This window comes from Cyphomyrmex costatus, unplaced genomic scaffold (genome assembly GCF_001594065.2).
Source record: "Cyphomyrmex costatus isolate MS0001 unplaced genomic scaffold, Ccosl1.0 scaffold10, whole genome shotgun sequence".
Lineage (NCBI taxonomy): Eukaryota > Metazoa > Arthropoda > Insecta > Hymenoptera > Formicidae > Cyphomyrmex > Cyphomyrmex costatus.
Window position 1 is genome coordinate 2,410,551 of NW_017274954.1, and position 62,717 is coordinate 2,473,267.

At 33.9% G+C, this 62,717-nt stretch overlaps 7 protein-coding genes across 8 annotated transcripts; 5 read left to right on the top strand and 2 right to left on the bottom strand.

Moving 5' to 3' along the window:
* The first annotated feature begins 25,439 nt into the window (after nucleotides 1-25,439).
* On the top strand, nucleotides 25,440-26,758 carry SrpRbeta (signal recognition particle receptor beta). The gene is made up of 4 exons (XM_018551934.1): nucleotides 25,440-25,624; nucleotides 25,870-26,036; nucleotides 26,131-26,270; nucleotides 26,366-26,758. Exons 1-4 carry the CDS (start codon nucleotides 25,528-25,530, stop codon nucleotides 26,700-26,702), a joined length of 741 nt encoding a protein of 246 aa, XP_018407436.1. The 5' UTR covers nucleotides 25,440-25,527; the 3' UTR covers nucleotides 26,703-26,758.
* A 998-nt stretch (nucleotides 26,759-27,756) lies between these two features.
* LOC108783163 (DDB1- and CUL4-associated factor 8-like) lies at nucleotides 27,757-32,115 on the top strand. The gene is made up of 5 exons (XM_018551661.1): nucleotides 27,757-28,726; nucleotides 29,187-29,452; nucleotides 29,584-29,721; nucleotides 29,831-30,075; nucleotides 31,953-32,115. The coding sequence occupies exons 2-5, from the start codon at nucleotides 29,216-29,218 to the stop codon at nucleotides 32,113-32,115; spliced, it is 783 nt and encodes a 260-aa protein (XP_018407163.1). The 5' UTR covers nucleotides 27,757-28,726; nucleotides 29,187-29,215.
* LOC108783154 (putative uncharacterized protein FLJ37770) lies at nucleotides 28,020-29,195 on the top strand. Its single transcript, XM_018551649.1, has 3 exons — nucleotides 28,020-28,078; nucleotides 28,460-28,726; nucleotides 29,187-29,195. Exons 1-3 carry the CDS (start codon nucleotides 28,070-28,072, stop codon nucleotides 29,193-29,195), a joined length of 285 nt encoding a protein of 94 aa, XP_018407151.1. The 5' UTR covers nucleotides 28,020-28,069.
* A 618-nt stretch (nucleotides 32,116-32,733) lies between the features above and the next one.
* On the top strand, nucleotides 32,734-35,998 carry LOC108783343 (putative uncharacterized protein FLJ37770). Its single transcript, XM_018551892.1, has 5 exons — nucleotides 32,734-32,813; nucleotides 33,136-33,255; nucleotides 35,002-35,063; nucleotides 35,400-35,632; nucleotides 35,784-35,998. Exons 3-5 carry the CDS (start codon nucleotides 35,045-35,047, stop codon nucleotides 35,910-35,912), a joined length of 381 nt encoding a protein of 126 aa, XP_018407394.1. The 5' UTR covers nucleotides 32,734-32,813; nucleotides 33,136-33,255; nucleotides 35,002-35,044; the 3' UTR covers nucleotides 35,913-35,998.
* A 1,483-nt stretch (nucleotides 35,999-37,481) lies between these two features.
* On the top strand, nucleotides 37,482-44,445 carry row (relative of woc). Its single transcript, XM_018552106.1, has 20 exons — nucleotides 37,482-37,725; nucleotides 38,256-38,410; nucleotides 38,486-38,574; nucleotides 38,645-38,708; nucleotides 39,800-39,935; nucleotides 40,240-40,310; nucleotides 40,425-40,493; nucleotides 40,581-40,644; nucleotides 40,742-40,876; nucleotides 40,957-41,127; nucleotides 41,220-41,710; nucleotides 41,787-42,237; nucleotides 42,349-42,719; nucleotides 42,790-43,018; nucleotides 43,089-43,258; nucleotides 43,340-43,532; nucleotides 43,672-43,885; nucleotides 43,946-44,136; nucleotides 44,217-44,317; nucleotides 44,382-44,445. The coding sequence occupies exons 1-20, from the start codon at nucleotides 37,662-37,664 to the stop codon at nucleotides 44,412-44,414; spliced, it is 3,462 nt and encodes a 1,153-aa protein (XP_018407608.1). The 5' UTR covers nucleotides 37,482-37,661; the 3' UTR covers nucleotides 44,415-44,445.
* A 2,543-nt stretch (nucleotides 44,446-46,988) lies between these two features.
* Nucleotides 46,989-48,127, bottom strand: Oda (Ornithine decarboxylase antizyme; the record flags this gene model as incomplete). The annotated part of the gene is made up of 3 exons (XM_018551672.1): nucleotides 46,989-47,529; nucleotides 47,629-47,881; nucleotides 47,996-48,127. Coding segments are annotated over 3 exons (501 nt in total), but the record flags the coding sequence as incomplete, so codon positions are not given.
* A 9,122-nt stretch (nucleotides 48,128-57,249) lies between these two features.
* Nucleotides 57,250-60,199, bottom strand: Mlc-c (Myosin light chain cytoplasmic). Of its 2 annotated transcripts, XM_018552094.1 has the most exons (4): nucleotides 59,763-60,199; nucleotides 59,619-59,646; nucleotides 58,157-58,462; nucleotides 57,253-58,090 (listed from the first exon to the last, which is right to left on the bottom strand). In XM_018552094.1, the coding sequence occupies exons 1-4, from the start codon at nucleotides 59,763-59,765 to the stop codon at nucleotides 57,984-57,986; spliced, it is 444 nt and encodes a 147-aa protein (XP_018407596.1). In that variant the 5' UTR covers nucleotides 59,766-60,199; the 3' UTR covers nucleotides 57,253-57,983. The 2 variants fall into 2 exon arrangements, with proteins under 2 accessions (XP_018407587.1, XP_018407596.1); XM_018552085.1 differs by lacking the exons at nucleotides 59,619-59,646; nucleotides 59,763-60,199 and adding an exon at nucleotides 59,058-59,140 and having other exon boundaries at nucleotides 57,250-58,090.
* Nucleotides 60,200-62,717: the final 2,518 nt, after the last annotated feature.

Below are 62,717 nucleotides of genomic sequence, written 5' to 3' on the forward strand. Positions count from 1 at the left end.
GCTCGAATATCTTTTTTTTTTTAAACTTTCTTGTGTCAGAAAGAGAAAAAAAATTATTTTCACATAAAGACTCTTATCCTATTAATAAAAGAGTCTGGACACGAGCCGTAATTTTGTATATATACAAAATAGTAGTTTTAATGAAAGAAACTGCGAGAGAAGAACATACATTTACCATTTCTGACTCTTTCTCATTCGGTTCTATTTTTTCTATCTATTTCTCTCTTTCTCTCTCTTTCAGGAATTGTAAAACATGATGGTCCAATCAAAATTGATCTTCTCATTTTGTCCATTCTTATTAGTGTTTCGAAATTTATCTAATTAAATTTTTTCTTTCTCTTAATTTCTAAAGAATAATTTGAGTTTCAAATATTTATACTTATATGTATATAAGTTTTACGCACCCACATAAGACTTTAAAAGAAAGGAATATTTTCCGCTCGTGAATTGAGAGAGTTTAAACCGGAGTCAAAAATAATGACCAATTTGATAATATCCGCATGAAGAAACCAATGTAGAAGATATGCGACCTTTTTGGTACACCGATTATAGTCCGCAGTAATATCCCGATAATTTGGGCAAGTAATTTCCTGACGCAGGTGATAATCTCCCATGAAAATAATCCTCGAACGTGACGCTTGTAAGCTGCCTCTTTCGATCATACTTATCTTTCTTTTATGGACTTGATCTTGACCATTTAAAAAAATCGAAAAAAATATATTTGAATAATATTTATTCTATTAAACATTAAGCATAATAATAAATATTAAAATATAAATATTCATAAAGATGTAACTAATTAAAGTCATCAAATTATATTAAATTATATCTAATAAACAAAAATTTATTGAACACGATTCCATTACGTATTTATTTATGTTCCATATTCAGATCTGTAAAGTCGAATTTCTACAAAAATTCTTTTTTCTCGTTTAAGATATCGCCTCTCTCAGACTTCTTTCTGTTCATTTAATACATATACGAATTTTGATATTAAAGATCTTAAAAAAAAAAAAAGAAGAGTTGTGCACAACGGAAAGAGAGAGGGAGAGAGAGAGGGCTTATCCCTTTGGGGGAACCCCCGCTAGGGTGACCCTGGGTGCCCAACGCAGTAAATCCCTCGGTGGTTCGAGAAACGCGAGACCCGTAAATTACGTACTTTGCTCATGCAGAAAGGATCGCGTTCAGGTGCAGAGGTCAGCAGAAATAATGACGGCATGCCCGGGGAGATGATCTATCCCGTAATATCTCACGGCGTGCCTCGCGGCCGTCACGAGACGCTCAGACTCGCGCTGTTTCTCGAGCGATTTTAAATGGGCTCCCTGTCTTTTGACAGACAACCGCGAGTAATCTCATATCCCGTGTATAATCAAAACGAGATTTCTTAATGCTGATACCAGGTAGATGCGAGAAGCACGTATCAGAGCTTAGAAGCGCGATGTCATAGTAGTGAATTAATCTCTTATAGCACAAATGTTTTTTTTTTTCTATAGAAAGAATCCTTTTTTTTTATCAAATTAAAAAATTATTCTCACTATAGATAAAATAATAATACAAAATTCTAAAAAAAATAAATTTATATCAATATGATATTATTCCACGGAAACAATGATAATATTATATAACACACTCGATTGGAAATTAAATTACAGTTCAATCAATGTTTGTAACACATCAAATAAAAGCTTTTTATATTTGGTAGATAGATATATTAAATGCCGACGATGAGAGTCATAACGACGAGGTAAAAAAAACCTGTGCTCGTAAGCATGTCTGTCACGATCGTATCGGAATTGCATCTTCTCTCCCTATGATTCGTCATTCCACCGACAATCGGCGGTCTCTCTTTTTCTCTTTCTCTCAAATCTAAGCCGCCAGCTTCGGCCGTGATCGTCGACACTGTTGTAATCGCGTCGTAAACGGGTGACAAAAAGAGCAATATGCTCGCGCATCCGCTCGCGACTTCCCACGTCTCGTGCCCCCAACGTTCCATAAATATTTACGTGATTTCATTCATTCGCGCCACGTACCACAAGTCCGTCTGTGTGAACGTACTCGGTTCTCGTGGTACGTCGTCGTATCCAACAGACCCACGCGACGGGAAGTATCGTCGAATACGAATTCGCGTAAGAAAAAACCGTGAGTTTGATTTATTTCCGACATTCCTCCTACGAATTATGACGATGATTCGGCAAACGTAAATTATTAAGATTTTGTGAAATAAAAAAGCTTACGAGATTTAATACTCTTTCTAAAGTCCTCATCAAAAGGTTACGATTTTGCGCGTAGCGTGTGAAAAATTTAACAATAATATCATATAAGAAGAATGAAAATGGAATACCGTCGGAGAGAAAAGGAGACGGTAAATCTCTAATGAACAAAGAAAAAATTGTTCAATATTATCTAAATTAACTTAGCTCATCTTTATTTCTTTTAATGAAAAATGTGTGTAATTAAATCAAACATATATGTATATTTGACTTAAATATATACAACAAAAACAATAAAGACAACTAAATTAATTTAGTTAAATTTTTTTTTCTTAGTGCAAATTTTTTTCTTAGTGCAAAGGAAATGTAACAATAAAAATAGTCCTTTTAACAGTCACGTACCACGTAGTGGTATTGTTTTCTATTGTCTCGTGGACAGTAACTCTGTGCGTAGAGAACAAGACGAGGTTGAACAGTTTGAGGTCAAGTTATTTTTCAACGGAACTATACTTCGGTCTGCTTACCGCGCAAGCTGCGGATATTCGCGCGCGAACTTTTTCTCCGATCATCTTGTCTCGTGCCTCATCTGATAACGTGACATCACGATTACATGGGAACGAACGCCACCGCTGGCGATCGTAAAGACCACCGGCGGACATCGAAGTTGCAAACTGTGTTCAGGGACGCATTCTACTCTACGCAAGCAAGATACACTTTGCATACAGAATATCGATTTTACGTCAATAATCTTCATATTTTTTAAAAGAAAATATATTTTTAACAAAAGATCTTGCGGTTACAATTTTTTCACATTTTTATATTAAATTTTATTAGGTGCTATAAAATGATTAAAAATACAAATATTAATTTTAATAAAAATCAGTTAAAATAATTTAGACAATTATTATAAAACAACATAAACAATAATTTGTATATAATTTAAACATACATTATTAAAAGTAAATACATACAGACAAATGTCGATTTTATGTCAATAATCAATAATCTTCAGTTATTTAAAAAAAGAATGCATTTTAACAAAAGATTTTGTGATTATACATTTCCGTCACACTTCTTTATATTACACTTCTTATCAGAAAAATTATTAGAAATAAAAATATTAATTAAAAAATTAATTAAGTAATTTAGACGATTATTAACTTTGGTATTACTTGATAATGTATATATTAGTTTGTATATAAATTAAGTAGATACTATTAAAAAATAAATAGATACAACATGTGATTATAAAAGTGAGCTTGGAATTATGATCGTCCCTGACGCTGGCAGTCGCAAGAAACGCTATCGATTTCGAGGTGGATTAATCGAGAAATTTGCAGTGGTCGCTGACGTTGCATACCACGATATGGATCAAGAAGAGAGAAAGAGAGAGAGAAAGACTCGGAGATCATTTTACACGCCCGTTAATGTTCTCGTAACGGAGCGTTTTTTGGGTGCAAACCGTGCATCGCTGATATACCATAAAAGCGCAAAGTTAAAAGATAAATTGCACATCCAGCACGTAATTACTTTCTCTTGTTTGTTGCAAAAGTATATGTTTCCTATTCCGTTACCACTTCATTTTAATAAGAAAAGCAAGATAAACGATGATCCATCTACCGACTTTATGCTGAAAATCATAATGTATTCGCAATTGTTAATCTTTTCTGTCTAGCAACCCTAGCAACTAGCAGTAGTCACCATTCGAAAAAGATACGAATATGCAAATCCCCTCTAAAAAAAAAAAAGAAAAACCAGAATCTCCACCATTGACTGATCGGTGTATGCAAATTTCGTAATGACGGATCAGCCAGAGCATCGTGACACGTGACGTCATGCTGCGCCGTGTAGGTATCAAAATGATTTTGATAAATTCAAGCGTTAGATGTTCTCCCCTTCGCGCAGCGAGAAAGTAACGGCCCATCTATCAGTATTATGCCATCCGTGGGAAGAAGAGATTGGGGTGGCTCCTTTATTTGAGTCTTCAATCGATTCGAATCAACACTGAGGTGCATCTTGAATTAACATACACTCGTATCATGGATTTTGATAATAAAAGAATATGAATATCTCAAAAATATCAATTCATTTAAATTCTAATTCTAATATAACTAATTTTATATTACAAACTGAATTCTAATTTAATATATATACATTAAAATATTTAAGTAAAATTAAATTCTTATTTCACATACATGACGCTAGTAATTTTAGGATAACAATACACTTCTAATACAATCAGTGAGAAGAGTTAAAAAAAGAATACGTAATACTATATGTTTTTATCTTTCGCGATAAATGCTCCCGGTGATGAAAGAAACGGTGGATCGTGGAACGTCGGAATATTCTTCACTAGGTGACATTGATTTACATTTGAATAGGATGCCTAGACCGAAGATCTCACTACGTCGGATGTGAAGAAGAGAAAGAGAAAGGAAGACGAAGAATAGGTGGGCTCGAAATACCGAGAGATAGAGAGGAGAGAGTAACCTCGCCGATCGCTCGGAGTCATCGCAAACTAATAGACGTCTGATTGCGGTTGCCCGCGAGAGTTTTGACTCGTCAGTACAAATATTTATCTTCATCCCCGTGTGCATTCACGCACAGCGTGCGATGCATTAAGGCGCCGATCGCACTATCGGCGCATATAGATGCATTAATCTTGATCGGCGCGCTCCGCAGCACACGCAACATATTCATGGTGGGATGAGAGCGTATATGCGGGGGGTTGAATCAATATTTAACTTATTGCGACCGACCGTGGCGCTGATTAATGGACCGGTACATTCTGGAACGAAAAAGATGGATATTTTAAAACTGAATTTTCCACGCGACAGCATTAAAGAGAAATATTGAGATCCTAAAGTATGGCTGATGTATGGTATATACGGGGAAAATCTTAGTTTTAGTCTAGAAAAGGTTCTATTAAGTATTTGAAAAATATATATCAGAAAGTATTATATATACCCTATAGATAAAATTTGGTTTTTATCTTTAATATTCAAGCGTACTGATTTTGTGAAGCAGACCCATTTCTATTATTTTACATAAGGTATTCAAAGTTACGATATGCACCCACGCACCGTAGTCTCTGATAGGTAGTCGGATCCATGTCCGGATCAACATTGCGTATCCGTAGGATGCACGTCGATGCACATGTATGCACCAGCAGTTCGCCCTCGCATCTTGCGCGCTATAAGAACTCGACCAAGAGACTGCACGTGCGATGTAAATGAACGGCGATAAAATTTCCATTGCGCATATAATGAGAACGTATTTTCTTAAATATATGTATGTAAGATGTACGTTGCGGAAAAATAATCAAATAAAATACATATACATAAATATACCACGAACTGTCAATAAATCATTTCCAAAAATTTCAATTTCAAATTGATAAAAATACTTCTGTTAAGCCAAGATCCTCACTTTCATTCGATTTTCTGCTAAACCATTGGAGTATCAAAATTAGGACTATAGGAAATAGTTAGCACAGAAAAAGCATTTAATTCTGGCATAGATACCATTTTGATTTTTTGTAGAAAGCTACTAGCTCTCTTAATAGAATTAATATAAATAACTTTTCTCACACACATACAGTTTCTATAAAGAGAATTTCGAACCGGATTTTTTCGAGATTCGCAAAATGTTCGAATACCAATCCGCAACAGTCGACATTCCCAGGGCAACGTCGAGATGAGACGGCGGCAATGTGGACGACGAAGTGTAGAGGAAAAAAAAGGGAGCACGCATTGTCAACCGACGCGGTCGAATCGTAGTTCGAGCCTGTCAGCCATAACAAATTGTAACTCCGGTAGCCGGACGCGGTGTCGCGGCCATGGTCCGCGTGATTAATTGTAACGTCGCTGCCGCATGCCCGGACGATTTTTTCTACGAATTATTTGCATGTCAAGGCGGATTGATGGAAACGCGCCGAAGCGAAGGGCCGCACGACGGACACGGCGGACGCATCTGAATGCAACACGTGGACACACGCGCGGACGCGCAAGCGTGTACGTGCAAACGCGCCCTCGGCGAGCACAACGTCGCCGCGCCACGTCGTGATGTTGAATTTTCAAGGTGGGAATTTAACTTTCAAATGCGCCGCGAATTGAAACCATGTACGCTGCACCGACGCCGTTCTTTCGAGAACGCATAATTTCCGCATGCAATGCGAATTTCCACGATACCATCGCGCGATATGCGCCGCATCATCCCGAAGAAGTCTCTTGCCAATAAGAGATCGTATTTCTTAATATAACGAGGAATATAGTTCAGTAACGAGATGCTTGCCACAAGTGGCTTTATGGTAATTTTGTACGGAAAAATGATTTTAATAAAATGTCTAAAAATTTAGCTACAGATACGGATTTAAAAAGAATTTGGTTCGGTCATCAAAATAATTATATAGAACGCTCAAACTGGTTGCTAGGATGTCAACCTTTTTGCTGAAGTGTTTAAAAGTTTAGCTAGATATAGATCTGAAAATAATTATGTTGGACCATCAAAATAATTATTATGTAGGACACTCAAGCATGACGCTAATGCTACAAAAAATTTTGACATTCTAGCAATTAGTTTAGACGTCCTATATAATTATATTAATGGTCCAACAAAATTATTTTCAAATCTATATTTAACTAATTTTTAGAATTTTAGCAAAATCATTTTATTCGTATTGAATTATTAATTTTCCATCATAAATCGCATAAGTTTTGTTTGCTTTAAAAAAAATCGAAAATTGTATATTTAACATCAGCTAAGTTATCAGCTAGTCATAGAAAAATATAATACTTGATAAACGTATTCATTACATTTTTTAATTTTTTTAGCTGTTTAGTAATATTAAATCTAATTTTCTACATGCAAAGTTACCTATATTTTATTGCATCAATAATTAATGTATATGATTGCATATTTTACTCACATTTGATAAACTAGAAATAAAAAGAAATTTCTTTATGATTAAATATAGATCCTAAAATGCGGGAGAGGCAAAAATAACAAAAATAAAGGCCCTAACCTTTCGATTCAAAAACTCGGACGATTTCGCGAATAAAAAAAGATATATACGGCTGCCCTTCGATTTCTTGCGCTATTCGGCGCACGCTGAAAGATTCGGGGTCTATAAAGAACAGACGGAAGACAATGCCATGACTCGCGAAGAGACAAAGCCTCCAACTGGCGATCGGCCACGAAGATGATATCACATGTTTTACGATCTTGCGGGGGATACTTTATGCTCCACTCTGGTTGCAAAGGGTTCGACATACGTACATTTATTTCGCTAGTTTAGTGATATAAAAATATGCAGGTGTCATCCCGTTGAAATATCTTTCTCGTGCTTTCTCTTGCGTCAACATTCTTATTTTGCGTCAATCATTAAAAAACGACCCAAATATGAATACCTATAATTAACAGTATTTATATCAAATTTTTACCACATCTTTATCAAATTACTTATTTAATTATACATGTATAAACGAAATGATTCTACAGCTTTCACACTTGCATCAATCCTATGGTTCTTGTTCGCGGAACTTATCTAGCTGCATTTCTTCGTACATTACCGTTTCATATGTCCGCTTACATATTCAATCAAGCGTACTAATCAGGATTCTAATCTCAATCGGCATCGTGCACAGAGCGTCAACAAAAAGAAAGACGCGCGTGACTGACTCCTCTTTAAATACGTCGAGTCAATCAGCGAATCAATTTAGAATCAATCATGTAGAACGTGCACGACTATTCTGGATGAATGACTTTAAAAAAATTGTCTATCTTATTTCTACATGAGACTCTGTAGTCTAATAAAAGTAAAATAATTTCTCATTCGTTATAACAATTTAATCTTCCGTTCTTTAGGTATATGGCATAATAATCATTTATATGTTGTGATTATTAAGTCAAATGTATATTACTCTCCTATTACACAAAGAATATTCATCCGACGTTGAATGGAAATAAATTTAAAAAAAAAAAAACTCGCGTCAATTGAAGTCTAGTAGAAGTCGTCGTGTGAATGGAAGTTACCCCCCTATCATTGTCTTACCAAACAACGAGTAAAACAATGATAGGCAGGATAGATTCCGTCACGAATCTTCTTCCCACCAATTCATGTATATACATCTCACAATGGACAGTGACAACCTCGAAAGGACGTTCGACATCTTGCGAGTCTGTTCAGAACGTATGATGGTCACGTAACTCATTTCCTACACGATAACGTCATCGTGGAATTTCATTATTGAGAAAACGATTGAGGGATCGTTAAGCAGAAAACTCTCCGAGTCATCAATAGTAAGAATCAGCTGATGACCTGTCTCGAATATAAACATAATTTAAGTTTTTAGATGTGACCAAAAAATTACGTTTTAGTAATTTTCCTTATTTGGCGATGATCGATTTGTTTGTTATATGATAATTAAAAATTGTTTTTCGCGTTATCTAAAGTATGTTTCTGATTCGTTAAAAAGTGCAATAAACAGTATTAAATATAAAACGAACAGAATGAAGAATTCTTTTTACACATGTCAAAGCGATAGCTCTCGAGAAGTTTCAGAGTTTGCTATCTCGTTTGGGTAAACCTGTCAGACGCAAAGCATCACGAAGGCAAATGCTTAGCTCATGATTAGTCCAAATTTACAGCTGAGCAACAACTGTAACATCGTTGAATCTCGCGTTTCGAAACAACCCGCCACGCCCATGCTCTTGAATGCCATCAAGTAGACGCGTGTCTTTTAACTCTAATTACCACCTCGACATCTGCTTTTACGGCGCTAGCTCGTCCATTAATTTCCATCTCTAGGCACATGCGTTTGTCTTTCCGTCTGCGTCAAACGATAAATCATAGCCAGCAAAAATATTTTTCCAAGGCCTCCAGTTTTAACATTTCCTCTTTCATTCCCGTTACGCTATTTCTTACATAGTTGCTGTTTTCATATTTCAAATTCTTTGAACACTTCAGCGTAATACAAAAAATTATTTTGCCTCGTAATAATTACACAATCTTTTATTTCTTACATGTATGCTGAAATAATAAAAAAGGATTAAGTTCGTTGTGAATCGACGAAGAATCGAGGTGGCAAACATTCCGGCTCGTCAGTGCTGCGTCAATTTTTGTTCTACAGGCAGCAAACATTTTTGTTCGATCGAAGAAGTGGCCCCTTGAATGAATCCACTTAACGAGCGATCGAGACCGTCCTTCCGCCCTCGAACACGGCGAAAGGAAGACTCTCCAAGCCTGGACAACAATGGGTCCTCATCGTTCTCTCTTGTGATTCGAAGTACGTTTGACGGACATGAAGATGGCCAGCCTTTCTTCGACCTCGAGCGTCTACATGGCGAAGCCTTTTTTATCAAGTATCAATAAGATATCACCTGCTTGAGATATTAACCCCGAAGGACTGACGCTATTCGATCAACATCAGTAAGTATATGATATCTATCCTATTCATCCTTCTATTATGAACAGCAGAATTAGCACGATATGAAATCAAATCAGAAATCAGACTTGCCACAAATTCCTCATCCTGAAATTTCTAAACTTTTTTTCTTACTTTCAGAAAAATTTTAATGATTTTCCTTGACTTCAATATTATAAAATTTTTCGTCCTGATTTGAAAACCGTTCAATATTTTATTGCAAGATCAATTAACATGTATAGCAATGTAAATTACTATTAATGTTGTTGATATTGCTTGCATTTTTAATTGTTAGTAGTATCCCAAAACTGCAACGCGCGTGCGATGTATACATATTATTAAATTTCTTTAAAGCCAAGAATTTTATAATTTTTCAAAAAGTTTTATAAAATTCTTTGACCTTTTTCTGATTTTCCTGATTTCCAGATTTGTAACAACTCTAAATCATACGTTTCGCTAAATATCTCAAAAATATTAATTTTACTTTACAAAATTTGAATGGGTTATTAAATAAAAATATGTATATAAAGATTGTGCAAGATATGCAATTATAATGGTGTCAGGTGAAAAATTTTATTAAAAAGAATGAAAATTCGTACGAATAACGAGACAAATATTAGCAACATCAATCTTGTCTTCTATTACGATGAAATAGAAGCCGAAATACGCCCGTACTTCATTCCAAGCGTTCACTCGATCTGCTGTGAATTTATTAAACAGCTTTTAACGCGATGCACCTAGTAACGTGAAATAAACGAGCATGGCCGGCTACTTGATATCCGTTGGTACGCCCACGTGAGTTGCTCGCCTCTGTTCGCTCTTTTCTCGAACGAACGCTTCGTCGACTTCCAACGACACGACGACAAGGCGCAATGAAGTGAGATATCCAAGATAGACTGAGCGAGATTGGAGTGGACCTCCAGTCATTCTTTATCCCATAAAAGGCACGATAGCACCGTCCCGGAAAATACGGAAGCTGCGCTGGCTAAATAATCCACCCACACGCTCGGAGAGCCTCGATTTAAATCTATCCTCTATTTCTTCGTAACAATCTAACGTGATACGAAAAATTGGACACCACGCTCACTCTTAAATTCCTCATCGTTATAGAACTCGATTAACGAAATCACTAAAAAATACACACCGAGAAAAAATATCTTGATGCAAACGAATTTTACTTTTAAATAAAAAATAGAACAATAAAATAAACATAAAAACTCTTATTCTAGAATTAATTTTGCCTAGATTTATGCAGTTTGGAAGTGATAAATCAATAAGAGATCAATCTGCACATTTAGCAAATGGGACATAATGAAGAAGCTCGTTGACGTTTTGATATTTTCGATAGTCGCCGCGTCAAGATTGCCTTCCCAAATCCTTTTAGAGTCTGGACACAAAGGACACTCTCTTGTCCGTCTACTCCGGCATATTGACGCAACGTTATCGATCGATGCTCGCGTTTGCTGTCTCGGCCAGGATTCTCCTGCTTTTAGAACGCGAGATTCTGGACCGAGATCCTGGATGGTCAGGTCGTTTTTGAGGCAATGACAATAGTCCCGGGAATCCTACGCGAGCTTATCGTGCTTTTTATCGCGATGTAGACATCTATAATTTATTTCTTGCTTATAGGCTAACTTCGCAACGAGATTACTTAAGCCATTAGAGGAATAATTACATTTCTGAGAAGGATGTACGAATCGCCACGTCATCGTATACGTTACTTCCATAAAACTAGGACAGTTCGCTTTTTTTGCCGTTGCCACGTCGTAAGCTTTAATCATCGCGTCCCATCGAGTCTCTGCGTTACTGATTGAAACAATTTCTTTCCGTTTCAGAGTTTTTATCCTCACGCGGATCGAGCTTATACAGTGAGGAGGAAACGCGTAAAAAGGAGAGCCTTGAGAGAGTTGTGTCGCCGAAAGGGCATAAATCCCTCGTTTACAATGCCGGTCTGCTCGGCACACGTGTCCGCGCGAGTGAACTTTGCCGCGCGGATGAATGAAACTCTTTGACGAACGCGTTCTGCTCGGTCGGAAGGCAGGCGGAGGCTTGTCTGGCCTCCCGTTCTGGGTTATCGTCGTCACGGTGCCGGTTGTCGTCGTTGGTGTTCCCGGCTTCTCTCGCAGAGTTGCGGTGCCGTCATAAAACAGTAGGTCCGATTATTAATGCGCTTCGCGCCGCCGCCAGCGCCATGGCACATGATCCTACCACCTCTGTTTCCGGCATTGATCAAGCATTCGTATTACAGCTTACTCGGAACGAAAACTAGGCGTCATTAACTCGGCAATCGGAGAAAGGATACGTTATATTTATGAGATGTTTAATTGATCGTTTCTTTAGAACTGTCGAGAACTTATTGCAAGATTTTATTAAGGGCGGTATTCATAGTCTGTTCTCATTTTATAAGACCGTCTTAAATATGTCTTGAGATGCTAATGTAGCTGTCTGATTGGTTCATGACATCTCAAAACTGAACTTAAGACGGTCTTGAATATAAGAACCGACTATAAATACCGGCCTAAGAATCTTGTATCATTTCCACAAAATCAGAAAACTTTGATTTCCATCGTTACTACGAGAAAACAATCACAGTATCACATCTTACATCGAATATTCTCACGTCTCGTTTTGTCTCTGTTTAAAACACTCTCGCGTTACCGCATCATTTTAATTAAGAAAACATACCAAGTTAAAAAAAGTCAAAATGATTTTATCTTGACGTCATAAAGGTCAAAAAGATAATTTTCGATTACAAAAGTTGACTGCTTGTTAATATTAAGAATCAAAATAAAGTTCTTTTGATTTTTTATTGACTTTTACGTGTTCCTTAAGATCCTGATATCGAAGAACGCAGCGTAGACACCAACGTTAATGAGCAGACAACGCGCTGTCAAACGGCGCAGCATCTTTTATTCATTTCACGACAAGAAGCGAACAACGACAACCGCTTTTGCGCCACCGTAGCGTACGTGGCTACCCACGTGCGTCTCACCATATTGCATTTCCGGTTTGAGAAATGTTATAACGCCGCGGTTGGAATCCCCGCGCCCGCTATCGCAATTTCCTGTCTGTGATCTGCTACTTCTCCCTCTGTCCGGATTATCCTTCTCTTCATAGAAAGAATAATTTTGTTAGAGTACTTAAAATTTTAGCTGGATAAAGGTCTGAAAATAATTTTGTTGCGTTATTATAGTAATTATGAAGAACGTTCAAGCACGATAAACAATGTTGCAAAAAATTTTGTTATTCTAACGACCAGCTTGAACGTCTTACATAATTATTTTCATAATCCAACAAAATTATTTTCAAAATTATTTGTATCTAGCTAAATTTTTAGACACTTCAGCAAAACTTCTTTCCATATTTCTCTATATCTGTCTCTCATATCACATCCCACGATTTATCCGTCTTCCTATAAGTAACAATTCGAGATTACTATTCAGCTTTCTTCTTCATCTTCGACAAATCATCATCGCGGAATATAAATCCGAAAAATTCACCGGCGTGAATTCTTGCGAAGCGAACTGATTGCTGTTGAAGACGCTGTATCTGCATACAGACATCTGAGATTGTAACACGTGACGTTTTCGATTGAACAACATATGTATATGTTCGTTAAAGTGTAAGGTGCATCTTAAACCTGTTTTAACGCATATTTGCTTAATTGCATTTTCGAGAGGCGAGCAGCAACGCGATATATATGAAAAACAGCGATGACTAGTCATGAATTGGCTCGTTATTACGTTTTTGTCCAATACTCTCTCGCTCTCTTTTCCTGACCCAATTCGTTTTAAATACCCTGATAGATTCGATTACCCAAATTATGCACGGATACTCCGACCGAGCGATTCCGAGAGCGATCCACGACGAGATCCATTAGTAATCTCGATCTGGATCATCGATTTCTTTGCCTACCGGAACGTAGTTAGCAAAAAAGATGGTTGTGTCGCTGCATCGTCACCGAAACCAATATCGACGAGATAAACGCAGAAAATTATTAGAGATGATGAGACTATAGGTGCATTTCAACGTAACAATTTGACTACGTTTCAATCGAGAGAAAATGCGACTCAATTTTTCCTAAGGAACTAATATACCATAACTCATTAAAGGAAATAGAAAAGATGAATAGCTGCACGACCCATCACAAACTGGTTTTCGAAATTATCAGCGTACATACATATTTCTTACTTATCTGAAGTTTAGATACAAGCAAAGTACTCGGTTTCTAAATATCAGATGAATGAATAATGATAATTGATACCGAATGTATCCACATGCAATGCGTGTGATATCCATGCATAATAATTTGCATTGTATATCATGTGTATTCAATATTAAATTTTCTAGAAATGTAACAATATATAATTTATTATCATAATAGTATATAAATAAAGTAACTCTCGCGCGATTTTAGAAAGTATTATTTTTAGCTTAGAAGACTATTTTTAATTAAAAGATAATTAGTTTTGACATTAAATTATAATTTCTTACAACATGTATTATAAATACTGTAGTACAAAAGTATTCAGTTTGTTGCTTTACATTTACCATTATTTTGATATCCTACAAGAGTATATTGCAGATGTGTATTGCCGCTTTATAAATTTATACAATCGCTATATGTTAGTTGACGAGAAACGGCCGCCCGGAGCGCGTTCACCCCTAATATCTCAAGCGGGTTTCACGACAGTAATTATTTCGCGCACTTCCGCGGAAGGTTTTCGTTTGGCTGGTATACGGGGCCGTATATTTTGACAGTTACGACGATCCTTAACGATCGGATTAATTTTTACGGCATCGTAGTGAAATGAAAGTACGCACAAGCGCGCCATCGTATTGAACCCTTCGAAGTCATGAAACTTCCAGACGCTTTAAAAGCATCGACCACCTGGCTTTTATTTTATTTTATTACTTGGGAAGAGAGTATAGGTTCAACTCGTGTCGTTGAATCTCTGATAGAAAACTACGAATTAGCTCGCGAAAATGCAATCTGTGTGGGTGGAACTCGACATAGTTAATTCCTTGCACTTCGTTTATTATGTGATTCTTTTAACGCTTTGTTTAATAATCTATTTGAACGTTTTATTAACGTTAAATAATATTATCTAGTCTGTTTGGATAAATTACTTCTTATTTATTGCATGCAAAGAACGATATTTTGCCAAAAGATTTAAAATTTTCCTAGATATAGATTAAATAATATAATTTAAATAAGATCTCTAATCATTTAACTTCATATACGAGAAATTATTTTCAAACGTATTGTCTCATAAAGTCACGTCAAAAACAAAAAATAATTTTCTCTATTTTCTACTGTCGACTTTCAAATGCAACATCATGGGAATATGATCTTAGTGTAACAGGAAAAATCGCCAACCGTGAGAAAGTTCACGTAAGACCGTCTGATCAAAAAAATTTTCTCAACACAGTTGATGTCTCAAAGGTAAGATCTATATAGAGGGAGTTGACTCCCTCTCCTGTTTAACCCTCGGACGCAACGAACCCTTAAGGGACCACGATCTCGATCTTCTATTCTTTCTACAAAAATCCAGATTTCGTGAAATTCTATATTATGTACGGTTCGTCAATGACGCTTTGTTAAGCACGAAGTGACACGCGGCAACCCAAACGGTGTTTCATCGAAAAGGATTTTCTTTTCTTTATCGAATCTTGAAACGGAAGTCGATTCACCTTTGGGTTAATCGGTTATTTAAAAATATTGATGCGCGATGGGAATTCGATCGATCCAAATATTGATCATCTACAAGTGATCTGGAAAAAACAATAACCCTTTAAACTGATTTCCCACGCAATGCACAAATAAAGCACAACGTTAAATTTGTTAAATTTTAAGACATCCGAAACTTTAATACTACAAGAGATATGTGGTCATATTTACGTATTCGTAAATAAAAGGAGATAAGCATTTTGAAATAATCAGTATTCCAAAAAGCTAAACGATTTGCGAATTATCTCCACGTTTTCGTAAAATGCTAACATGAGCATTGAAATTTACTCATCAAGTATCAGGTTGCTTTTCACTCTAATGTAGTGAACTGCAATGTTTTACGAAATGTTATAGTATTTAACAATGTATAAAGGAACAAAGATAATCCACATACAAATCATATATGCGAGGTTGGTATGAAACTAGCCCCCCCAAAATTGTCTTTTTTATCAACTTTTTTTACCAGATGTCTGTAAACAAAAATTCGAAATGTGCATACATACATATGTGCAATCGAATGAGCTAGAGAAAATTAACTTTTTCAAAATTTGAAAGATCAACTTCACACGGGGGTACACAAATTGAATAACTTCTTTGAAAAACATATCTATAAACAGTTATGTTATTTTTTATTTAATTTTATCTCTACTTCTAGAAATTGAGATTCTTTATTTACAATACCAAAAAATCGTGATACAGTTGTGTTATAACATATCCACATAAAGTATCTCATTCATGACATAATGTTAAACTTACAGATGGACAGATGTGGCGCAAGAAGTGCTCTTTCACTGAAAGGGCACCAAATAGAGATCAATTCTTTTAGAGACTTAGGCTTCAGAAACCCGTTTTTCGCCGTTTTTTTCCACCTCCGCAATTCCCGCGACGCGTAAGCCCTCAATTTTCGCACAATAGAGAGTCTCGAGACTCCTTATAAAAATTTGACGTACAATGGTGCTTTTGTCCGCGCGTTTACCCCATCCGTCCGATTGAATCGGACGATTTTTTTTCCTGCACCGATTCCACGTAAAACGTCCAAAAATCGGGCAACGTTCGTGAAAAGGTTAAGGCCTATTATTCGAGCATCGCGGTGCATCCATTCATCAAATTTTTTTATGTGAGTATCATTCAGCGTTTCTGATATTTTACAGTAAAGATAAGAAAAATTCGTATATTTTTGGTAAGAAAAAAAGATACTAATGCTTCAATATAAATTAATGTTTCTTACATGCAAGGCCTAAAATATATTATTAAATTAATCATATAACTATATAGTATAATGCCATTGTTCCTTAATTTTTAGTGTATGTAAAAGTGGTGATAACAAACACAATATAAAAAAATTATGAAAAGACAATAAAGCACATAAATACATGATACTAAATGTGATTCAAACACATTACATAAAGAACTGACGATATAGACACCAATGATTCGAAAAGTCGCTCAGAGAAGGACCGTCAATAGAATTTATAATCGAATAAAGCACACACACATCTTGTGACTGTTACGTCCAAGAGGATAGTAAAGTACAATTTGTAACCTTCTTTTTCGTTTTATTATTTAGGACGATAATGGCGCGGTAAAAAGATGATGGGGTCGTATTAAACACAAAGAGAGAAGTCTCACATGATCGTCACATATATCGAATATTTGAACTACATAAAAGATATTATCATATAATTATATTATCTGTAAATTGCAAAAATTCGTTTTGTAATCATTTATTGCGTGCTATTTCTTGCTTCTGACGGTCATATAATCAATTTAGCATCTTCAAAACGTCAAACCTTAAAAAATGTTGCTCTAATGTTTAAAAATCATTTTCTGTAAATCTTAAAGAAATGTTCTTTTAAAGTTTGATAAACATTTTCTTAATATCTTTTTAAAAATACTTTTATAAAATATTAAAAACATTTTTCAAACGTTTTAAAAATCATTTGGAAAACATTTTTTAATACGTTAAAAATAATTGGTTCAGTCATGATTTTTTTTCATTAAAAAAACAATAATCTAATAGTTAAAAATAGTACTTTTTAAATGTTGTAAAAATGTTTTAATGAAAAAAAAGAGACTATCTTACTATTTTTAACGTCACAAGAACGTTTTCACAAAACATTTCTAAAGTCATTGGAAAAACAATTTCAAAAACGTTTCGAAAATCGTTTCTAAATTTTTCAAGTGTGTCGAAAACCATTTTCTAAACATATTTTTGCTACGTGAGACGTAATCTAAAGCCCATATAAGACTATCGATTTTTCAAGCCAACTGCCAATGGACCAATTACATTAAATCAGTATTATTGTGATTGGTACATTATTGGTCAGCAATCAAAGTTGGCTGGCTGTTCAATTGACCTGAAGAGTCGGTGGTCTGATATAAGCTTTAGACTGTCTTGATTGGCTTTCACGAAAAGCTAGTAAAAAAATCGCACCTAACTTATTACGAAAATTCAGTAGATCATCCAACAGCGTAGTATGAAAAATACGATTTGCTAAAGTATTTAAAAATGTAACTCGAGCACAATGAGTAATACTACAAGAAATTTTGACATTGTAATAAGCTTGAACGTTCTACATAATTATTTTGAATGTCCAACAAAATTATTTTCAGACCTGTATTTAGCAAAATTTTTAGATATCTAATTGTAAGTAATCCGTTCTTTCCATACAGATTACATTATTTCCAGTATAGTAATCAGCAAGATCGCCAACACAATAGAATGCAAGTAATCCTACAGAAAAAAAACTTCGTGTGTCTCAGGCTTTAGACAGAGATCCAGAAACAATTTACACTATAGCTTCTAAATGCCTTTATCCGTCACTGCGCTCGCAGGACGTAAATCGCGACATTATTCCTCACGATGAAGGCTTCACGCGTGTCATAAACTACCCCCCATGCGACGAATTTGTAACGTTTTATTAGCGGAACGGGCAGCAGCAGCAGCAGCTATGTGCTTTTGCGAGAAGCTACTATATGCGCGTTTTAATAGGCCCGACTTTGTTCTCACAAGGGCCCCCATCAGAAGCCGTTATTCATCCGACCGAGATTTACGTTCCCGACGCCCATACGAGAGAAAAGATACATATACGCGCGCGCGCGAGGATGCTACCTTTATGATCGGTTCTGTTACAAAGTTGACTCTTTATACCGTGCTTTTAGCGACTCACAAAGACGGGATAGAGAAGAGGGCCGCCTTTAAAGGATCGCTTCTCTGACCAGCAGTTTGATGCTCGTCGAGTGCACATTGCAGAAATCTTACGATCTTCCCCACGACGAATAATCAGTCTCGGTACAAGGGTTTTGCTCTTCAAGAACGTTTCACATTGAATAAAGCGATCCAAAACGAATGTGGAATTAAAGTTTTAAAATAGACGATGCCTTTATCGAATTAAGAGGATACACTCACGATTTTGTACAGAAAAAATGGTACACATTGTGTCCAGTATTTGATAAAAATCTTTCATAAACAGAAACAACGATTTTATCAAAATATTTAAAAATTTAGCTGATACAGAAAATAATTCTACTATACCATAAAATAATTACAAAGGAATCTCAAACGTGATAAGTAATATTGGAAAAAATTTTAATATTCTACCAATTTAAACGTAATAATTGTTTTGATGGTCCAACAGAATTATTTTCAAATTTGTATTTAGCTAAATTTTTAGATACATCGACAAAATGGACCTTTCGTATACAAATTTGAAAAAAAATGTATATTTACATACAATCTTAAAGACAATTGTTCAAGCAGCAGTTTCACAAATAGGCTCACTCTTGCCAGTAATTTTTCCTTAAATCAAATGTTGTATTTCATACATTTTTTTCCATAATGTACTCAAAGTGTGAGTCGACAAAATATCCCTGCCGCTTTGTAATCGTGATCGCTTATCTAATTAATGATGCATTTTTATCTGTAATCTCAATACCTGCATCGCTAATAGAACAAATGAGCGACAAGAATTACTGTATTGCGAAAGAATTATCAACTTCCTGTGTCTAAATAGACAATATCTGTTTGTTTTTACTTCAGCTTCAATTCACTGAGAAAGCAAGGAAAATTATAATTAAAACAGTTTTATCGTTTATATTGCTTTCTTCGTAAGAAAAAAGATGCTGTCACGTGGAAATTTTAAGATCACTGTCGCGAGGATAAGTATAGCACGCGATGCAATTACTTCCCGTCCGAAAAGGAGACGTGAGATCGAAGTGCAGCCGCAACACGCGCGCGTGAAACTTGCAATTCGCACCCCGTAATTATTCGATCCGGGGAATCCATTAGCAGCGTTAACCTCACAGGTGCAAGAGCGCGAACGGCCATCGATGTAATCACCGCGCGCACATGGAACGTGGCCGAATCCGACAAAAATTAATCCGATCAGATTAGCCGGACCATAATAATTACGAGCGAAGCGTTAACGCGGCAAGTGCTCCCATCCGATCCGAACCGAATGGGCGGTTTGTTTCATCCCTTTCTCTCTTTCTCTCGGATCTCGCGAGTCCGCTGAATCGATGGATTAAATCGGGTTCATCGCGCGAGAAATTATGAGAACCAAATACCGCTTCGCTTATACTCTACGTCGGGAGATCTTTCGCTATCTGTACACGATCTGAATCTTTCCAATTTCAAAGTGAATTTTACAAGGTGAGAGGAAAAAGAACGTGCGAGATATAAATTATATATAATTATAGACGTGTACACGCGTGTTTCAGAAGTATTATATTTTACCCGTCATAACACACTACCGTGATATCGATTACACACGTGGCATGTCTCTACCTGTAAAAATTGATAAATTTTCTCTAATTTAGTAATTTAAAAATGCGTCGCAGGCTCAAACGACCCTTCTCTTTCACGTCCGTCCTGTAAGATTTATATTTCTCCGCAAAATGACTATCAAAGTTGGCTGACCATAATATCAACCTACATATTCCATATCGGACATCAATCTCGACAGTGCGGTGAGAAACTTGGTATCGATTAGCTGGATCAAAACAACCGAGAATAAAAAAAAATTTTCGATCGATTTTCGATCTTTTCTTTTTATGTTGTAGACCAGTATTCATAAAATCCGTTTTTATCTTAAGGATGTCTTAAGTAATGTCTTGTAAGATGCTAATGCAGCTCTCTGATTAGTTCATGACATCTTAAGACTGTACTTAAGATAGTCTACATACATATAATGAACTTTCTACAATAGCTTTCTACAAATGTGAGTTTTAAAAAATTGATTAATCACAGTCGAATGTGAGAAGAATAATCGACTACGATTAAAACAATTTCTTAAAGCTTAAAACTAAAAACTTGGATAATGGCCGAGGTAATGGCTTATTATGAAAAGCCCATAAGAATGGACTAAATACCGGCTTGTGATTAGCTTATAACATCTCAAGATTATACTTAAAACCGTCTTAAATATAAGAACTGACTCTGAATACCGATCTTAAGTCCTACGAAGAGAATAAATAAAAGAGTAGAGAAATTTATGTTCGGCGACTTATTTGGCGACATTGTTTACGGGCCAGGAAGCAGTTTGTCCCGCGCTCGCCGCTCTCTTTTTGCGATATAATTGCAGATTTCTGCGCGCCGTACGCGGTCGGGGCGGTCCTTTTTTGCGGATCTTCTCTGTCGTGTTGTATAAGAAACTCGCGCGACCGTATTCTACCATTTCTACCTCGATGGACCCCAACTCGGTCCCAACGGCGCCCTTTTTTTGCCTGTACTTTATCACACCGCTGTCCTTTTTTGCATGGTTCTCTCCTACCGGGAGATCGAGTTCCCGCTTTTACGGTAGTCCGTCCGTCGATCTGTGTCTCCATTTTTACATCCCCTCCTGCGGAATTACGATCGGAGAAAGTGTAAGCACTCTTCGATACTTAATCGGTCGTTTCTCCTCCTTCTGCCCTCCCGCTCATTCCCCTTTCATTCGAGTGGCAGAAAGGGCAACCGTCGCGATTCGATTACCTGTAAATAACGTTCGGACCGAACACCGCAATCGGTACAATTATTTTTGGGAAGGCGCGAACCGTACTTTCGATTATATATATCGACGGAATCGGGACCAAACGACGCTTCGCGATATAAAGCAGGACGGTAACGAGGGCAGCTCTTCTTGAACATCTCTGAAACCTATCATCTTCTCGTGCCGCGTTACAAGAGAAAAAGAGAGAGGCTCGATCGTGCCACTCGATAATTGATACATACTTAACAAGAGAGGATCGGCGTGAGAAGCGTAATTAAGAACGTGCCGGCGAATTTATAGCGGCTCTTTGGGACGTGTTATTATATAAAAATATCTTAGTCGCGCGACGATACGTACGTATTTCGCCGCGCGCGACAACTTATCAGCGTTTTATAATTAAAATCGGATTAAAATTATTTTATAAGTAAAAGTCCTTCCACGAAAGAGGTAAAAGAAAAAAAAAGAAAAAAATTTATCATAAAATTACTCATTAAATACAAAGTAACAGTAACATTGCTTTAATATTATAATTTTCTACTCAATAATATAACTGTTACGCATAACACGTTATATTAGGTCCTGCGCACAATAAAGGAAAAATATTTGGAATAAGAATATTAAATATTAGAGAAATATATAAAAAAAATTAGAAATGAAAATTAAACGTAATAACACAATATAAATAAGACATAATATAATGTTTTATATCATATTTATATCCATTGTTTACTCTATTCCCTCTTTATATTTCTCTAGTATTTAATAGATAACACTTATTCCTGTTCCTTCTTCTTTCTTTATTGTGCACAGGACCTTATATTGTTGAATAAAAAAAATCATAATATTAATATAATATTACTATAATTTTGTATTTAGTGGACAATTAAATAATTTACATCACTTCTCAGGAGTCTATAAATGACATGAAAAATAGGCATGTAGACACGTGTACAAAAGATAAAAAAAGGCTTGAGGATCCACGCTGTACTCGAGTACAAAATAAGAAATTTTGTCGCAAAATTAATTATTTTACATCACTTTGCTCCTGCAAACGGCATGGAGAGCAAGTTTTCCATCCTAGAAGCAAAGAGAAAAACTGTTCACAGTGTGTACAAAAGGAAAGAGGAGTTTCTTCTTGAGGACCCACGCTGTACTCGAGTACAGGAGACAAGATATCTTCTCTGTAGCCTTTTATGGTTTAAAACGCCGGGAGATAAATTGAGAAAGGTTCGACTCACCGTTGATTGAGGAGTACGGCCAGTAGGATCGCACGAGCTGCGGAGCCTCCAGGGATATCGATGTGGAGAGCCAAATGTCTCGACGATCTGCGGGACGAAGAACTGACGGACAGGACGCTATCCCGGAGGGACGATTCGTAGCGGCGAGTCGATTGGATCGTGTCCGGGTGTGCATCTCACGACCGATGCAATAAATTCACGAATGCGGTGGACGAATTGACGGAGAAGTGCGCTCGTATCTCGCGCCGAACCCTCTTCCTTGTTCTTCGCCACGTACGGGAAATGCGAGCACTCGGGGCTCATTCCCGCGTCCCTTCCTGTAACCGGGATGGATGTACGCGCGAGGGATAAGCCTCGAGGATTCTCCATGCCTGAGAAACAACGCGAACAATCTGTAAAAGAAGAAAGAGATCAGACATTACTACATTCCACGTGAAACGCTAAACTATTCGTTGTAGATTTTCGCCACAATCCAGTCGACGCCAATTATAAGTAATGTAACATCTGCATGCAAAAAACGGTTTTACTGAAGTATTTAAAATTTTAATTAGATATATATAGACCAAAAAATAAATTTTATCAAACTATCAAAACAATAATAAAAAACTGAAGTTGATAGCTAGAATATCAACATTTTTTGGAGTAATGCTCATCATACTTGAGTTTTTTTACACAATATTTTGATGGACTGACAAAATTATTTTCAGATCGTTATTTAGTTAAATTTTTAAGTATTTCAGCAAAATCTTTCTTTCCGTGTACATCATAATTTCATACTCAATAATGTACTACTGTTATATAGCACAATCCACAATGTATTGTATTACATTTACATTATTGAGTATGAAATTAAAATATTGATGTTACTTTTAAACTGCATTTCATTCGGCGCTCATAACGCTTGTATCATTTGTTCTTGTTTATCATTTAATAAACAAAGAAATGATTCTAAGAGCTCTTAGATTCTAAGAGCGTCAAATAAAACGCAGCCTTAGACTTGATTCTACCAACGTAAAATTTTACTCTCAATTCAACTTTTTATTATTTTTCTAATTTTGAAAATTTTTGTATCTTTTGTACATCTAAAAATAAATAATAAAGATAAAATGATACAAAATCACTGATAGATCGCTCATCAAACGCAGCTCAAGAAAAGGCGAATTTTTTCATCAATTAATCAATTGCATTATGCGCAAATGCAGCTTTTACGAAATAAAGTTGCATATATTTGTTGCACTCGCCTAAATTCATTTTGTTGTCACTCTAGAGTGCGTTCGGGGAGACGCTATATATTAACACTATTTGACATTCTATCTTTGTTTTACATCCAATAAACAATGATTATAAAATAAAATACAAATATAATAAGGCAGCCATCTTATTATGTCGGAATACCGGAGTAATACGATTTCTATTTTTCATTAATACTTACTAATCTTACTTTCTCGTCGCGATATGATAATGTCGAGACACTGAGAAGAAATCAATCGATAAAGATTATGTCGAATTTATAAAATATTTATAAAATTGCAAGAATTTGCTCACCGACGGAATCGCGTTGCCATTGCTGCCATAACTGCCGTTTCGTGGGCGAGCTAATCGCGAGATAACGGCTAATCACGATCCCGCAGTTAGCGGACACGACGATCGAGATGATTGCCCGTTGTTTCGTGCGGTCTTTCCGATACTTCGTTGCACTTGCATCCATGGCGTAGTTGAGACAAATGAACAATTGCGAAACGCGAGAGACTCGCCTGTTAATACTGCGCGACGCGGACAATGCTCGTTAGGCGCGAACTCCACTTACTTCAACGGAAAATTTGAATACGCGATGAAGTTAGTAGCGACACATCGCAAGTAGCGGCGCTGAGTGATTGCGCATCGACAGACCAAAAATCATGAGCGATTATTCAGTTCCAATGTTCAGTTCGATCTTATTTATGAGACTATAATACCGCTAATACAGTCATCTAAATGACTATAATGACATCTTAAGACTATACTTAAGGCAGTCTTAAATATAAAAATCAACTATAAAAATTATGTATGCCTATGTTTCCTAAATAATAAAATAAAAATTTAATCTATTTTAATTACCTACGAAACATTATGTATATTTTATTCTAGGTATAAATAAAAAGTGACGTTTAATATATTAAAATAAATATCGCTATATTGCTAATAACTTTTTATTTTTATTATTACTAAAACATTACAAACACGTACGTGTTCCACTTATATACCAATTTTGTAATTTTAACTTTTTCTCAATTTTTCTGATAGTAAAAAATATATCAAGCAGAACACAAAAATCACAGTAATATTAAAATGATATTAAAATAAATTGTTATCGATTGAAAAATAATTTTAGTAATTATTTCGGAAACTATTTTCATATTATATTTTTATGTTATAATGATTTATTTTATCGTGTGTATTTTTGACAATCGGAATTTTTGCTTTCTTTTTCTTCAATATCCGAATGCTATTTATCTTAACTGTTTTAAGTGCAATCATTTTTTTGACACGCAAAAGTTTATTATTTATTTATCATCTATAATTTATATGTATGCTGTAAATAATTAATCAAGTTTTTATAGTTGCGGGTGGCTGCATCGATTACACCATCTAGACAGCGACATCTTTAAAAATCACGTGAACTTCAACTAATTCTTGCTCTGAATTATCATTAAAATGCTATTTATAAGCTATATCAGTGGTTGGTAAATCATCATGTTTTGCGAATATAATTGTAGAGAGATTTTCACGTGATTAATCATCGATAAATGTATTTTACAGTTTCGCAATAATATGCACAGATGTCACAGTTATTGATTACAAATTTTCTGTTGGTACATACATGCTGATGCGTGCTCGTGTATAACCTTTAACAGATCTGTCGGCATATGTCGACAAGAAACTGTAAGATTCGAGAGAATCACTAATCACAAAATAATGAAGAAAAACGTAGAACAATTATCGGAAGGAAATGACAGTTCACAGTCGCTGAATCTAACCATACTGGTTGCTGCACTTATTGTTATAACATTAGGTAACTTGCATGTTTATTTATACATGTTCTAACATTGAGAGAGAGAGAGAATGTACTACTTTTATTTCATAAATTATCTTATATATTTTATTATTTTATATATTTTTCTGTATATTTGAATTATTTGCTTATATATAAATTCATCATTTCTTATGTATATATCATTATATAAACATCATTCTCTTATATATATATATATATATATATATAAAATAGTGCTACTTTAATAAAATTAATTTTTGTAGTTTTATATGTATTCTGGCGCAAAAGAAAGTCTACAGGCAATACTATTCTTTTAACGGGCCTTAGTGATAGTGGAAAAACATTGATCTATGCAAGATTATTATATTCCAAATTTGTCAAGACATATACATCTATCAAGGAAAATATAGGAGCCATTACAATTGACTATGTAAGATTTAAGTAATATTTTGTGATATAATAGATTTATAATTATATGGTAATTTGTTTATACTGTAATTGTTCTTATAAAAGTATTTGTTTAGCATTCTTTAAAAATAGTGGATATTCCTGGAGATGAACGATTGCGTGGCAAGTATTTTGACAAATACAAATCATCTGTCAAAGGTCTGGTTTATATAATTGATGCAGTGACTATTCAAAAGGAGATCAGAGATGTGGCTGAGTAAGTATAGAACTTAATAAAATTGATTTCATGTTTTTAACAAAATGTTTTATATAAATTTTACTGATGCCTATATGATTAATATTTCATTGCAGGTATCTGTACAATTTATTATCAGAGCCTAATATACAGAAGAACGTTCCTGTCCTTATAATGTGCAACAAGCAAGATCAAACTACAGCTCATGGATGTTATGTAATAAAATCATTATTAGAAAAAGAAATGAATCTGCTGCGAATGACGAAGACTAGCCAATTGGAAGCTACTGATGCATCGTCGACAAATGCCTTCCTTGGGAAACAGGGAAAACACTTCGAATTCTCACATTTAGATTCACAGATTGATTTTGTGGAATCATATGCGTCTAGTGATGATTCTCAAATGTCAGCTGACATTGAAGAGCTTAAGAAGTGGTTAAATAAAATCGCATAATACATATCCGATCTAAATATAAGTTATTGTTCGTAAGTTTAACTTTATAATTATATCAGAACATTTTTTTATTAAATTTTCAAAATTATTTCATCACATGAAAAAAAAACAATGTTTTATTTAAATACAGCTTCATACGTGTATAATCTTTTGTTTAATTTATATTTATCCACAAATTAGCGTATGATTCTTGATGTTTATGTCTGTATGAGAGAGAGAGACATAACATGTGTATAAATTGTCAAATAATCAATTATGATTGGTTTTGCATCTATAAGTAATAACCAATTATGTTCATTTACTCGGCGAGCAGGCTAGCCGCTTTGTCAACTTGAACGTGCCCAATGGTCTGGTTTACATCGTGCACTTGATACGCGTATCAGGTACTATATTCGTATCAAATTCGTACTATAAACATTTAGTACGCTCGATGTAAACGCTGTCGGATTATTTTGGTACGAGCCATGAAGGAAGATATAAGGAGACTCCACTCGGTCTCGCCAGTCTACAAGACATGAACCCATTTTAGGTTTCGAGTTCCGTTTCCGATTCTCGACACTCGCAGCGCTCGTGAATTTAGTAGTGCTGCGCATAATGAGTGCGAGTAAGAGAAATGATCATTTCTCTTACTCGCACTCATCAGAATCGGAAGCTGAACTCGAAACCTAAAATGGGTCCACTTTTATTTTACGGAGTGGAGTCTCCTTATATCTTACTTCCTGGTTTAGGCAAAGAGAAACCTGAGAGAGGACATGACGGCCTAAAGGTGCCGTCCCATTAAGCACGGATCGGAATGACGGATCGGGTATCTCACTAGAATTGAGCATTCCGTTCCAGTTCCGTTCCGTGACAGTTTTCTCTACAGTTTTCTCTATTTTTAAATATAAAAATATTTTTTAAATATGGTATGCTGATTGGATAGCACGGCGCTAGTAGTGCTGCACCAGTTTTCCCAGTGGAAAACGCTACAAGTTGGCGATTCTCTCTAGGTTCTCTAACTTCGACCATGTGTATTTCCGGTTTAAGAGGTCGCAACAGTAGCCGTAAACGAAATGAATTATTTACATTTCGGTACTGTCTACGGCTTACGGTAAGTGTCTTGCGTTACTTTGACAGCGATTTTCAGCATTATCAGTAAATGAATCAGTGAATTTGATACGCAGTTTCTGAATATCCGATATTAAAATATCGCAATGTCTTAAATACTTCTTCTTTTTAGGATATAATTGGCCCAGGTCCTCGTAGACGAGATATAGATGGTTAGTCGAACTAGACAGTCAAAGCCGACAACACTTTTCAAAAATATAGTAATGTGAAGCACTCGATCCGAAACGCGTCCATCGCGGTCGAGTTTATTCTTTCGTGGGATGTTGCAAGTACTGAAAAAACTATTTGCACGTAAATTATGCATTATCTATTTTACACGTAACCTCAAACGATGTTTTTTCTGATTTCAAACAGTCTGTTTTCTCATTGGTCTATTATACCATTGCAACCGTTTCATTGTAGACAGACATCGTTGTAGAAATTGCGTTACTGCCTGCGTCCTAGTACTTTACTGCTTACAGCCAATCTCATTGTAGACGGACACGCTTGTGTTTTCTAAACGACTAAAATTGATTTTGGCGATTTTTACAATGCAGGATTTTGCTGATGAGCAAATAAATTTCATTAAATTTTGTTTCCTGGTTGGAGTTTCGGCTAGGGAAACGTTCAGATTGTTGCAGAAGAACTTTGGTCCCTCGACTATGTTGCAGGAAAATGTGTATAAGTGGTACGAAGACTTCAAAGAAGACAGAGACCGTGTTGAAAACTTGGAACGCTCCGGACGACCATCAATGTCAATTGATGAGCAACACATCAAGAAAATCAAGGAATTGGTGCTCGAAAATCGTCGATTGACAATTAGAGAGCTTGTCGATATGGTTGGCATTTCAATTGGATCAGTTCAAAAAATTTTGAAGGATCATTTGGTTTGGTTTTTGCATCACGATAATGCGCCGTCTCACGCGGCATTGTTCTTCGTGAGTTTTTCGCCAAAAATTCCACTCATATCGTTCCGCAATCGCTTTATTCACCTGACTTAGCTCTGTGTGACTTTTGGCTATTTCCCAAACTCAAAAGACCGCTCCGGGGACACCGCTTTGAATCTATTAAAGAGATTCAACGTGAATCCCTGCGCGCTATACCGGGAAACAACTTTTTGGCATGCTTCCAGGAATCGAAAAAACGTTGGCATAAGTGCATTATATCAGAGGGGGATTACTTTGAAGGGGATGAAATTAATTTGGATGAATAAATAAAGATTTTTCATTTTATAACAAAATTCACCTTACTTTTTAATATATATCTAAATTAATATATATATATATATATATAAATTTAGAATTTTTAATTTTATCAAAAAATTAATGCAAAATTGATATATATGTAAATTTACATATAAATTTTGCATTATTTTTTTAAATTCTAAATTTTTTACAGCTGACTTGAATGAATATTTTGTTGCTAACATGAATGAATTGAATAAAGAAGAGGAAGCAGAAGCAGTAGAAAAAGAAAAAGAAGAAAACACGTTATCTGATAACTTAAAATGCTTAGAAATAAAGGAACCGCCTCCTAATTGGTTCATTGAGCAAGAAGTAATAAATCGGCAAATAGGTAGTAATCCGTTATTCCAAAGAAGATTTTATAGTTCTTTACCTGCAGTAAATAGATTCGAGTTTAAGTATAGTCTTAATGAACTTGAGGTAAACTATTTATCTTATTACATGTTGACTTATTATACAATGTTTTATATATTATTTTTAGATCATTACTACAGATTTTTTTTAATCATTATGTATAGCGACATGTATTAAAATTTGATTATTATTTATAGGATTCTGTGAAGGCCTTAAATTTCAATCAAAAAGGAAATTTATTAGCAAGTGCCTCTCAAAAGACAATTTCTATTTGGGATTGGGCTGCAAGGAAAAAGCGTTGTTGCTTTTCAAGTGACCATAACTTCCTAACACAGGTATGTATTTATATTATAAAGTGTTGCTATTTAAATGTTTTGTAATAGTTATTCTGATTTAATTGTATTTTTATATTAATCTTTTTAATTTAATCGTATATGTGTTTAGGCTAAATGGCTGCCTTTAGATGTGGAAAATTTTATGGTCACTTCTGGTGACGATGGTTGTATACGTTTATTAGATCTTGAACATAACTTATCGAGACAGTTGATAAACTATGATTCATTATTTTGTCCGATCCGTAAGGAGAAGAAAGACTGGGCATTGGCTGTGCATCCTGAAATACCCTATATGGTGTTTTCTGCTAGAAACGATTCAATTTTATCCATAGATATCCGGGAGGATACACCAAAGTAAGTCATTGTTACTAAAAAGTTTATATGTAATAATGTTTCTATATATTCTTTGCGTGCGTGCGTGCGTTCGTGCGTGCGTGCGTGCTACATATAATATTAATTTTGTTGTAAAATCGTTGTATTGGCTGCGTTCAGCAAACTCAACAGTTTTGCAACCGTTTTATAATTTGTCTCGCTGATTGGATTATACTTTTAGATCTAAAGAAATAGTCTGATCTAAACGAAGAATCATAAAATAGTTATATTAGGTGTACAAAAAAGTTCTGAGCTTTTTTTTGTAAAATCTATGTAATAATCGTATGTAATCGTACGGAAATGGCTTGCTGCGTAACGCCAAGCTGTTCTGCAAGCTCGTTTTCAGTTTGCGCAGAGTTTATATCCAGCAGTGCTTGCAATTCGCCCGTTTCAATCTTTTCAGAGCGTCCAGCACGCGATTCATCTTTAAGACTGAAATCTCCTTGGCGAAACTTTTGATATACCATCTTTTACATGTAGCATGACTTACAGCGTTCTCTCCATATGCAGCACAAATCATTGCAGTGGCTTCAGCAGCATTTTTCTTCAGATGAAACGCGAAGTGAATGGAAAATCGAATATGTTTTTTTGTTATTGCCATCGTGAACACTATTGCTTTTTGAGGTTATGTGCATCAAACGCCAAACCGTATGGCATTTTAGAAGGCCAAATGTTAACGCTTTAAAACCGCAAAAGGGCAGGAAGATATATAAAATTTAAATTGGTTTTTCGGTTGTATGAAATCTAAAGCTCAGAACTTTTTTGTACACCTAATAAAACTGTTGAGTCTTCTGAACGCGACCATTGTCTGGCGTTTAGTGTAGCGCGGGATCGTCCTGTGTACTTATATGCGAATTAATCTCATTGTGATTAGAAGATGACTGGATCGTTATGACAGCTATAGCCCTGTTCAACTATAATATTGATTTATTTCGGTTCAACTTACTGTTTATCTTTACCTAATTCTTATAATTGTTTCTGTTTTTCTAATTCCAAAAATTAGAAAAACAGGAACAATATGTTAAACCGAAATTTACTTATATTGTTTGCACCGGAGCTAATGCCTATTTTTATAAATGTAGATTAATTTTAATCCTGGTTCAACTTATACTTTGGACTAGAAAAAATGATTAGAATCTTATTGAATTGTACATTTAAAACTCAAGAAACAGAAAATAGGATATGTTGACATAAAAGATCCAAGTTCGACCATTATAACAAAAAAAAGTTAAACCAAAATTAAATTTAATCTACGTTAATTAGTAGAAATGAGCATAAGTCGATTAAATTCTACATAGACGCAATGTTAAATTTTGACAATATTCAATACTAAAAACCGTTAATTTAAAAACGTAACTAATACAAACACGAAGCCTATAACGATCTAGCTTGGATCTTACATATACCGCGGTACTATCACGAATTAAAACAAATGAATAATTAACTAATATACGTAGTCACCCAAACTGTGCGCCGAACAATCGTTGGTCTTGAAACGCATTTCTAATAATCTGAAAAATACTAAATCTGGAAATAATTCTTCTTATTATGAAAAATATTACCTCGGCCGGGAATCGAACACGGATACCTTGCTTTACGCGCAAGTGTTCTAGCCAATTAGATTACCGAGGCCTTAGTAATATTCCTCGCAATAACTTGTTTTAAATCGTGATAATATACCGCGGTAGTTTATATATAAACAATTAACGATCCGATTTAGACTGTTATAGGCTTCGTGTTTGTATTAGTTATAGATACTAATAAATTTTGAGTTACACGATAAAAGTGTTTATTTTTGTTCTGTAATACACACGTATATATCCTTTATAATATATACATTTTTACATTCATATCCATAGATTGCTTGAGATATGGAGCCCTCAAGATAGTAGACTAGGAAGTATACATTGTAATCCTTCTAATAGTAATGAATTTTGTGTCAGCGGTGAATTTCCCTACATAAGGATTTATGATCAGCGAAATCTTTCGAAGCCACTTTATAAATTGTGGACCAGAGTATAACAGGGTACGTATTAGTTTGTTTCAACCCTATTGCTGAAAAGTTTATCAATATTTAAAGAAATACTACAGTGTTTATGTTTTTTACATGAGTTTTAATTACATATGTAATTTAAATGTATTAGAGTTATCATAACTTAACAATCACCATGTATAATCACGACGGGACAGAGATTCTCACATTGTGTGGTTGCGACAACATATTATTATTTGATAAATCAATGTGGTCATGTGAAGGAAATTCGTATCATACAATACATCAACTCTCTCTCGACGAGGAACGTGTTAAATGTAATTACATTATTATTATTTTCCCGGCATTTTACTTTTTTTTATTCTTAGAACTCTTTATTTTTTATGTATATTTCAAAAGAGAAGAAGCATACAGTAACATTATTCAATGGTTTATTTGTTAATTAATTTTTATTCTGAGATTATTGTTAAAAAATTTTTTTATGTACATTTTTTATATTTTTTTTCGCCCATGTAACTGAAAAAGCGACGCTTTAAATAATTCTGATTTATTAATAGTTGATATTAAGTTCTCTCAGTTATGTGTTGTGATTGCAGCTATACAAGGAATCATTTTTTTCGGACCTAAAAGTGAATTTATTATAACTGAATGCTGTTATGGTAATATATTCATTTATGACAAGAAAAAAAAAACTGGGATACAGTGTTTGAGAAGAAATCACGAAATAGTTAAGTGTTTTTATTTTGTGCATTTGATAAACAAATTTTTCTTTTTCGTACACTGAGAAAAAAATGCTGTTGATTCAATTAAAATCTATATCACGGGCTGCAGTCACTAACATAAGTAATTAATTCATGTATATTTTTATTGATACAAAGGTTTTGATTATTATTTTAATAATCAAAGTCTTTGTATCAAAAAAATATACATGAATTAATTACTTATATGTTAGTGACAACCCGTGATATAGATTTTAATTGAGTCAACAGCATTTTTTTCTCAATGTAGTATGTGTTGCACAAAATAACTTTTATTTATTTAATGTGTAGGCGGTGAGTCGTAATTGCTTAGTGGGTCATCCTCATATTCCTATACTTACAACGGCAAGTGAGTCCAATGTCCTGATATGGATGCCTTCGAACAAGAAAAATTCAACATCATTTAGGAATGTATGTATAGACAAGAATTATCTGTGTGTTTTTTTTTTGCATTCCTTTTTCTTGCTTTATCATATAATTTAATAAATAAATAATATAATTTTTAAAAAAACATCACTAAAATAAGCAATATAGTTGAATACAATAGATTAGTGATATCAATAAACCATATAATTATGATTTATGCATTTCCTGTTCTTCACAAGTACATCAAGTTCAGTAGAATATAAAGCAAGCATATAACAATCTTTTTTTCTGATTACTTGTATTACAAAGATATATTTGTCATAGAGAGTTTGTGAAAGTATGTTTGTTTACCTTATTTACATTTTTTACACTAAGCATCTTCGTCTTCTTTCTCTTCACACACACACACACACGCGCGCGCGCGCACGCAACGCCCAACATATATCAGGAAATGGAAAGTTACTCTTTAAAAGTAACTAAGTTACAGTTACTCGTTACAGAGTAAATACTCGTTACAGAGTAAAAAAATTAACGAGTTACCGTTACTAATTATCGCTTTTTAAAAGTAATTCGTTACAGTTACCGTTAAGCTATATCCACGCAAACTTGCATAGCTGCATAAACGCATGCATAAAGAAAATTATCCAATCGCATTTCCCTTATAGAGATGCACATAAAATGTGATTGGATAATTTTCTTTATGCATACGTTTATGCGGTTATGCAAGTTTGTGTGGATATAGCTTTATTCGAAAGGTAACTTCTCGTTACTTTTCCGTTACTTTTTAAAAATCAGTCTGAAAATGTACTCTTGCAGTATTTTTTGTTCAAATTTTAATAAAAGCAATATATATGTAGCATGTACAACACTGATACTATGTATAGTTTTATTTTTTAGTTTTTTTTAAACACAATTTTGTAATTTTAAAACCTGTAAAATATGCAGCAAACTGAGATATACATATGTCCGATGTATCACATAGAAGATAGAAGAGCAAAATAATTCTTGAAATAATGGTACTGTATATATTACTTAGCTGTCAAAAATCACTTCTGGATCGCTACAGCAGTTGACAGCTATGTTAAGATGTTTCAGGAATTTTTTTATACTTTGTAGAAAACTAGAAGATTATATATATAGAAAAAGAGAGGATTGTACAGGACTATCTGAATCACAATGTAAGTTAGAAATTAAAAAAAAAATTAAAAAATACACATAATCTCTCTATTATAATACAGCTTTATTTTTACTTAATCTATATTTTTAGCTGTAAATCAAATATTTAGATAGAAAGAAAATGATAACGCTATAATTAAAATATATAGCAGAAGTTTTGCAAAAAGGGGTGTTTTCCAATTGCTCAACATAAATGTATACACAGAAACGTCGGAGTAAAGCTTTGTACACACAGCTCACAAGTAACACTACCCAAGTGCCACTCCGGGATTGACTTCTACCTATGCAGATTTTATCAAGAATCGAAAAATATTTGATACGTATTTTTTTATTTTGGCAGACATGATGTTTTAAGGGCTGAAAATGGAGGTTGAAATATTAAATTTTTTAATAAACACACATTTACCAAAAAAAGAAAGTGACACAGTTATCAGTAAAGTTAGAAAAATAACTTGTTACTAACTTCGTTATAAGTAACGAGTTACTTCCATTCCCTGATATATATTTATCTCATTTTAATTGTAAAAGTATAAACAAAGTGTAAGCAAGGCAAACAAATTATTATTGTGTCATAGATATGTCGAAATTAAATTAACTATTTTGTGTCTTTTCTAGTTCTATCTTCGTGATTTCCGAGACTTGAATAATTCTACCAACGATGACGATGATGACGATTAGTACGTATAATTTGTATGATGATAGTGATTATTCCGATGATTCCTAGAGTCAGTCGGAAGATAGTGATAATTATAGTCGAAAGACATCTTTGGATTAATACTCAATGATTAATATGTATGTGGGCCACTTGAAAATGTTTCTTAAGTCACACGGAGATAGAAAGACATAATGGCCAAAAAGTACATCATCTTTTATGAATAATACTGTCAAATTTTCAGACAATTGTATCCATTAGTCATTTAGTTACGAGCAGTCAAACAAAGCAAGTCAAACATTTTGTCAACAATGAAAATAAAAAGAAGTTTCATGCAGTAATAAAACACAATTTTTTGAAGGGAAAACAGCTACGCAGATTCAAGCAGAGTTTCAAGAGGTTCATGGCACATCTACTCCTTCATTACCAACCATCAGTTTTTGGGTAAACGAATTTAAGCGTGGTCGTACTAACACCGACGATGAACCACGCAGTGGACGCCCGAAAACTGCTACCAACGAAGAAATGGTCAATAATGTGCTCAATATTGTCATGAGTGATCGTCGTTTGAAGTTGCGTGAGATAGTAGAAATGGTAAGTATCTCAAAAGAACGGTATTTTATATCCTACATGAAATATTGAGCATAAGAAAAATGATGTCGCGATAAGTGCCGTGTTTGCTTATTGTGGAGAATAAACGCGTGCGTTCCAGACTGTTTCTAAGGTATGTTTGGATCTGTTTCAGCGCAACCCACGAGAATTTTTTGTCGATATGTGGACGAAACATGGGTTCACCATTACACACCCGAAACAAAACAACAATCAAAACAATGGACTTCATCTAGTGAATCGATCCCGAAGAAAGCCAAGTTAGTTCCATCGGCTATAGGAAGATCACGGCCACCATTTTTTGGGATTCTAAAAGGATCATCCACATCGACTACTTAGATAAGGGAAAAACGATTACGAGAGAAAATACTACACCGACTTGCTGGGCAGTTTCGACAAAGAATTGAAGGAAAAACGCCCTCATTTGGCAAAAAAAAAGTGTTGTTCCATCACGACAACGCACTGTCCCATTCATCAGCAATTGCCACCGCAAAATTGACCAAATTATTACGATATATGAATTGCTGCCTCATTCATCATACTCTCCAGATTTGACCCCATGAGACTTCTTTTTGTTTCGAAACCTGAAGATTTGGCTCGAAGAAGATTGGTCTATTTTGCAGAGTTTCAGCCATTGTACTTTTTGGACGGCTTGAAAAAAATGTAGCATTGTTGGATTAAGTGTATTTTGTACAAAGTATATAGAATAAGGGCAAAGAGCCAGTAATAACAAGTAATTTAAATTTAAATAATAATAACAATCATGTGAACAAAGAAGTTTAACATAATAAACAAATAATACATACGTTTAGACTCCGATCAGGTCATTCTCAATGTTACAGTTAAAAAATCTTTAAACAGTGGTTAAATTACAAAAAACATTAATATAGCATCTACAAAAATTACAAATAATTAAGTCATTGTGTTTCCAATTTTGCATTCTTCGTTTTGTTCAATGTTGCAAGTCAAATTTAAGTTAGCAGTAAAAAGACAATCTTATATAATTGTATATGTAACACATTTTCTATCAATCGATAAAAAGAAGAGAGAGAAGTGATCAGTCTATAGTCATTCATATCGTGATGGCATAGTTTATTTTTTGAAGCAATTTTGCAAATACTTAATTGCGTTAGAGAGATATAACTGATATCGACGGCTTCATATGATGTCATGATGTGTATTGAATTAAAAGGAGATTATATTGAAAAATAAAATAAAACTTTTCCGAAAAAATGTTATTTTTTTCTGACTTAAAAAGCTTTTCAAGTTGTCTATGTATACATATATATGTATATGTATATATAATATGTTATCTAGAATGTCTTCTCGTCCCTTGTATTGTATATACATACATATATCTTACTTCCTGTATGGACGAAACATGTGTGGGCGACTGTTACCAACGCCGATTAACTTAATCGACGATTAGTACATTGGAATTGACCAATCGCATTTATCATTTAGTTTTGACGACAGACGCGATTGGTCAATTCCAATGGACTAATCATCGATTAAGTTAATCGGCGTTGGTAACAATGGTAACCGTCGCCCTTTATTGCTTGTTTCCATCAATGCAGATTAACTTTAATCTCGGTTTAACTTACTGTGTTAATCTTTCTCTAATTTTTAGAATTAGAAAAAGATGAAAAACAAATTGAACCGAGCTTAAAGTTAATCTGCATTGATGGAAATGGGCATATGTAATGAAATATAAACTCGGATAACTGTAGTACACGACGTGACCGACCGATCATGTAATCGTGATGCATCTGAATGCGCAAATTGTTGCGGATCGTTGCCGCATTCAACAAGAGGTTCGCATTTCGAGCATCAACTATCAAGCTTTTGCAAGATTTTCCGGTACGTTTAATAACTGTTAGGTTACGTATTGTTTAATGTTTCATTATGTTGTGAATCAGCGGCTTTCTGTCGATGAATAAAAAAATTATCATTTCTTCGATAATTCGTTTTGCGACCCGAAGAATTGTTGCTTCTGTCCAGGGTCTGCAATCGGATGCAACAAATACGATATACCTATAGTACGACGATAGCTAAGCGGAGACGACCATCGAGTATCGGTATGGATCCTTTTCTAACGTCAATGTCGTTGATCGTTGAATGTTTCTTTTGAAACAAACGTATCAAGATATTGCATCGATTAATTGATAGTAAAAACGTACAATCTGTATATTATGGTGTATTCGTAAAATTTTTACGGATAATTGTTGCGATTAGTGATTTAGATCTAAACTTCCATTTAGAGAGTTTGTTTTTGTCTATTCTTTTCTATTTTTTGTTATATTGTTTAAATAAGGTATGTAAGGATCGATCTGCAATCAGCGTAATAAACCTATAGTTTTTTGCTTTAAATTAAATTATAATGTATTTTTTTTTTTTTTTCAAACAAGAAGTCTTTCCATTGCTGAAGCTGTAATTCGTAAGTTTTAAGTAAGCTGGCTTGGGTAACTATATTCCAATTATAAAGTTTAAAATTCAAAGCAAATTAAGTTTAGATTAAAAGGCTAAATAAAAGCTTATCTATTGTAGATCAGAGCACAATTCGGGTTTGATAATCATACATCTAATGTTTATGATTTTTTTACACAAGAATCAATTGATAAAATGCCAAGATCACGGATGTACTCGCGTTCTATCTTGAATGCTCGTCCACCCAACATGATTTTGAACTTGGAGTGTACAGAAGAACCCCTTAGTGAAGCCCAGCTTCAATTAAAAACAAAGCAGAAAGAGAATTATGATAAAGTAAATTCATCTATTAATTTTTTTTTTTTCTTAATGACATAAATATGTATTATATATTGACCATGTTGTTGTCAGGTTATAAATATGTTAGAAGAATTAGTTAAAGATCATGGAGCTAAATTGATATGCCAAATAGGAGACACCAGTGGTTATCAATATGCAGTGTAAATATCTAATTATAAAACAAAGCAGAGTAGTGTCACATATAATTACTACATAATGTATTAATTACAGACCTACACAAACTCCAACACAGACTTCAGCAGCAGTTCAGAATACTTCCCAGATTTTAAATGTTGTAAGTATATTTTAGTATAAACTTTACTATAATGGAAAAAATAAATTTTTATATACAGGACATTTGATAATTATTAATATATTAGGTGTACAAATTAATTCTTGGCCTCTACCTTTCAGTGACTTCAGACCCGTTTAAGTTGAACCCCTCCCCCCATTCTGTAATTATTTTGAAATGCCATCTTTTAGCTTTAAAATGAGGTTCAATACTTGATCCTCCTGTGAACATAACCTGAAAAATCAGCAGTAAACACGATGTCGTTCGAAAAGCAACATTTGATGCACTGCCTTCTTTTCGCATTTCAACTTAAAAAAAAACGCGGCTGAAGCAAAAAAAATGATTTGTTCGGCTTTGAGCAAGAATGCTGTATCATACAGTGTAAAAGGTGGTTCCAACAGTTTTGAGAGGGAAATTTCGACCTTAAGAATCGTGAACACCCTAGTCAACCAAAAAAAGTGGTAGACGTGGAGTTGGAGGAAATTTTGAATGAGAATTTTTGCCAAACGCATTTAGAACTTGCAAATACGCTTGGAGTAACCCAGCAAGACGTTGCCTATCGCCTAAAACAACTGGACAGTCAAATAAATGTCAAAGTTGGTCAAAAAAGACCGAGAATTAATTTGTACACCTAATGTTTATGGATAGAAAGAATGAACTAAACTAAATAGAAAAGTCCTCTATAATTTTTCGATGTTCATTCATGGTTAACAAAAAATAAATTTATAAAGATCTGGAAACCAGCACATCTACAATGTTTAAGATCATTAAGCATACAGCTCTGTAAACAGTGACTGTGTCACTTGTGCTTAACTGTTGCTTTGTATAAAGCACTCCTACTACCACACTGTTAGCTTAGTAATTGTAAACACTGGGCTGTCTGTCATTGATTTGTGCACATAATATATCAAATCATAATAATTATCAAATCTTTATAAATTAATTTCTTATTAGTTATTGCAAAAATCATAAAATGATATAGGCCTTTTCTATTCAGTTTAGTCTGTTTTATCTGTCCACAAGCGTTATGTCAATAATTACCAGACGCTCTATATTTTTTTATTTAGAAATATTTTTCTTTTTTCTACTTCTAGACTCAACAAAACAAGAATTCAACACCAATTAAATTGAATATTACAAGTAATTCTAGTGGACCTCAAGGAAATATTCAGTTAGTAGTTGATCCACGTATGGGACATGTTATTTTAGGAACTGTTACACAAACCCAAGGTAACAAGCTGCTTGTTCTACAGTTTATTGAAGATAATTTAATTTTAATTGATATTTGCGGGTCCAGTGGATTTTATTTTCAATTATGTAGCTAAACATTCAGATAGCTATGTTTATAACAATTTTTTCACACAACCTTAATTTTAAGTTACATAATCTTATTCCATAGATTTCACTTTTAAAAAAAATCATTTACTTATGTTAACTTTAAGCAAAGATACATATTAGAAGTTTTGTTAGGAACATTGGACTCGCGAATATTAAAGAAATTTCGGAACGAATACCAATTAAGGATTAAATATAGTTTCAGATACAACAACTACTACAACCACATCTGTAGCTTCGACTGTGGCTCCTCAGCCTCAACAAGAGAATGTACTATCAATTTCATTTGTATTTTCTTTGCTAAAAATAGATCCTTAACATTTATTACACATTATTTTTTTTATTACATTAATTTTTTTTATTTTAAACGGACTATTTTTTCAGTATAAGTACACCAGATCTGGACGTAGGACAAAAGTTCTTCAAGTACAACAACCTGATATTATAGAAGATGTATGAATTTTACAAGAAGATACAGAATTTTTAAATACACTTTTTAAATACAATTAGTTAATATAATTAATAAATTTATTTTTATAGCCTGCACCCACAGTTGCTCGCATGAAATCAAAGCCTGCATCACAACAAGTTGTATCAAATAAAGGTAATGAATATTTTTTTATAAATTAATATATTTTATAAAGGGAAAGAAAAATGAGAATAATCTTATAACTAATAGAAGTAATATGAATCTCCCTTAGTTACTACCACTCCTCCAAATGTGACAAATCTCAGAGTGAAGGCTGTCACTAAACAAACAGTACAATCAACAACCAAAAACACTCCCACTGAACACACTAGTATAGGTGGAATATCCATTGGCAACAAAAATACAGGTTAAAACCAAAGAAGCATTATAATATTTTTAAAAACAATATATTAAATAATTAATTTTTATTCACATTACATTTTATAGCAAGCGAACAAATTGATGACTCCAAAAAGCACCTACCTGATGGCAGAGAATATACTTTTAACAAAACAACTGGCGGCCGAACCTACCCATCTTTAGTCGTAATAGCAAGACCAAATTTACGTAACAAAGAAATTACACCGCAAAGTGCACAAAAAGAAAGACAGGCGTTAGGTATATCCTGTTTTTACTTTTTCTTTTATCAATATATAATAAGTGTGTAGCGTTAAACATATACATACGTGTTAATAACCGAAATTTTTTAGATGCTAAAGTTAAAAATGTGCTCATGTTTTCTGCTACAAAATTCGCTGAATGGTTAATACAGCAAGGCTTAGTAAAATCGGAACAATACTGTATGCAACATAGTTCGAATTACCAGAAGCCTAAACTCAAGTTGGGAATGTACAGCGATCAGGGAACATTTCCCTATTCCGGTGGTTATGTATGGATATCTAGTTGTTGTCCTGATAGATTCGTTTCCGTCTTTTCTGGTTCTATTTTCCAAGGAGCCCATTATACGCCTACAGTCTTATTAAAATTGATTTATCATTGGGCGTGTCAAACTAACGTTCAAAATGTAGTCTCCTGGGTTAAAGTGTCCAATATGTACCTAAAAAATTTTTATACAAATCTACGTAGCATTTGTACAGCAGCAGTATGGGACAAAACTCGTAAGATGGGCGGTAAAAATGCAGTGATACAAGTCGGCGTAATTAGTTTAGGCACGACATCGCAAGATGGACATTTACGACAGGTGAAATATCTTGATATTTTCTTATTTCTCTAAAAAAAAATGTTTAATAATGACGGAATTTTGCTCTCACATTTAGGTGAAAGTGGAAGTTATCAGCATTCTCGATCCTTCTACATTGGACATACGATTGCGCGCCTGTGAACCAGTACAGGAAGGGGAGAGATCGTTTAGAAGACGATTTAACAATATTTTACATCCATTAAAAGACTGGGTCCATACGGACTCCAAAATAATGACGGATTTTACTGTCGATAAAAATACCTTGAATGATATGGGCTATAATCAAGTCTTTCAGTCTTCATTTTCAGAACAAAGTTCCAGAAATCTCATGAGCAATTATCATATTATGGAATATCTTAGAAAAATTGTGCCGAGAATGTTTCAGAACACATTGAGTTTGCTTAGTAGGCAAATGATACAACAGTTTTTAGATGAATTAATATGGAGGGAACTATATGGCGCTACAGCGGAACGCGCGTTTGATAATATTATACGACATGTCGCGGAGCAAACTAGAATCGATTCCAGTGAGTGAAAAATACCACTGATCACATCACGGATAGAAATTTAATAGTTTCTGATTGTATATGCGAATTCAACATTAAATTATCGAATAAAAAGATTGTATACCTTTTCAGATGAGTCTCTGCTAGATCGTTTAACGAATATAGCTGCTAATCCATTTCAAGATTGGTCTTATTCCAAGTCAACTGATGCACCAGTTACAACATCAAAAGATTCAATAACTGATGTAATATCTCAGAAACCTCCCGAAACTATTACAGCAAAAGCACAGCGCCGGGGTAGAAAACGAGGTAGTAATATAATAACTCCATCAGAATATGAAACAAAAAGAGTAATAATTGATCTTAAGAGTAATAAAGAAAAAGAACTTAAAAATGAAAAAGATCCGAAAGATCAAATTCAACTTCAAGAATTATATTATGCTACAATGGAGGGTGACAGGAATCACATCTTAAAAGAATTAAGGGTTTCCTTACATTTCAAGGTTTGTTCAAAATTTTTTGCTGTCATACTATTAGGTTTATATCTAACAAATATATTTTTTGGACTTACAGTGTTTCCTCTGCACGACTATAATGAGATCTAATACGGAAGTGATGGAGCATATGGTTAGTCATGTACCACCGCAAGTGCCGGGTCAACCGGAATTATCGGTATGCCGATATTGTTGCACTCCGTTATCGTCTCGGCATCAATTGATTACTCATGTGTCAGAAACACACAGCAATTTCGGTCATTCTGAAAGCGTCATGGTAGTTTGTGCTATTTGCGAGGAGAAATTTGGTAAGCTGATATTTTCAAACCGACTTGTAATAATACAGAGTAATCACATTTGTACATGGTTCTCGTTCAGGAAAAAGCAAATCGTTAATTGATCATTTGTCATTGATGCATTATCCTTCCGAGATGCCATATCATTGCGAAAGTTGCGGCTATCGTACATCCAGTCATAAGGACGTTATAGATCATTATTATAAGATTCATGAAAAGAGCGAAGGATTACAATGCCCATATTGTCTTAAAGTAAGAAGAGAAAAATATTTACACAGATATTCCTATTGCTGTGTCAATATAGATTAATACAACACTTTTCTATTATGAAAGGTAATAAATTTTGTAAATGAGGGCAATCCAAACGCGTCCAATGTGTACGCTTATTTGACGCACATGCAAAGGCACATCGTAAGAAGGGATCAAGGAAAAGGCAACAAATGTTCAAGATGCTGTCTCTGGTTCAACCAAAAGAGTTCTTTAACATTACATCAGCGGGAATTACACGATTATGTTTTTAATTCAAGTAAATATATATAAATACTTAAATGTGTGGTTAAATATTTGCGTTGCATGTATAAAGTTTTTTTTTCATTACTAACAAATTAGAGATATTTTATATGAAAAGATTACAATTATCATTTAATCATAAAATGAATATACAGAAGCAGTGCCATATTCAGCCGGCAATAGCGGTATAATGATCACAAAAGACGTACTGGAAATGACACGATTTACTGTAGATAGTCCTCTACCCGAATTACCACCATATGAAAAAATACACAAGTGGAGCACTGGACCAATTACAGTAAATACTTCCGTCAAATATTTATCCTGTCAAGAATGTGAAGAAGATATTGACGAAGATGAACATTATCCGTAAGTACATTCTAAAATCAACAATCTTATGATTAATAACGTAAATTATATAATATACAGTGGTGAGCAGCGATGTCAACAGTGTCGTTATGTTACGTGTTGTTGGCGCGCATTCCAAGAACATCAACAACAAATTCATAATGAAAGACCGAAAACCAGTCTGATCGTGCCATCTCCTTTAGTTAATATCCCGCTAGATAAGAAATTGCAATGCTTATGCGGGTATACATCGATTGATGGCAACCAATTAGGTATAATCATCTTGAAGAAAGATATAATATATATTCGGTATTATTAATAGAGTTTAATTTCAATTAATATCATGTTACAGCAAGACACTTAATAAAGTGTAAAAAATTGATAGCACGTCCCATTGAAAAATCCGCATCATCTGGTATGCTCAATAGCTTAGGATTAGTTCCGAAAACTGAGGTACAATATATTTTTATGTATAATTTTTATTTTTTTTATGTCTAATCCTTCAAATTAATTATAGGAAGCTGATGAGAAATCCAATCCACGCGGTTAAGTTCAACAAAAACAAGAAACACGATTGCGCTTTTATGAAAATCAATATATATATATATATAAAACATGAGAGATATAACACATGATTTTTTTTATACAATGAAAATATTAAATTTGTTCTTGAAGTTTTACTTTGATGGAATTTTGAACAAAAATTTGATTTATTCAAAATCTCTCTCTCTCTCTCTCTCTCTCTCTCTCTCTTCCTCTCTTATTTCTAATTTAATAAAAAATATAAATGATGGCATAATAGTAAACATACTTTAGTTTTAAAATATTAGATTAAAATATAGATTTCGTTCATTTGCATTAAGCAGGATAAGTTGCAGATAAGTTTTTTGTACATTATAATATTAATAAAATTTGCTAAGTTTCACCATATTGCGGTAATATTTTTTGCACATAAAAATATAAAACAAATGCCCCTTTACATTTACAATTTTATCTTTCAATAATGTTTTTGATTATAATTATACGCTTTGTGCACAAAAGTCTTTGTACTGAATAAAAGTAATTACGTATTCCGCATTTTATTTTATAAGTCTGACGTAAACGTAAATAGAATTGTAAAATAAATTTGGTAAGTATAAAGCAACAATATAGTAGGTTTTATTATATGTTTATTTAGCAATTATGTTTTCATGAATGAATAAGAAACGTAGCATACATATTCACTTTTTGTATGTGTCTGTGTGTTCATATGTGTATGTATGATCAGAAGTACGAATACATAATACTAACTGATAAAATGCACGGAATTGTTGAATTTAAAAACTTAAAATAAATCGACAATTATTTGCGTGAAGTAACATATAATAGTCCGTCACTCTGTACTTATTTCTATCTATATTCCTAACAAGCTATTAACATTTTTTTGTTCTTTTTCTAATATTTTTCATTTTTTTTGTATTTTTACTTATTTTTCATGTTGTCTGTTATCAAGTCAACACTAAAGAACGCATTTATTAGCAAAATCTCTTCAATGTTAACTGATTGGGAATTACCAAACATACTATTACTTAGATATACTATCACCTAAGAATATATTATAAAAAATTAATAACATATAGAGCTTAGATAATGATAAATAAGATTTAATAGTAATTCAGTACCTTCCAATTTTGAATATTTTGAGAATAGGGTAACTGTCCCAATTACTGCCGCTTTTTTTTCCGTATATTGTGTTAATATGGAAATATGAGATCGTTATACATTAAAAATGTTAATATTAAACTACGACTGTCAGATATAAGCACAATTGCATAAGATATTCGATGTTTTACATCTACAAAATAATTAGAGTTAGGAAAGTCGCTAAAGACGCAAACTCCATGTTCTTCTAATTAGATACAGAAAGCAAAATTGCATGACCAAGAGTGCAAGCACACGTAGTATTTTCACTTTTTTTTATATGTATTAAAGCAATCTTATGATAACGTTTAAATAATATTTCAATAAAATAATGATAAAAAGATGACTACTCTAATTATAAAACTTCTAATTGTACAAATGCTAATTACTGCCAATTTTAACGTCTTTAACTAAAGAAGTGATAGGTAGATAGGTATTCTTAATGTAAAACGATACAATAAATATTACTAATAGACATCACTAAATAACAATCGGCCCGTAATTAATTATTTCATAATCATTTTCAAAATGATTTTGATACAGTGTGCAAGAGTGATAGTATTAGGTATATATGACAGTGCATTGAACGTGCTGTATTTGAACAAAGACACTTGAATATAATAAAGAAATGATGTCTATTATATATCTTAAAAACTTCAAAATAAGCATATCAATTAGCATTGTGTTTAAAGCGATAGTAAAATTGGGACAATTATCCTATGAAATGTTTTTCCTTATGTTCAATCAGTGCAACATAGTGTTCACATTTTTAATTCATTGTTTTAAATTTGCAAAATTGTGCTATCCACACGATAGTTAGCACTGTTTTAAGTTAATTAGTATTCAATTTGTACGAACACATTTTATCATAAATAAAAATTTCAAAAAGATTCAGATTTTTCGAAAAGTCAACTGTAACATCCAAATTTTATTTTTACTGGATGTTTGCGCGATTTCTTTTTATTTCATAATCAGAAGCATGAATTATTTACGAAAATATTACAGAAAAATAATTGCACATTTTATAAAGAATATCAGTCAATTATTCATAAATAATGTCGTTCTTAAATAATAGAATGAAATGATAAATTAAAACTTATTTGTTGGTACTCGCATAACAGATATTAAAGTCTAGATTATACATATTGATAATACTTAAAAATAAGCAAATGTACTTATATATATATATATTACGAAGAACAACGCGGTGATACCCAATCTGCCACAATTAACATTGAGATATATCGATAATAAATTTTCTCTAAAATTTGACAGTTCCTCGCCGTGGTGTTAGTTGTTTAGTACGACTACAGATTCCGTCAAATTCTTTCACGTGGGAAGCTTTGTCAGCAGCTTATATGCTCTTATAAGAGTTATATTGTGTTCAAGAGAATGAATCGATATATCCATTGAAAGCCATTTATGTATGTGTTCTACGTATTCGCGACTATAATTTTTGTTTTATCATCAAGCCTCAAGAATTTAACGCCGAAGTTTATCTGCACTAGACATAATCATTCGATTTAAATGATTTGCAAAATTAATAAGGTTCCTAATTTGCAATTAATAAGAAAACACAAATTACATATGTATAATAAAATTTAAAATATAAAAGTAAAATTGTGCCTTTTTCCAAATATCCTTTTCAGAATTTTACTTTAAACTTATGGTGTACCTGTAATAGAATATAATAAACACAAATAATTACATCTAAATTCATGAGAAAGCGAGGAGAAAGTCGTTACAGTAAACGAAAAATGAGTTGATAATCAAATAATATAAAAAAATTGTAGAACAGAGAAACTTCAGTATCTTTTCTCTCGAATCAATATCTGCGCGTTAAATTTAAGAGGCATAACTGCTTGCCGATTACTCGATGGTATACAGCATGTAGAGACTGCCAGCGTCACTGCCTGGTGGTATCATGGCATGAGTTGGCGGTAAGACCGTGAAACCCAAGAACATGAAAGTACGAACCAGTATTCCTATATCATAACAATAAAATGATTTCAGACGGTAAATCTTTCTTATTAACACAAAAAAGTCTTCGACGTTTGTGCCGAAGGAAAGCAAGCGACAAATACCTCTATCTGATCTATCTTTGCGGAGGCAAACAATAACATGGGTGCAGTGTAGTGGATCTTCAGCGTATTCTAGGAGCGAAAGAAAGGCATCTTTTGATCCTTCAGGCAGAAAGTAGACGGGTACGCGAATATATAGACAACGGTGCCATACTACGGTCTCCCACTCGACAGATGTAATTCTAGTCAAGCGGAGAACGAATGTTATACGCACTGGTTCTTCGGTGCCTTCTACGGCTTCCAACAATACATCCTCCTGTATATCGTAACAAAACAATGTTAGCTCTCGACCAATGTACGTTATTTGCATTTATAGTCGTAAATAAATTACCGATTTCTGAAGATACCTTTAAATATGAAAAGTACGTACTTTTATAATTTGGGAGCTCACAGAGAGCTGACTCTGCTCGTTCCCCACACCGCGGCTCTCTGTGTTGACTGTAGATACAGACGATGCGGCATGGGGCACATCAGGACCACCACAGAGGCCCCACGCCCAATGTTATACGGTAGTGCTCTTGCAGCCTGGAGCCTTCCTCTAAGATACTCTCGTCTATGAATTTACTAGACATTTCACTGCAATGTACATTTTAATTATGAAAATCAAATTCTAGATCTTATAACACTATCAAGTACATCTCAACATTTAACCCTCAACGATAGCTGCAGTAAAAAGTTATATATTTAAAAAAAAAAATTATTTAATAGGGCTCAAATTCAACAAATAACAATCTATTGTGTCAAGAATATATTATGTGAATGCGTTCCAATTACCACACTGTATTGATGCTCTCAATGCCTATATATATATATATATATACATTAATATATTTATTATTTGTTATAACATCTAAATTCTAAAGCATCTTGTTTAAATTTTGAAAATAGAATGCAAATGAATCTTTATGACGATTGATAGAGGTTTTAATTTTTTTTACTTACATTACAATTTAGAACTTTATAGTACCAATCGTCTACACAGATTGTACAATCATCTACAAATTTTGTTTCAGATTCAAATAACCTGACTACAGTCGAAGGTTAAAGAAATTGACTTATTTTTAAATAAATCACAATGCAACCTGTTTATAACTATATTATTTGTATGCAAGGATATATGCAAACATGATTGAGGATTAGGATAAAGGAAAAAGATTATCAAATCATTAAAATATCAATACGCAAATGTTTTTTTTTATTTGATGAATATATGAACGTCCGATCGACGTCACAAGGTGCTGTTCTTTAAAGAGAAGCTGACGTATTCGGGACATAAACACAGTGAGTACTGCCAAGAATCTTGAAATTCTTGATATATAGAATGCTTATATAATTTCAGGATGCATATAACTCTTCTCCAGGCCAAGGATAATCGGCTTATCGCCAGGGGCTAGATATCGCGAATCAAGGCATTTAATCTTATTGAATATTTATTATAACAGGTTTATTGACAACGAAATACGGAACTGCAATGGCTGTCATTGTCGGCGAATGTCATTGATAATACGCCGTTTTTGTCAGACTATCATGAAAATGTGTGGAAAAAAAAAGCAGATAAGATATGTCTACCTTGGCATTTGAGTGGAAATTTCAGCGGAATATAGCGAACAGTAGGGAGTTTTCACCGGATGGTGATATGACGTCTCGTCGAGTCGCGTTACCGCGGCGAAGCCGTGTGGAAAAAACCGAAACGGAATCCACAGTTAAAGGGAAAATGCACGACTGCCACACTAGACAGCCGACGTATGCGATTTATATGATGGTACACGCGTCAGGACCTGAACGCAAAGATGGCTGTAACTAGCTAAGTCGTGAAACGTGAGCATAGTTATAAATCAACATATAATATTTGGCATGTCATATGATACGGTACACAGTTTATACCAAACATGTGTTGATCTACGACTCACTTTTCACGACTCAATCAGACTAATTGTCAGTTACGCTCATCTTTGTGCTCAGGTCTCTACTGAATACCACCCGGTCGAGCCGGGTATCGTACTAGCGACGTCATTTAAATGGGCGTGCCGCCAAACAATAATGCGTATTTTGCGCGTTGCGGAGAGAGAGAAATATGTGTGATCGGTCGGTTCGCTTACATCTACAACAGTTTTGGCCGAATAATCCATGTGGCATTAATGTTCTACATGCAGTTTTGTAGTTCGCCTTGACATTAGGAAATATCAGGCTTACGTAAAGAGTAAATGTGTACCTGCAGCACTTTGTAAATGAGATTAATATGACGCGCAATTTATAAATAATTTGCTGCTGCGTATGTATGTATAGTTGCAGTAATTGAGGCAAATAGTCCACTTAAAAGTAATAATATTAATAAAGATCTATAATTCACCCATTACATATATTATAGCATATCACCTCAAGTAATAACATAAGAATATTATGCGATCAATAGCCGTATCTTGTGTTTTGTGTAACAATGATTCCCAATATAAATTATCAAGAATAGTATTTGAATGTACTATTAACATTCAACATTCTCTTATGTGGGAGTTTAAACTGATTGCTAAAATGTCGAAACTTTTTGTAGCATTGTTCATCATGCTTGAAATTCTTACAAAAATATTTCGATAGTTCAACAAAATTATTTTCAGATCTTATATGTATGGCTAAATTTTTAGATTCTTCAGCAAAACTGCTCTTTCCGTGTACTATTTTAAATGACTGCAATCGCGGTATTATGCAAGATTACAATTTTAAGTAGATTGTGAAAAATCCAAAATAATAACTGATAATGTTCTTGACAGTATTAGTCGCACTTAGATTTGAATAAACTAATAAAAAGAGATTTCCCTATATACATATTTATCTCCGGTATAAAATTTGTAAAATTATAACAAAAATCGAGCGTGTTTCTACGATATCCCGTATGAATTCCAATTTAAAAAAATGATGTAAAGAGTAAATTTCATGGAGTCCTCAATTATATGGAAGTCTTGAGAAGAATCGGAGATATGAGATTAAAAGAGATTTCCAAGTTCAAATGTTATCGATACAGAATGTGATAATAGGTCATCTATTTACGTTTGAATGTTTAATATAGCATGATAATATTCATCATTCGCTGCGATATGTCAGAATGTATAATAAAAGACGCGGCAATTTCTTCGATATCTGCTCAGAGAAAAGATACGGCACACAATACATAAAGCAGCGTCTACAATAAAATTTTCAGACGTTAAGCTTTAAGAAACTGATCAATCACAGTCAAATATGAGGAGAATGATTGATCAATTACCTAATTAAAGCCTAATGCGAGGTCTGGGTATCGATCATGAAACTTTTTCCCTAGGATGAAAAGTGAAAAGTGAAAAATTTCTCCATTAACTTCAATGGTAAAAATTTTCACTTTTCATCCTAGGGAAAAAGTTTCATGATCGATACCCTGCAAGTCGTAAAAAAAAAGTCGTAGAAAATTGACCAATCATAGTCGATTATTCTTCTTATATTCTATTGTGATTAGTCAACTTTTTACGACTTTAAGACTCTACGACCGCTACGACTTCTATTGTAGGCCCCGCGTAAGTTTTCTTATTGTAGTTTAAAAACGCACAACTAAAACCAAAATAATTCCAGAATAATTTGCCTTCGTGCTGCGCGACTCTTCACGCAACGATGACCTTGCACGTTCTTGCACGAGCTCCGCTTGCGTTTTATTAATCGTTCTAGCTTCTCGGAACCAATTGACAAATTTAATTAGAGACGTACGTGCCTGCAACATATCATCCAATTGTACTCTTCCACGGCGACAAAGTGTTCTCGATGCGATGATATTATCACTTGCAATCAACCGTTTAGTGCAACGACTTTTAAAGATGAGTCGCAGGAGAAATCTTATAATGTTATCAAAATGTTTGCATTCGTGCTTATTAGCACATTCTTTCAAAATGATCAGTTTGAAAAAATGGACTTAAGATCCAAGAATTAGTCACTAAAGTTAATATTAAAAATAACTATATTTATTTTAACATGATAAATCAAAATTTAGCTGTTTAGTACAAAGGAATCTGAATACAAATATTTTAAAGTTTCATGTAGCATATTGTTTGTTGTTACTGAACAACTAAAATGTACTGACATACATGTCATTGCATAAACGAGAAATATGTGTGTGATTCGTCCTTTAATTACAGTCTATAATATATAATAATTGCTAATAAGTATAAAGTACAATCTAATTCACTGGAATTATATAAAAGATACATATAAGCGATAATTGTGGGATTAATGCAATAATGTATGCAGAAGCTAATAATGTATTACAATTATCAATACATTTTTCTTATCATGTAGAAGCAATTGAGAGCAATAATAATGCAGTCAAAAATAGATGACGATACTTCGAGTATGCGCGATCGATTAAAGATTTGTGCATAAAACGTAAAATGTGAAAAATATCATGAGACTTCTAAATTTTTAATAACGTTTAATAATTTTTTCATAAGGGCAGAAAAATAAATAGGAATGGCGAATATATCAAATATCTGTGGATTTATTAAATTTATTTTATTCATCTTATTTTTATTATATGAATTTACTCTTCATAAATTGTTGAAGAGCCTTTTAAGAATCATAAATGCGCGAGAAAACGATTTTCCTGAATTATATAACTATTAATCTACATACAATATTTGAAAATAATTTTGCTTGAAATAATTATATAAGACACTTATCTAAATGCTTGCTGAAACGTTAAAACGTTTTACAGTATCTTTTGTTAGTTTTTGTGTCTAAGCGTTCTATATAATTACTTTTATGACCAAACAAAGTTATTTTTAGATCAATATTTAGTTAAATTTTTAGATACAAAATTTCAGCAAAGCCGTTCACTGAAAAATTTCTGGTTTAAAACAAATGAAGTAAAAAGTTCTGATCGTATCAATCAGAATTTTGAATATCTCAATTACAATTATAACAGATTTAATCAGAAAATTCTAATTTATTCATATATTCAACCAGAATTACAATTAATGCAATCAGATTCTTTTTTCAGTGTTCTTTTCGTTCAAGATACACATAATAATAATTCGTTCAAGTAAGCGAAATATAGAAAGCTACGAGAGAACTTTATCTATTGTTCGCGTATCACCGTGATATGACGGGTATGATTTCGCAATAAGAATCACGTACGTTACTACCACCTTTGAGAAATATAATCGTGCAAAATGATTCGCGTTCAAGCTCCTCTCTTTATTTCAACGTTATCGTTTGATTCAAATTTATTGTATATATTATAATTTGATAATTGTCAATAAATTCGAACACTCAACTCAGCAGAAATCGCGTTTGAGTCGCAAAAGATGTAACCGTGAGATAAAGCGACATTGCTGGCCGCATATCGATTGGCCGAGGCACGAGGCACCTGCCGTTGTAAAAGAAAGCACAAAGCCAATGTCGCTGCTTTAACGGCGCACTGCCGTTTCATGCAAAGTGAACATGATCGTAAAAGAGAGTGAATCATGGAGATATCGACCCCCTCGTTATTTTCCTTATGAACGATATAGATTCTCCTTATCTCAAATAATTCGAGGTATTTTTTTTTCAAGTGTTTATAATCGTTCCTATCGTTTTGTTTCAACATTTTTAAGATACTTTCTACTTTTTATATAATATTCGAGTATTGCGCTGTCTGAACCGTTTCACTTACGGAATATTCGCTCTAGTTGGGAACACGAACAAACTGTGAACGCTCGTACATCCAAGAAGACATTCAAAGAGATCGTTACATCATATTTAATCGTCATTATTAATTACGGTAGAGCTCATACACAACTAATATGTACAGTAACAAAGAGCAGATGGTGATAAATACGGTCTACAAATGTTTCTTGTTTATAAGCAAATTATTTTATATGGTGTATAATTCGTTAACCGAAGTATACTTGAATTAATAAATATAAATGCAAATATGATTTTACAAAATTCTGTTTCGAAAATCGTAAATAATGAGGCTGCAAATATATATACGTAATGTTTTTTATGTCGACATATTTATTTATTCCTTCTTATTTGTTTCTGTTTCATTATTGAAAAATAATTTTAAATAGATGATTAGATAATCGATTAGATAGCTGATAAGTGACGGTACAACGTAACTATATTTTTTGTTTATGAATTTTAATACTTGAGAATGATGTATATTTCGAATTCAGCTGCATAATTTCAAAGCTAATTGAACGTCGTCCAATAACGGAATTGAAGGTCCATAAAATTAATGAGGAATTCCATTGTCTCAAAATGGAAAAAGATCTTCATTTTTAATTGATCGTGGTCGGCGAGTCCATTTTCATGTTACATTTTAGGGGAAGCCGCCGCCCATTAATTAAGCCATCCCAAATCGTTTAAATTGTGGAAAGTTATACGCGGCTGTGTCGAACGATTGTGCTCGATATCACACATGTTTTCGTTTAGATAAGTATCTTTAAAATCATATTCTTTCTATAAATTAGATATCTAGAGCGCTTCCGAAGTAATGCCTCTAAAATACTGACATGGATCAATAACAAAAATATTACAGGGCGGCTCCGCGTGAGAGTGCTGAGATCGTAGGACAGTTCATACCCCGATTTTATCATTAAAATTATCAATAATCTTAAAAATGAATAATCTCAGCCATTGATCGCTCATTTGCTACAACAACGCAATTCAGAAACGAACAGAAGAAAATAAGAAATAAATTTTAATATTTTAAATCATTAAAATTTTGTACACGGAAAGAATTTACTGAAGTATCTAAAAATTTTGTTGAATAGATTTAAAAATAATTCTGTTAGACTATCGTAATAATTATGTAGAAAATTGATGAGCAATACTGCAAAAAGTTTTTGATATTCTAGCAACCAACTTCAGTGTTCTATATAATTATTTTAATAATTCGATATAATTATTTCAGAGCTATACCTAAATTTTTAGATACTTCGAAGAAGAAAAAATTATTCTTCTCATATATCAATTTTGAAATGCAATTTTCATGTAATAAGCTGATTATAGAGGAGTAAAAGCATGTCCAAATATTTCTTCTTTTTTCTGTATATTCCCGTTCCTTTGTTTCAATCAATTGAAAAATGATAAAGGTCATTGTAGCGAATAAGCAATCTTGAGATCCTGATAAGATTTTAAATACAAGATCGGACTATGAACATTGTCTATAGTCTCGCGGGTTAAACCTCGTCCAGAGTATTGATCGAGTTATTTTTTTCTCTAAAGCGGAAACGCAAAAAGTAAAACATTTTTATATGTGTATTGTATACATGTGTACACACATACATACAAAAAAATTTTACTTTTTATTTCCAGTCTAGAGAAAAAGTTACACGATTGACCCTCAGAGCTTAAGATTCTACAAATGTTCTGGTATTACACGAGGCTGGTCGAAGAGTTGAAGGTCGCGAGTGACGGAGTTGAGATGAAAATGGTCGCCGTTTCGGGAATCCTTATTTCCCCGAGTTTTATATTTTGACTGTCGCAAACTGCCAAGTCGTTTTTTCTTGGCATTACATAACGATCGATATTCGTAATATTATTCTCCTTGTAAGCGTGATTGCAAAATATTATTTAGACAGAACGCGGCGTCGCGTCGATTTGAGAAAGCTCCATCTCGGAGAGGCATCGCGTCGTGCCATTAAAAACGATCGTCTAACGGAACAGCTGATGAGGCAATCCGCCGCTGAACCTGCGAACTAGTAGATATACCGTAATCTGTAATACGCGGAATAGATGTTTAGACGAGTTCATTACGTGGCCACGACGCGGAATCGATACACTCGCGAGGATTCCGCGCGGCCGATTTTCAATAATGGAACGTCCTGTCAAGGCATGAATAAGACAGCTCGGATAACGATGCCGAGTTGTCATTCCAACCGCATTCTTTCCAGCGATTACGATAACGACAATCGTAGTCAAGAATGTTCACATGACTCGCAGACCGTCTCGTATTTCGATCTGCCTGACAAAGAGAATGCAATAATGACGATGGCTGCATGATACGAGACAGAGCAGTTTATAAACAAGGAGAAAGGAAGAAGAGAGGATGACGAAAAGGAGCTGATAAAAAAAAAACACAGAAATAAAAACACGAGATCAAGACGCGCCATGCAAGATGGCGACTCGCAAGGAAGGCGAGGGCAAAAATGGCGCAGTTACGTGTACTCGCGGCTTGGGCTACTCACCAACTGACAATTAAATCCGGCATTACCGGCTTTCTACTACTTCCACTACTTAACGACGGACTGGGTCTAATACTCATACTTCTTTCTTCGTAAAATCTTGGCGGCTTTAAGTATACGCTCCAACACGAAATGTTCGCTGAAGTAGCGATCGATGAGAACTGATGCGGCAACTCTCGGTATACGTCCTTCACTCGCCAATGTTCGAAGCGACACTGCTGAAAGTCGCGGCCGACTTCACGACATATACAGCGCCGCGCCGTCCGCTGGCGTTCTACGTTCTACCTCGTGACGTCAGATCAAACGATCCACGAATCAACGCGCGGCAAACTCGCGCATGCGCACTCAAGCGCCATTTGCGGATCTCCAAATGCTGAAACGCTCAAGAATCAAATACTGACTTTATGCTCTTTTTCACCCATATAGATTAATTCTAATCTTGTGGTTTTACTTACTTTTTGTTCTAAGAATTAAAAAAGGATAAATTAAACCAAGATTATAAAGCTGACTCAGTACACACAGTGATTATCCGGTGTTTCGCTGCACACAATCATTTTTGTATTCTGGATTAATTTTCATTATTTTAATATAAAAGAATTATTAATACTCGTTTTTACTAATGATTAATTTTAATCTTGGTTTTAAACTTATTTTTTTCTAAAATCTATTTACTCCTTATTTTTCGAAAAAAAAAGAGATGTGTAGGACACGAATGATTAAATCGTATATAAGAATTCTATATTGGTAGAAATTAAGGTTGATAACTTTTGAAAACTTCGAAAATTTGAAAAAATTCGAATCTTCGATTAGACAATAAATGCTTATTTCTCTACTAGAGTTGATGATATGCTTCGAAGATTTTGATATAAAAATTATACAATTTTACATTTGATATAACTAATAGCAATATGGATATATTAAAAAATGTACAAATATATATCATAAATATATTTTTATTTTTTTATATTTGCACAAATATATTTTTCGAAGTTTTGAAGGCAGAGTAAACTTTAAAAGTTCAGAGTTAACTGTACTTTTAAAGCTTCGAAAAATATATTTGTGCGAGTAGAAAAAAATAAAAAGATTATCTAATCAAGACATTTATTTCGGAGTGCTTACTCAACAGATTATTGTGTATTTCTAACGGTCGTTTCTTTTTCTTTTTTTTTTAATTCTTAGAACTAAAAAAAGATGGAGAGTTAATTAAACCAAGATTAAAATTAAACTACATTGATTGAGACGGATGTTATAGATTCATTTTAACTCTTTATCTTTTTTTAATTCCTAGAACTAGAAAAAGTAAGTTAAATCAAGATCAAATTAACATACATTTGTAAAAATAAATATAAGGCTTCTTTGTGAAAGAAATTCTAGAATTTTCCAATTGATAACACGATTATATTCGACGATCATTGCAAGAAATATGCTCCCGTTTTATTTATAAGAGGCATCATCGACAAAGTTTTACATCAAATTCTTAGAGCAATTTCTTTTTTATTCATTGCAATGTACAATAATCTTTTCTTGCGCATTTCGAAGACATAAATACGCTCATATGCATAAATAAATAAAGTGGATATTCTCTGCCTACTTTTGTTTAGGACATCTATCAGTAGATGGAAGATTCTCGAACATACGTTTTTTTAACTACATAGAAGATATATTGAATTCGATGAGGATAAAAAAAAAAGGAGAAAAGTACATGGCCATTAAGTGTCGGCAGCATAAACCAAATGCTCGGCCTTCGCTCTCGAGCGGCCAGACATTCTCAATTCTCGGAGTCTATCTTACAAAAATTTGGAATGTCCGCGGAATTCAGATATCTCGCTGAAGATCGTACAATAGGTGTATGTCTTACTATCGATATCACTAAATGCTCGTAAATCGGAGTATACGTCAAGGCACAATGCGCTAGATTGTTCTTTATCTACCATTGTTTAACTATTAATTTAGACTCTTATATAAAAGGGACTAACCTTTTTCATAGTACGTAATAAAATAGTATGTTCACATTAGGGTTCCCTCGAGATAAATTGTCATAGGTACACATGCTATGATATGATATTTCGAAAAGTAAAACGCTTTAACAGATTCGATGAATAAATGGCAAAATATATAAACGATAATAATAATAATAATAATAATACTCTCTTATGTGCGTTTAAGTAGCTAAGCTTATCCGCACATAACTTGACGGACAAAATCTTCGTAGTTGATATTACCCTGTGAATCTTCGTGACCTGCCAGTAACGTTTCCACTTCCTCGTCGCTGAGTTTCTCACCTGCAACGGTACAGATAAAAATTCTGCGCACACTATGTATTTGTCAGTAATTTGTTTAATGCGTACCGAGTGTCGTCAGGAGGTGTCGCAACTCCGCAGAAGATATGAAACCGTTTCCATCCTTGTCAAAGTGACGCAGGCCTTCAATAAAGTCATCCGCCGTATCGGAGGCACGGGACTTACTGATTGCCTGGTAGATCGGTAAAAATACTTCAAAACTAATACGCTCGTCCGGTTTATGCTGATGAGTGAACTTCTTCACGTCTGATTCGGTAGGATTTTGACCAAGAGCACGTAACGCATCGCCGATTTGAGACACATGAATCTTTCCATCCCCACGGCTGTCAAACAACTGAAACGCCTCCTGGAATTCTATAGCAATACACTTACTTTTAATCAATTTCAAGCGTTCGATTCGTACCTTATATATAAAAATAATTTTAGGAACAGAGAAAGAAAGAATTATAATATAAATGATAAAACAAGTTTTATAAAGATAAGCCTGTTCTTTTTTTTCGAAGAATGTCTGAACTGTACACTGAAAACAAATATAATTTATTTTGCTTACTTATTATATAGTAATGTAAGAATATTTGAAAGAAAAATAAATTTTGTTTGTGTTGTGTGTACTTCTTTTTACCACTATTATATTAACTCTTACACACGCGATAATTATCCAGTTTGGTTTGGATAAATTTTCATCACTTTTACAAATATACAAAAAAAAATTATCAAGTGATTCTTATATATACCTTAATATATATCTTTCGAAAATATATGTAACATCGTGTATTTAAAAAAAGCAAAGGATGAAGACTGTTATTTAGTCAGGTTCTTCTAGTATCTTAAAGAAAAAAAATGCTCGATCACGATTGGATCACGAATGATCCAATGGTGTGTATCAAGAGTTATAATTATAATAATTATCTACTGTGCAAGAGTACCACCCAATAAAAGGATTGTTTACCCTCCATAGATGACATCATTCTATTAGCCAGCTCCTGATAGCTATAAACGTACATCTTGGAACTTTTGCAGAGAAAAGTAAGGCTTATCACTTAGCAATTACTATAACAAACGTGATAATGTTAAAACACCAAGAACGTCTTACATCGGTCAATCCTTAAGCGCGTCTTGTATCAACAATGCATATGACTCGTATATACTCGCGAGAATAAAACAAGAATAATCAGCGAGTCTCGAAGAGGCCAGGAGCGTGATGAAGTCCTTCACAATGCCTATGGCACAGCGGCGACTTGCTTTCAAATATCGGACCATAAAAGGCAGTCCTCGACAGCGCGCGCGCGCGCGCACACACGTCGAGGGTGCGTCTGAAAAGGCGAGGATACTCTTGACCTGAATTAAAAGCCCCGGGGAGAAGAGCGCGGCGCGGCGTGGACCATCGACTGTATCGCTTCCCTCATTCACTCATTCGTTCGCAATCGCGAGCCTCTCTCTCTCTCTCTCTCTATCTCTCTCTCGGTCTCGTTCTGCACGGCTGTCGTTACACAAGTCGCCCTCCACTTACCGGCCAGCTGATCCTCGGAGTAAGACGCCTGCGAACATACGCACGTAGCGGACTCGTTTAGACGCATGCTCGTCGTGTCAGCTCGTGACGGTCGACGTATTTCTGCATCGCACGCGGACGGCAACGCACTCCCGTGCTACTCACCATCGTCGGATGCTCCTTCCCAGCAACAGGCACGTCAGCGACAAGGAATGAGCAACAATGTGTCACGCGCGGATGTCCAGGTGGTGGTACCCCGATGATGCTACCAAGGTTTTTGTCGCGTAGCGAGCGAGCGGGCAAACGAACCTTATTTTCGCCAACGGTGACGTAGACAGCGGAAGTGAGTCACGATCGCGAGCCCGTTTTTTCTCCCCAAGCTGACCCGAATCTCGCGGATCTCGTACGTAAAAATGTAAGCTGCGATCACCGCGTAAATGGGAATGCCAGTGAATGTTACACTTTACAGAGCCTCTGACATCGCTTCAACGAAGCTGAAGTTGGCGATTTTCGCTCGATCTCTGTTTTACGCAGGCGACTGGAAATTTTTATTATAGCGCCATCTATTGTTGGGGCCCGATGACGTTAAAACCAGTGGAACGGTGAATCACGTTGGTCTCTTCTTTTACGACCGAGTAGAATTTAATTTTGGGACTATTTTTTAATAAAAAAAAATAGAAATAAAAAATCGATATTTATAGTCGAATCATTTTAAGTAAGATAAATGTACCAGTAGACAATTAGTGGATATGATCCAATTATTAGATAAATTAAATGACAAAAAATTTCAATATTAAGCTTTTAATAAAATGTACGACTTTATAATAAATTTATTATTTATAGAAATAATCAGATGAATATATTAAAATTGTACATATTATTAAAAGCATAATGTTTAAAATTTTTATTAGTTTGATCAATAATTGTATCCACTAATCAATTCATTAATTATTATATATATCTTACAGTCTTAGAATATATCATATATAAGCTAATCACAAAGCTGTATTAAGTAGCATTTAAAAACTGATGTCTTAAGATTCAATCATGAAGATCACAATAAATTAATAGAAGAATAAAAGGAATTATATATAAAGAAAGTGTAGAGAAAGTGCAACTAATAAAAATATATACAACAAATTATTATATTTCTTTTTCCTACAATTTTTTCCTTCCTTTTTATTCTTTCGAATTTAAATATACCTGTCATTTAAACCGTAATAAATTGCAACATAGATTTTAAAGCAATCACTGATTGTTTTAGAAGTTATACAGATACTTCCGCAAATTTATCCAAGCATTTATGCATGACTATATATAGATATTCAGGCGTTGAAGAGAGAAAAAGCAGATACAAAAAGTGTAAGCAACGCGAACAAATCTTTTATTTGCATTTTTATACATATGTACTATATATATTGCTCTTGTGGCACGAATTCACAAATGTGATTTTACTGCAATTAGATGCATTGTATTTAAATATATGTATATCATTATGCATACAATTGTTATTTTCAAGCATTATTAATATAATTAATAAATTAATTAGTAATAAAAATAATATATATACAATAAAAATAAATATATAGTAAAAAATATAAATGATATGACTTACGTAAAAAATATTAAATTAATTGAAAAAATAATTTTATATTTCGTAGAATTACAGTATATCTTTGACTATTCAAAGTAATAGTATATTATTTATCTCACTGTGAGTCGCTAAGTACAAAAATTTTAGGAGATTTAAGCAATACAAACAGACCTAAAGAACAGACCTAAAGAAAAATAGGTGATCGAAACTTAGCTCGGTGATTGGCTTTTACAGCGCATCTTTGATACGTGTCCTCATTGTCATTGGTTGGGAACTAAGTGGTGGGACAAATCTTTTTGGCGGGATTTTCTGTACGCCTGCGTGCGTCATCTCAACCACGTGATTATTCTTAATAGACTCGTATGTACACAGATGCTGATTCACACTGTATCCGATTTTCGTCGTACGATGACTCTGCAACTAATCAGAAAACAAGATTTTGCCTCGTATCGATGATACGATTTTTCTGATTGGTTGCAGAGTCGTCGTACGAAGAAAGTCGGATGCAGTGTGAATCCAGCATAACGCTTTGAAATCGTTCCGTTTAAGTCAATGCGCATAAAGCGCTTTAGTTATTCGGAACGATTTCCTATGCATTCTATGCGAGTTCAAGATAGACGCTATACAAGACGTCAATAAACAATTTCCAATAATTGTAATTTCTTCTTTAATACTTTTAAAGAAAAATGATGAAAGTTCCGATGGCGGCAATGACAGTTCCGACTCGAGCGATAGTAAAAATGAAGTCAAAGGCATATCTCTAAGTAATATGCAGAAGTTATTTTTTCTATTAAATGGTAGATAAATCACGTGGAAAACAAATTGGAGTTGAAAAAATTATAGATTACGTCGATCGCGTAATTCCTAATTAATATAACGTCTAATCTATACATTAAATAAATCAAAGTAAAATAATGCCATTAATTTTGATGAAAATATTCAAAGACTTTTAATATAACAATATTCAACATAAATTAAAAGGGTGAAGTAAGAGTCAGAAGTAAATTACATTTAAAATAATATTAAAATGTTAACATATTTACAATAGAAATATTACAAAAAATTGCTTAAAATTAACAATTGTTACGCGCAACATGTTTTTAATTTCAAGTAACGGGCATCATGTTTTTAATTTTAAGCAATTTTTTGTAATATTTCTATTATGTTAACATTTTAATATTATTTTAAATGTAATTTATTTCTGACTCTTACTTCGCCCTTCTAATTTTTGTTGAATAATGCCATTAATTTTATCTTGGCTTATTTTCGCCATATCCTCTTCATTTAAAAATAAAGTTAATACTTCATTTTTTTATCCTCTAATAAGATCTGGAAATCATGCAATTGCTGTAATCGCTGTTCCATCGCAAATCACAAATATTCGTCCGTTCACTGTTGTATTGTCCGGTACTCGTTGCTCGTTCCGAATTACAAATTATGCGCATAGACCGCATGAACGCATCAGACCATATATGTAATACTACTATATGGCTAGATGAGAGAGAAGTCCATGTCCCAGAACCACG

Coding starts and splice junctions, on each gene's coding strand:
- LOC108783163 (XM_018551661.1), top strand. CDS start 29,216: ATGAATGAATTGAATAAAGAAGAGGAAGCAGAAGCAGTAGAAAAAGAA. Junction 29,453..29,583: donor ATAGTCTTAATGAACTTGAG/GTAAACTATTTA, acceptor TATTATTTATAG/GATTCTGTGAAGGCCTTAAA. Junction 30,076..31,952: donor ATCCGGGAGGATACACCAAA/GTAAGTCATTGT, acceptor TCATATCCATAG/ATTGCTTGAGATATGGAGCC.
- SrpRbeta (XM_018551934.1), top strand. CDS start 25,528: ATGAAGAAAAACGTAGAACAATTATCGGAAGGAAATGACAGTTCACAG. Junction 25,625..25,869: donor ACTTATTGTTATAACATTAG/GTAACTTGCATG, acceptor TAATTTTTGTAG/TTTTATATGTATTCTGGCGC. Junction 26,037..26,130: donor GAGCCATTACAATTGACTAT/GTAAGATTTAAG, acceptor GTATTTGTTTAG/CATTCTTTAAAAATAGTGGA.
- Mlc-c (XM_018552085.1), bottom strand. CDS start 59,112: ATGTACGTTTATAGCTATCAGGAGCTGGCTAATAGAATGATGTCATCT. Junction 58,463..59,057: donor AATGATGTCATCTATGGAGG/GTAAACAATCCT, acceptor GTATTGCTATAG/AATTCCAGGAGGCGTTTCAG. Junction 58,091..58,156: donor ACACCTCCTGACGACACTCG/GTACGCATTAAA, acceptor GTACCGTTGCAG/GTGAGAAACTCAGCGACGAG.
- row (XM_018552106.1), top strand. CDS start 37,662: ATGCAACAAATACGATATACCTATAGTACGACGATAGCTAAGCGGAGA. Junction 38,709..39,799: donor CTTCCCAGATTTTAAATGTT/GTAAGTATATTT, acceptor TTCTACTTCTAG/ACTCAACAAAACAAGAATTC. Junction 42,720..42,789: donor GGGTTTCCTTACATTTCAAG/GTTTGTTCAAAA, acceptor TTGGACTTACAG/TGTTTCCTCTGCACGACTAT.
- LOC108783343 (XM_018551892.1), top strand. Junction 35,633..35,783: donor TGCGTGAGATAGTAGAAATG/GTAAGTATCTCA, acceptor GATCTGTTTCAG/CGCAACCCACGAGAATTTTT.